Source organism: Rhinolophus ferrumequinum, chromosome 24 (genome assembly GCF_004115265.2).
Source record: "Rhinolophus ferrumequinum isolate MPI-CBG mRhiFer1 chromosome 24, mRhiFer1_v1.p, whole genome shotgun sequence".
Taxonomy (NCBI): Eukaryota; Metazoa; Chordata; class Mammalia; order Chiroptera; family Rhinolophidae; genus Rhinolophus; species Rhinolophus ferrumequinum.
The window spans coordinates 32,803,777-32,875,865 of NC_046307.1; the positions used below are offsets into that span (position 1 = coordinate 32,803,777).

General features: G+C 34.6%; 1 non-coding gene across 1 annotated transcript; it reads right to left on the reverse strand.

Annotated features, from left to right (window-relative positions):
* Window positions 1–47,725: 47,725 nt before the first annotated feature.
* On the reverse strand, window positions 47,726–47,831 carry LOC117017140 (U6 spliceosomal RNA). The gene has a single exon (XR_004422017.1). It is a non-coding gene; the product is annotated as a U6 spliceosomal RNA (small nuclear RNA).
* Window positions 47,832–72,089: the final 24,258 nt, after the last annotated feature.

Genomic DNA, 72,089 nt, shown 5'->3' on the forward strand with positions numbered 1-72,089 from the left:
TGTAGTAATTATAATAAGAAATTACTTTCAATACTAAGAACTCAATAACTTCCAAGTCACGTCTTTAATAACACTTCAGGGTAAAAGTTTATCACAAACAGAAGTAGATTCCATAGTGGCAGAAAGCTTTCCTATAAATCTAATCCAATAATCAAATCACTGAAATTATAAGCAATAGAAGCACACTTCTATGAGGGAGTTATACATAGTCTTATATAATTTTAAACCTAATATGACATGCTATATACAAAATATGTTAATTCTTAGCCCCAAATTTATCAAACCTGTCTGTCTCTCAGCGTTTTCATCTTACACAATGGTATCACCATTTGCCCATTTGCTTAGGGCACAAATCCAGATTATCCTTGATTTCTCTCACCCTTATACTATTAGTATGCTCTATAGAGTCTATTTTCAAAATATAAGCTAGATCTTACTACTTCTCACTGTATCCACAGCTCAATCCATCATCATCTCTTGCAGGCAATATTGCAATAACAGCCAAACTCATTTTCCCACTTGCAATCTTAATTCTTAACATCCGTTTTCCGTAGTGCAGCTAGAATGATGCTTAAAATAATTAAAATAAGTCATGGTTCTTTCCTACTCAAAACCTACATTGTAGCTCTCTATTATAATTAAAATAAAATTTAGATTGCTTATCATGGCCCACAGGGCCTATATTATATAACCTCTCCTATGTCTTTGGATCCGTCTTCTCTTACCCTTCATACTACATCTATCTTTTAAGTTCATTTCTATCTCAGGGCCTCTGCACTCACAGTTCCACCCTGCTAGGAATGTCCTTCCCCATCCTCTTTGCATAGCTTACTTCTTCCATAAATTCATGTGTCTGTTCAAATCATGTCTGCAGAGCAACTTTTCCTGCCATTGTTTCTGAAAGTATGCTAGTAAATTGGTCCTCAGAAAAGGGGCAGGGGTTCTGATGTGTAGCTTTGGCCAATTTCCATGGTACACATATCCCACATTCCCATCCTCATGGCTAATTTCAACTTACTGATGGTTTAAAAACCTGTTTATAAAATTTCTGTATATTTCACGACAAACTACTCAATGCAGCACAAGCTGGCTCCCGCATAACACTGAATTTCAAAGAGCCACCTCCCCTACCATCCTCATCAATTCTCTGTCCTCTGCCTTACTTTGTTTTCTCTTATATGTATTGTCTGGAGTTATGAGTTTGACGATTTTCTGTTTATCCTCAATAACATAAATGACATTAGAGCAGGGAACTTGTCGGTCTTATTCACTACTGTATCTTTAACATCCAGAACAATCCCTGGATCACAGTAGACAGTCTTTAATCATTTGATGAATGGATGAATGAATAAATGATCAAATATGTGTACATTTTCAGCACCCTTTAAGACAGCTGGAGTCTGGAGCTCATGCCTTTACATTCTTCATGGCAATGTCTGTTTGCCCTTGCAAGTGAGAAAAAATCTGGGGAAAAAATTATCCCATGTTTTAAGCGGTCAGAAGAGGAAAGGAAGTTCTAATCCTTGACCTACATGTGAAATAAGTGCATGTGAAAACTTTGTTATACAGATAAATGTATCCTAACTTTTATTTTTGTATATGGTTGAAACTCCATTAAGATGTCTTGCTCTTTAGATGTGAATGATCCAATCCGGGTTTCTTTACTCAAGGTCTACCAGTAGTTCACACTTGCTCACTTAAATCTGATGACAATTATTAACTTATTACATCCATAACTATCTTTTCTGCAATAGTTACAGAGAAAGAGAATCTCCTTAAGAAAGTAAAAGACATTTTGAAATCATTTTCTGCAAAGCCAACTGCAGTTTGACAATAAGTTTTATTGCCTTTGAATACCTTCTCCCGTGATAAAGCCAGATGGATTTTCCATTATTGCAAACTACTCACATAATACCAGCAGGGTAAAGTGGTGATTCTAAAGAGAGAGTAAATAATCGGTGACTCAGTGTCCCTATTGAAGATATGAAGTAAAACAATTATGTTTCCCTTCCTCCCTCCTGAGGCCAGGGAATGATCTATTTGATATATTTGGAATTACTTATAGATAACAACAATGACAACAAAAATCCTCTGCGTATCTGAGATATCCAACCTTATTTCATTAGGCACCTCCTGTTTAAAAGAGTGGTTTTGGCAATTTACTCTACCTTCATGAATTGCCAACTTTGAAACCTGGAGGATTCTGTTCTGAAATGTGCTCTGTAGTGACATAAAAACATCCAGCTGCATGATATGTGTTCATCTTGCCTCAAAACAATGACCTTTCCAAGGGTATTTGAAACTTGGCTAGTTCTTTGCTATGCTGGACAATTCAAAATTGGCAAGGACGTTAAACCGTTACCCAGATTTCCCCCCGTCACTGCCCATCAACAATAAAGTTGGCACTGAATTTTTATTCTCAAGAAAACGATCCAACAGTGTTACTTTAGTCCCAATTTTGCTGTAGCTTTAATAACATTATCACTAAAATGATTTCCTACTTGTTCTATAAATACAGAAGTGCAAATTCTCTTTTCAACCACTGAAATTTTGGATTGTTTAGAAACACTGTTACTGAGTGCTTTTTTATTTTTTTCCATGAGAAGTAACTGATTTTAGTCTCAATTTGTACATTTTAGAAATGAGCACATACACCCTCTACCCCAAATCTGTTTTGACGTGTTAATAGTGACCTTTTGGAGGCTATAATGATTCACAGAGAAGATCACGAGATAAATCTCTCCATATTTATATCTGCCAAGAAGAGAATTGTTTATAAGATCTCATCATGGAAACTCAGGGTAAATCCAGCTTCAAACAGAGGATCAGGTTTGCTTCACTACAGGGATTCAAAAGCTACTACTTCCACATTTACACAAAATAAACTACAGGCAAGTCAGAATTGCAATCCAAGCAGTGACCTCTATCTGAGCCTCCGTAAACCACATAATTCACCTCTGCCCCAAACCAGCTATAGACTTTGGAGCTATGTGATGCTGGCTGCATGCAGATCTTCTCAGCAAATCTGCTAGTAGCTATGACTTTTGTCTCTGGAAAGAGAATTGCTCAGTGGAATTATAAACAGACCCATCTTGGATTTCCTGAAAGATTAGTTTGCTTTGTAGAATTATCTGCTCACGTGACAGCTTTTAAATTTTGGTGCTCAGATTAAGGATTCCTGGTTGAAAGCAGATATTCATATCTAGTCTGAAGCTATTATGGTAGTTTTTTTTTTCTTTGATGAGTTGAAAATATATTTACTGTGTCAAAATATTTCTAATCAATAGATACTATTTTAATTGTATTATGTACTAGCATAATGCATCATTTAGTTAGGTCAGTGGTGGAATTATGAACAGGACAGTGGTTTTTGAATCTGTGCACAAAGTATGCATACTCCTTCTTGAGCATATGCATACTCTAGTCACAGAAATAGTGGTATTTTAGTATCATAACAGTACTTCAAAAAAAGAATGTTTTCTTATTTACTGAACCATCTACCATACCGTTTTGGCTTTTTTTTTTTTAATTTATAAATTTAGAGATTGTTGGCATTTTTTTATAGGAACATTATAAAGTCATTTTGATTTATAATCTATAGGCAGAAGTGATGTCACCCAAGTTGCATATAAACAGGAAGATTCACTAGACTGTAATTCCTTTGAGGGGAGTAATCATGTCTTCTTCATAACACATACAAAACGTTTCCCCTTTCTTCTTCTACCTACTGGGCACAGTCTGTAAGCAAAGGATTGTATACTTAATGAATTTTTGAGAGATAAAGAAAAGGTTATGGTTTATTATGAATGACATCTGAGATTTGATCAGCCTTATATGATGGTTTTAGCACTAGCCTGCCAATTTGGAAGTCAAATAAAATAAATAAATGTCAGTTGATAAAATGGACGCATCCTTCAGAAATTAAGGTGAGGCTGTTATGAAAGCCAGATGAGTAAACAATGGGTATACAAGTGTATAGCAACAGCCAACTGGAACTTGAAGTTGAGTGTCTTACAACTATCTTGGCCAGTGTGGTTAAAACAGACCATCAATTCAAAATGACCAGTGCCAGATCCAGTTAGCTTTAAATAGATCATGCCTCCCTATAATGTGAAAAAAAAAAAGAAAGAAAGAAAGAAAAGAAATCTGTGTTTTATTTAACTCTACCTGAATTTTATCTACTGCTTTCTCAGATCTGAATATTATAATTGTGTAAATATAATAATTTTTGACATTTTTTTCAATGACAGCAGTCACATGGTACTTGTTAAACTCTAACGCTGAGATGATGCCACAGGTCTGAATATTTTTTAAATCACTATACAAAAATTTGCAGCACAGTCTATAGGCCCAAATGTAGATACATTTTGAGGGAAAAGCCTGCCCAGATGTGAAATATTTGCTGCACTCCCTTCATGGGGCTTTTGTGGTTTATGGGAAATGAATGATTTTATTTGTAAAACAAAAAAATATATTTTCAATACATGTTTGAGGTTCAAGTAACATTGAGAATTCTTGAAAATAAGTGCACCAATATTTCTGTAGTCTTAGATAACTATTTATATAAAATATAGAGTTATATTTATATATAACTATGCCGTTATACATAAATATAATAACGGATCTAAAATCTAATTGTTTAGGTAACTATCCAAAATTAGAAACAAGAACAAGTCTTACTTTGGACAGCACAAGCTAATGGATAATTGCAAAGTTTGGGATTATACATGTTCACATTTGGTCTTGAGAGATTAATATGCTCTTTTACAAAACACAGTGAAATATTGGAGTAATTATATAGATGAGTAGTTGGGGGGAAAAGACAAATCTGGAGGAAGGAGTGATCTATCAGTGTTAGAATCACCCTTGAAGCTGTTCCAAAGGATTTATCTCCCTGGGCTTTTATCCTTTAGATTTGACTCAAATTTTTTTTGATGGGCCTAAAGGGAGACATTTTGAAAAAGTGATTTTGATATTTCCCTTCCTCCTTCAACTTAAGTAACAATCTCTGATCTAGAGGATGATAATTATGATGATAATAGTAATAATTGTAGCAATAAGATAAGATGCCTGATTGATGTATAAACAGTGCTTCTGATTTTATTCAGGTATTTTTTCTATAACAACATTTTGTAAATTAGCATATCACAAAATAATGTCCCAAGGCATACAAATAGAACTATCTCAAAAATAAAGTGATACAGAGATAAAACACTATATATACTCAAATAAGCTTTGGTAATATATATTAAACAAAATTAACCAGTTTTTGTTTTACTACTTCTCAGAGTCTTTAATATTCAAAAGTGTATTGTAATTGTCTGAAGCAGAGAAGTAGTGAACAACATATACCAAAATTACTTGACAGAACATACTGTTTATCGGCCGTCACCGCGACTTTATTATCTTTCAGAATAATGCAAATTGGGATAGTTTGGACATATGTTCAGAACATTTGTTTAACTTACCTTGTTTCCAAATGTACGTTTTTATGTCCAGGCAGTATAGTCTCTTGCTATCCAGAGTGAGAAAATAAAGTCAAGGTTTTATACCTTTGCATTGAGTACTGTTTTGTAAACCTTCAAAGACCTGTGTTTAAGGAACAGGGTACAGTGTTTGAATGTAAAAAGCAAGGGTACTTTTATAAATCCTTTCTTGAAATAGTCTGGAAAAAAAGAAGAAAATGAGCAGCAAGATGTAAAGTGTTTGATAATTGGAGCAGAAACAAACAATTAGTAAGAAATTGTGAACTATTGGTCATTCTTTGAGTTGACTTCTCTGAAGCTTGTAGCCAAATTATGTGACCAATCTCTGGCCACAGATAAAACTTTGTTAAACATCTGGTTTACTAATTTACCTCAGCTTTATCGGAATAAGTCTTTTTTTATCTTTATCTGAAAAATTTCACGTTTATAACTTAGAGGTGCAAAATCAGAAAAAAACTGAGAAGGGAGTGTTTGTGAACTAGGTGGAAAACTAGCATGGGGGTATCTGAGAAAGCGAGAGAGGAGAAATAGAAAAAGTGACCATTTCTAATGAGAACAAGGAAATAGAGGTTACAAGTGACCTTGACTGGAGCATCTCAATGCATAGGGAGGGACAGAAACCAAATTGGAGCAAGTGGAGGGCTGAAACAACAATGGGGCAACGTTTTTGTTTGTTTGTTTGGTGGTTGTTGTTTTTTTAGAATTCTCTTTAAATACCTCTGTGCATAAATGCAGTTCAGTAAAAATAATTATATGGAGATTTTAGAGGCAGATAGGAAGGAGCTACCAAAATATTGAGGACAAGGCATTCAGTGTTCTGATTTATTCCAAGCAATATTTTAAAAGTACAAAATGGACTATATCTTTCGGCAACACTCCATAACTATCATTTTATTTATTAGAAATGTATGTAAGGAAGGGTGTGTGTGTGCGTGTGTGTGTGTGTGTGTGTGTGTGTGTGAAAATACTATGTTCCCAAAATGTATTTTTTAACACCTTTGTTGAAACCCTAATTTCATTTTTATGAGGGTGGTGGTTCTTGTAGAATTTAGCATTGAAACATGGTTAAAGCAGAAAACAGTAAGATGAAAGAGAAAGAATATTCAAGAGGCATCTTTGGAGAGCACATGGGACAGTTGGTGGGCCAGGGAAACTTCTTGTCACTCAATTTCTTCATCTCACAAATGGGAATAATTGTAGTACCAAGTTCATAAGGTAGTTATGAAGATTGAATGTGTTGACGCCAGTAAAGATTTTGGAATACTTTCTGGCTTATCATAACTGTCCAATGAATGTCAGTTAGTATTAAATGCTCTTAAATGGTGGTGTTCTTGGTTCTATTATAAATATCCTGATATGGGCATCAGATAAACTCAGAATATATAAATAATATAATTTCATAAAGTGGTAAGACACACACACACACACACACACACACACACACACACACACAGAGTGTAATAATGGGATAGTAAAATAGAAGACTGGAAGGATATTTTAGTGAATGTGATGTGGTCGGGGAGTGACCTCAAATAATTTGAAGCAGAATTATTTTAACACCCATGACATCAAGATTTGCCTAATGTTACATCACAATTCTCAATTTAGATTTATGGATCAATCTGGAATAATAAACAGAGTAAAAAAGATAGTTGTTACTCTCAATGTGTTTACTTTTTATATATTTAAATGTTATTTTAATGGTGCATATAGTCGATACAGATATTTAAGAGTAATCCCAGCAGAAATTAAAATCTTGAAGAGTTTAAAGTAAATATGTTAATTATCCATTAAAGTATAGAAAATGATTGTCTTAATTTTATTATAATACTAATAAAAAGGGAACACTTAAATTAGCCAAACTATATGGGATTAAAGCCTTTAGTGTACTAGCGATAACCCCATGAAGCGAGTTCACCATTTTATCCATATTGTTAGGTATAGGTGAACAAGATATTCACCATATCATAGTCTGGAATGTTCCAGAAAGATTCAGCCTATATTTGTGTTTATGCAGTTCAATGTTCAATTGAATTTCTCACATTCAGATACTTTGGGGAGAAATAAACAGTAAAAAAAAATACTTTTGCTTTCCAAAAGTTTTGAGGTTTGAATCCACAGGTTTTATTTTCTATGTTCATCCTTTTAATTATTTAAAAAAATGGATATAGTTAACTTAGATTCATTCTGAGTAGCCAATAAATAACATATAAACTACATTACTTTTTTAATATTTGGGAAATGTGTGCGTGATGATAATGTATATACTCATCTGTAGGAAAGTCTAAGAAATCTACCCTATAATAGGCAGACTCGGAATTACTTAGAAATACAAATGCTATGTTTGAATAATAATTTCTCAGCAGTTTAATTTGGTAATGTGTATATGTAGGTTTTTTATGTTGTTTTTATAAATAACTGATTATTTTGATAATATTAAGATAGTTGTATGATAATTGCATGTCTATGATGATGGAAAACATGAGTAAAATGAAATTTAAGCAAGCAGGGGAGCCCTTCCCATAATAATTGCACATTCAGTCATGTCTGATTGCTTAAGTAGTAAAAATGGCAAGTGCAAAAATAGAATGCACAAATCATTCACACTCAGAAAAATATGAAATTATTTAATACTAAATTAATACTACTAGAATTCTCTCATATTTTTCATAAATTAGGAGAAATAAACAAGTCATTTAAGCTTGTTTTATTAGCTAGTATTATGATTGACACCTTACCAAAATCTGAAAAAAAAATCAATCAATAAAACTTAACACTGCAATTTTGGTTAGTGCTACAAAGAATTTTAAGAAATAATCTCTGGCTTCAATGAGTCTATAATAAATTTAAAATACATTATTCTCTTTGGCATTACATGAAGGCTTTTTAAATGAACAGTATAGTATTAAGCTAATTAAAAATATATGATTGAATATTTAGAAATTATGATAACTATTTTAGAACTGAAAGGGAGAATATCCATACACACACACACACACACACAGAGAGAGAGAGAGAGAGAGAGAGAGAGAGAGAGAGAGAGAGAGAGAGAGAGAGAGAGAGAGAGAGAGGGGGCCAAAAAAATTTATACACATTAAGAAAAGGAAAACAAACTGTATTAAAATTGTAATACTCAATATATACCGATAACAAAAGTTGAGTACAACTTATGTGTATACCTTTTTTTGGCACCCCTGGTGTGTGTGTGTGTGTGTGTGTGTGTGTGTGTGTGTGTGTATATATATATATATATATATATGTAACATATGTTATCAGAACATTACTGATATTTAGAGTTCAAGTCCAAAGACATAAAATATGGTATTTGAACTCTGTTAAAAGCATCTCCCTTTTATTTTGATGATTATTAAAGAAACACAGACATAAAGTATAATCTCATTTTGTTTTTACTAAAGGAAGAGAATAAACACCTTTAACGATGTCACCCAAATATGATCAATTTTATGAAATACCGTTTAAGAAAAATGCCACTGGTGTTTTCAGAAGCAGAAAAATAAAATGTTTCGTGGAGTTTCTTTTCTTATATAAAATTGCCATATGTGAACATATTCTAACATTATAGCCCAGCAGTAGACTCTGCATGACAGCATATGACAAAAAGAGATGTGCAATATTAGTGAACGGGAACAAAATGAAAAATCTCTGTCTGCACTTTACTTGATCCTTTGCTAAAATGAGGTCCACCATCTATCAGTGGATTCCTCCTGTCACTTTTACATTTGTATGGAGCCAATTGTTAGTGTATACCTTGACAAGTTAGAGTAATGGGTCTAAAACCTAATAGAAGATCATGATCTATAAGAATCTATAAAGTATAACTTAGGAAGAAAGAGAGCATTCAGTTAAAACTGAAAAACCTAAATAGAGATTCAGGAAGAAGAAATGTACCCTAAATACACTTGGGACAAGGAAGAGCAGGAAGTACAAGAATGGAGCTGAGTAGAACTTCACAAAAGAGCTTCCGGAAATGGCTGCATTGTAGCTGCCTTTTAAAATAGGAAGTCACCTGAATTCACATGGGATGGAGGTTCTCTAGATTTCAGGCCAAGAAAAACTAGTATGGGTGTAGCAGTGAGGCAACTAGTTTGCATAAAGTATAGCAAACTGATTAGAGTTCTTGCCACGGGGCATTGTAGAGTAAAGCAATGAATCTAGAGAAGCAAAATATAAATCAATTTGAAGAACTCTAAGAATGTAAATAATAGTAACAACAGCAAACGTTTAATTCTTTGACATGTTAGTCATGCTCACGTGCATTGTCTGATTTTATACACACAAAACCTTCCTGATAAAAATATGACTGCCATTTCATCTTATCGATGAAAGCACTAATGTTCTTTCTTCTTCTGTAAAATGGAAATAGCACAGCCCTTATCTCCCTGGATTGCTGTAAAAATTAAATGAGATTATGCATGTAAACAGTTTGTCAGTGTGCTTGGCATATTTCAGCTGTTCAATAAATAATTCTGATACTCAAAAGAAGGGAATAGAGGAAGTCTAAAATGTTGTCCCATGGGTGTATAGCTAAAAAGTAACCAGACTGAGACTATATTAAAGCCTTCTGATTACACTTTTTCCCCCTTGTATTCTGTACTGCTACTTTTATATGAAAGATACCAGGCTTACCAAATGAGTTTTAATTATAACTAATATAAATTTCTCAAGTTTTAAATTTTATTATAAGAGAACTCCCTTACTTTTGTTATATCAAGTTAATCTCTATCACAAGATCCAAGAAAATATCATCATCTTTGTGAACTCAGGACATATTCAGTCAATTTAGTGTCTTCTCAGTCATTTGAATGTAGTCCATCTTTCTCTCTCTCTCTCTCTGTCTCTCTCTCTCTCTGTCTCTCACTCTCTCTCTCTCTCTCTCTCATAATGATCTGATAACTGAGATGGCTATTAAGTAACTAACGGATAGATAGTGTGTACAGCATGAATATGCTGAACATAGATATGATTCAAGTCCCCAGAGAGACAGAAAATGATGGTGAGAGATTTCACCACACTATTTAGAATGACATGCAATTTAAAACTTATGAATTTCTTATTTCTGGAATTTTCCATGTAATATTTTTGGGCCATAGCCGACCACAGGTACCTGAAACCATAGATAGCAAAACCATGGATAAGGGAGGATGACTGTACACCAGATGGATAAAATTTAAAAAACTGATAATGCCAAACATTTCTGTGGATGTGGAGCAACTGCAATTCTCATCAGTATCAGTGTATGTGTAACAGAGGGAAAACTCCTTTGGGAAACCTTTTACAGTTTTCTATTATAGTTAAATTTGTATAATATCTCTCCTATGACCCAGAAAATTTTATTCCTAGAAATTTACCCAAGGTAAATGAAAATAAATATTCACAAAAACTCTCATATGAGAATGTTCAGGGCAGGTTTATTCCTAATAGTGAAAACTGTAGTATTGCATATGTCCACACACGGGAGAATGGATCAGAAAAATGTGATATATTCATACAATGGAATAATGTTCAGATACATATAACAACATGAATGGACCTCAAAAATTTTATGCTGCATGGAAGAAGTCAGATTCTGAATAGTATGATTACATTATATGATATTCAAAAACAGGAAAGCTAATCTCTATATTGATGGTAATTAGAGTAACACTTTTTCTGTGTTGATTATAAAAGGCAGCAAGTAGCGGGCGTAATGGGAGTGTTCTGTCTTTATTAGTTGTAGGAGGAGGATGTATATTTTTGTCAAAACTATTCAAACTCTACACTTAATATCTGTCCATTTCATTATATATTAATTATATCTCAATAAAATGATGTATAGTTTACTTTTTTAGAATTAAAAATGGTTTGGAAAGAAAAGTTTGTGAATCTGAGTAGCCATGAAGTAGGTGACATTTTAGTAAACTTTCGTTATATGCAGTGACTTATTTAACAATTAAGTTTTTAGTTGAAAAACTATTATGATATTTTCTTGGCATTTGCTCTAAAATCAATCTATGATTTTTGAACGATAGTCCACGTAAAAGAAGAATTAGACTTTTTCTATATAGCTCAAAAGGTGGAAATAGAGTCAATGTTTGAAAATGGTAATGTGGTTGGAGGAAAGCAACTACATTAATTCATACATATGTGTGTGCGTGCGTGTGTGTGTGTGTGTGTGAATTATACATATATATATATATATATATATATATATATATATATATATATATATAAATAATACAAAGATAGACCGTGATGACTTATTTGGTCTCTAGAATTCCCTTTTTCTAGAAAGGTTCTAGCAGGAACTGGATACCTATTTTCCAGAGATGCTCTCCAGAATGTTCTCATATTGCACAATGCGTGTAAATCAAATCGAAAGAGCACCCAGAAATATATAATACTTGGTTATGAAAAGACCTAAGAAGAAGGTATGAAACCTGAGATTCTTTTTTTTTTTTCAGTACCATTGGGTAATTGGCCATCGGTATGGGTTCAAGAATACTGAAATCACCCTGATACTGAGATAGAATATGATTTCAGTTCCTTAGATAACAATGGAATTGGCTCAGACTTGTTTCGTTAAAACAAGTCAAATAGCATACAAAATAAAATACAATAAAAAGTTGGTTCATGCAACTGTCAGTTTCAAGGTCAGAGCGGATTGAGGAAGTTCAGGAACTTAAATGAAACCAATGGCTTTGAGCTAGTCTCTCTTCCTCTTCTCCTTTTCCCTCTCCACCATTGTCACCATCCATCTTGCTTGTTTTCTTCTTGGTTTTCTCTGTTTTAGTTTATTTTACTCCCAGAGAGGTGAGAGGAAAGAGTTTCACATCATTATATTTGATAATCCAGGAGGAAAGAGAAAACTGCTCGCTCCCTTTATGCAAATATAATACCCTAAAGGAGGACGATAAGTGCTCTGGATTATGTCACAGCTCTGGAGACTGGAAGTCCAGGATTAAAGTGCTAGCTGGTTTGGTTTCTCCAGAAGCCTCTCTCCTTGGCTGGCATATGTCCACAGTCTCGCCATGCCCTCACATGCCCTTTTCATTCTGCACATGTGTCCCTGATGTTTCTTCCTCTCCTTTTAAGGACACCAGTCATATTGAATTAGTGCCCTACCCTTACAACCTCATGTAATAAGTACCATCTCTAGAAGTCCTATCTCCAAACGCCAAATACAGTCATATTGTGACTTAAGGCTTCAACATACGATTTCGGAGAAATATAATTCAGTCCATAGCACACACTTGAGACTATATTTCTGTTTTGTTATGTTTATATAAAATGAACCATGTAAATTATATAGGTTCTATATTCTGAGTATGCATGCCAAAGTCTGAATGTATATTGATTAGCAGACTTGGATCCATTTGATCATAGTTTACTGGGAAAATAATTCAGGTGTTTATCCTGGTGTATGTGTGTTTGTGTATGTTTTCATTAGTTCAGTTATTTCTGGTTTTGATGATTCGATACAGTGATCCCCTTTACACTGTAACTATCATCCCATCACAAAGAATGAGCACAGAAAAATATGTGGATCTGTCTTTACATCTGAAAATACACTGTTTTATTTTTTTTTAGATTAGTGTTATTAAAATGACACTACTCTGAAGGATGATAGCATATTTTGAGACACTTGCCTCCATGTATAAAATTTAAATCCTTTCCTTAGTTCATGTGTGATGAATTAGGAAAAGCGATTGGTAATTCTAGAAGTTCCTTGAGATTCAATAAATGGTGAGGCTCAGATGTAAGCAAGAAATTAAATCATAGAGAGAAAGAGATTGGTAATAACAGAAATAAAATAGGACAGTGACTTGCATATAAAAGTCTGAATGAAAAATGAGTAAATTGATGATTGAATTTTACCAAAATTATGTTCATTCTGTATGGAAGTGATGGTCTTAATTGAAACAGTGAGCTAGACTCTCAAAATAATAGGGGAATTTTTTTTTTTTATGTTATAACGCAGGCTACGTATAACATGCATTTTGCATTATTAGTTGTAAAAATAACTATGTTGTTTGAGATCAAAATCGTGCTGTTTTTTTAAATGTTTTTATTTATACAAAAGACTATTGCTAAAAAAAGCTCACATTCATAAATTCTGGTGTTTTGTTTTAATTTAGTAATTTAGGACAAGCTAAATCCTAAACTGTCTCCTGTCTACTATTGGTTAAGACAATTAGCAATAAATTAGAGTAATGAAATTAGACACTACTCAGGATAAATGGATGTCTTTGGTTTGCATGATAAGCTGTGACTCTCTGATGAGTGTGAAAATTATATGCCAAACAGAGGGGATTGTCACCTTGATTTTTTTTTTTTTTTTTAAGTCTGTCCCAGACCAGTTCAGCTGTTAAATTTCAATTAAACTCAATTTGGTCAGAAATACAGAAAAAAATAAATAAATAAAATAAAGTTGGAAATGTAAGTATATTTCTTTTATCTAGCCTGAGCTGTTGGCAATGCAAACTGGCTTTTCCATACTTGGCATTTATTAATAATATTTTGAATACCATTGCACTTTTTAAGCTGAGTGTGTTGGAATTCTCTTGTGGGATTATTAAATGAGTCGATTTGCATTCTAATGAGAACAAATGTTTGGGATTGCATTGTTAAAATGCTAAAACGATGTGTGTATAATTATTTTGCAGCTTAGATTCACAGAACTCATTTCCCCAAACTCCTTTTTTTAAATAACTAAAGAGTTGGAGCCTACTGACGGCTGGAGGGGAGGTGATTAGGGTAATTTAAACTGTTCACAAATGGCTTTGCCATGGAATGAAAGCATTTCTTTGGCTTTGCCCAGCTCCTGTCATTATCTTTAAGCGGCCGCAGTGTTGAGTCCCATAAGAAGTCTCACCAAGCTCCCTTTCCTTGTACGGTTTCTCATTTGTATTGATTAATCATTTTGTAATTCCATTCTAGGTTGACTTGCTCATCTTTAAGGCATTTGCTGCCTTTTCTTTGCTTGTCTATCCTGTAACGGTTATGTTGTCTGTCTAATACCTTAGCTTTATCACTGCAAGTCAAGCTTTAAAACATTAATCCCTTCATGCTTTAATTTCATATTCTATTACCAGAATGAATGCAAATACTGTTTCCTTTTTCTCCTTTTTAATCATCTTTACTACGGCTTTTGCATATGGGCTGATAGTAAAGTAAGCATTTATTATTTAGTGTATAACTCCTTCTTTTAGTAATTTTTAAGTCCCTTCTTTATTAGTTTTAAATTCTCTTGACAAAATACAAATGTTTACTGAAAATATCTGTAGCCTTAAAACTTGATTTGTCATTGCCAGTATTTAATAAAATGTACGTATTGTAAGTTAATGGCCTTAAGGTACTAATGGTAACAGTAGAAATGTTTTATTATTACATTTTCAAGTATTTTGATGGTTAGCCTTAATCTGAAGAGCTCATTCTAATGACAGAGTTTTGGGAAAATGATGATTTTAAATTATATCAAAGAGCTTGAAGTTGGGAGAGAAACTAGAATGGATGTAGGCCACACCAGTCTTTTTCTGGATAATGATTGTGCATCCAGAAAAAATTAAATGATTTTCCTACAGGCAACAATAATTGTTTCATGCATGTTTGTTTCCAAAAAACAAATAAAGCAGTGTCCTGTTTGTAAGTTTATATTGCGATGACCAGTGCTTCTTTATTAGGCTAAATGATACTTTATGTGTATTGCAGGAAGTACATATTTACATGTGAATATATCTAAATACATAATGCAAGTATACTTGTGTTGCAATATTGACAAAGGTATTGAAAAATACTAAAGTATGAACATAATTCACTAAACATTATTTTATGGCACTTACAAATTAATAGAGTGGAAACAGGTGGCTCCAGTTAAAATAAATATTAAAATTTGATAATATTCAAATATAAAGAAATGCCAGTAAGCTAATGTGCTGATGATTATTTCCTGCGTGAGACATTAGTTAAAGGCTTGCGCTAATTGATGCCAAGACTTTTATACTCTAAACGTACTTTTCTCAAAGTCAATTTTTGATCATTCTAAGAACTTAAAAAATTTCAGAATATGGAATTTTTTTTTAAAGTACAGTTATAAAAGTGGGGACATTTAAATTTTTATGTAGCCTTAATTTAACTATTGCTAGAGGTTTATACTTCAAGATAAGGTAAGATTCTATTGTTTGCAGCACTTAACCAGAAACATTCCAATTTAAACAAAGTAGTGGGATTTTTAAAATTAATTAATTTACGTTTTTAGTGCAAATGAAAGGAAACACCAGAAGTGGGATTGATTTCAACTTTGCTTCTTGATTTGATCTATATTCGTGATTTCATCCCAAGACAACTTCCTTGGATTGCATGATTTTTCTAAAGAAAATCAGGAGCAATTGAGGAGGATGGATTCTACTAGCAAAGAAGCCTGTAGATATCCACAATATGGAATTATCAGCAGAAGTGTCTAGATTATAAATACTATCCAAATTAGCATACTGATCCAATCTCTCTCTCTCTTCTCTACCCACCCCCCGTGTGCATTCATCTTGGACTCATAGGATGTGTGGAAGCAAGGGTCCCTGGTAAAAGGAATTCAAGAGAATGTAGTTATTCCATCTTCACCTTATTTTATTTCCATATTTAAGATACCTAGCAGATATAGGCAGCACAAACAACATCTCTTGTATACAGAAAATTACAAACTTTGTTCTCTACAACTTTGAATCCTTTAATCTTCCCGTGAATGAATAGCTCCCTCCTCCTGGCCCCCAAAGCCATCAGCAGTCTTGACCTTTCATACCTGTTTTGTCTTCAGAAACAGCTTTGTAAATGTCATAAGCTTAGGATTCTTTTTAGAGGCTTTGGATTTCAGCTCTATAACTACTGAGTAATCCAATTCAGGTTGCTTGTGGTTCATGATATTTATTGACTGCTAGTTTGGCTTTAGAACCCTAATGCCATAGGTTGAAGTGCCATATCGTCCTATTATCAAAGAAAAGTCAAAGGCCGTGGGTCGTGTTAGTTTCTCTTTTTTTCTTTTTTCTTTTTTCCCCATGAATTACCTACAACCTTAATAGTTTTAACTTTATGATTTGTCTTCTGTTGATATGCAGGAAAGCCAATCAAAAGAAACACAGCCTTTGATCAATGGACCAGGATAATATAATCAAAAAAATCGAACTAAGGTATGATGACCCAAACTAGGTCTTCAAAAATGAAATTGGCAGGAGGGAAAAAAATAAAAATAAAAAGCTAGGCATTTATGCAGGCATGAGAAAAGCTTTCAAATTACAGGGATCATGAGCAAAGACAAAACTGAAAATTGAAACACTATCAATTGCAAAAAATGTGGTATTATAGATGATGTTGATATTTCAGAATGGCTTAGAAAAAATATTCTTGAGAGAATTAACCTAATTTTTAAAATATAATAAATTAAGATCAAATCTTTAATAGTATTTATAATCCAGGTAATTGCATCAATTGTACAAAAAGCCTCATGGTGAGAAATTGTACTCAAGAACTAGAGCCTGTTCAGAGTTGGCAAAAACCACAATTAGACCAGAGCAAACACTGTTGGAGTTGATTAAGCAGCTCACCCATTGTATGAATGCAGCAAAATAGATTGCCCTAACCTGTTTTGCTGGTGCTTTCTAATTGAACAAGTGTGCTGTTAAAGGGAGCTCATTTAGTGGATTTCAGTGTGTGTGTGTGTATGTTTGAATCCATATATCAGGTTTGGAAATTGGCTCTCAATATTTTCACCTTTAAAAATATACATATATCGCATGTAAAACACGTAAATCCTATAGTATTTAGATGAAAATATATGTTGTTTCTGTTACTTTTACACCTGAAAAAGTAGAGGGTCTTCTTTTTCTTAAAAAAAAAAAATCAGTACATGTATATATATATGTATATTTAATTTTTCCACGGCTTTGGGGACTTTAACGATTGTAATTTTGTCAAAGAAGTGCTAACCAATTCACTAAAATATGACAGTGAATTCAGAACGCTGACAATATTGATTTGCAATGGGTGTTAATCTTGGCAAAGCTTATTCCTCTAGTTGAAATAAATCCAATTACTCAAAAATATGTTTATTGTGCTTTTCTCTTTTTAAAAATTTCTCTTTGCTTTTTCTACCCAGGATTTAAATGCTTAGTAACACTATAAAGGTATTTAGCGAGCTTCAGGAATCTCCTACCAGTCTGTGAGACATGGAAAAATAAAGCTACAGTCCAGACAAGTAAATTAATATACTTAGGAAAAATTAATCCCAAGTGGTTTTATAAGTTACTGGAGTCAAACATATAAATTATGATCTATGAGAGGATTTTAAAAGCTATGTGAACCACTGGCACAGTGTTCCACTTTAGTCAAAGGCCAAAAAAAATCAGGCAGTTTATTGAAAGCAAAACATAAATATCATATCCATATATTTTTTGCATTTTTTTTTGCTTCATAATTTAGAAAATGCTTTTATGTACATTTTTGCAGCATTGTTTTATTAGTTTTAGGTGTACAAAGCAACGTAATAGTTAGACATTTATACCTCTGACAAAGTTATAACACCCCCCAGCCCCTAGTCTGCTTTCCCTCTGACATGTATATATAGCTGGTACAATACCATTCGCTATATTCCCTATGCTGTACTTTACATCCTGTGTACATGTGTGTGTGTGTGTGATAGATACATATATCTATCTATCACACACACACACACACACACACACACACACAGTGCCAAAAAAAATTTACACACATTTTAAGAAAGGAAAAAACTGTATTAAAATTGCAATACTCAATATACGTATATACTGATAACAAAAGATGAATACAAGTCATGTTTGACTGCTGCAATTACAAGAGGTGCTCAAAGTGGTTACCATCAGCATATTTTAATACAGCTTTTTCCTTTCTTAAAACATGTATATATATATATATTTTTTTGGCACCCTTTATTTATATATATATATATAGAGAGAGAGAGAGAGACTGTGTAAATATATATATATATATATATATATATATATATATATATATATACACACACATATATATTTAATTATAGTTGGTATTTTATATGCTACTTCAGCTTCAGGTGTACAGTGCAGTGGTCAGGCATCTACACAGTCTATGAAGTGATCCCCCTGATAAATCCAGAATGCATCTGGCACCCTACATAATCTTTACAACATCATTGATTGTATTCCCCATACTGTATTTCATATCCTCCTGACTGTATTGTCACTCCTAACTTTTACTTTCCCTTCTCCCCCATCCCGCTATCTCCCTACCTACTAGCAACCATGTTTTGTTTTTTTTTTTGCCCCTCTATTTCTCTGGGTCTATTTCTTTTCTGTTTGCTCTTTTATTCTGTTCTTTAGATTCCACATATAGGTGAGATCACATGGTATTTGTCTTTCTCAGTCTGACTTATTTCACTTAGCATAATATTCTCTAGGTCCATCTATGTTGTTGCAAATGGTAACATTTCATTCTTTTTTATGGCCGAGTTATATTCCATTGTATAAATGCACCACAGTTTCTTTTTCCAATCATCTATTGATGGGCATTTCGGTTGTTTCCATATCTTGGCTATTGTGAAGTGCACTGTAGTAAACATAGGGGTGCATATATTTTTTGGAATTAGTGTTTTGAATTTCTTTGGATAGATACCCAGCAGTGGAATTGCTGGGTAATAAGGTAGTTCCATTTTAATTTTTTTGAGGAAACTCCGTACAGTTTTTCCATAGTAGCTGCACCAATCTGCAATCCCACCAACAGTGCACAAGGGTTTTCTTTTCTCCACATCTTCACCATACTTGTTGTTTGTTTATTTATTGATGATGGCCATTCTGACAGGAGTGAGATGGTATCTCATTGTGGTTTTTATTTGCATTTCTGTGATGATTAATGACATTGAACATCTTTCCATATGACTGTTGTCATGATGCATGATACACAAAATTAAAAATAAAAATCATATGGTCATAGCAATAAATGCAGAAAAAACATTCGACAAAATCCAACATCCACTTATGGTAAAAACTCTTAGAATAGAGGGATCATATCTTAACATAATAAAGGTTATATATGAGAAACCCACAGCTAACATCATACTCAATGGGGAAATGCTAAAATCATTCCCTGTAAGATCAGGAAAAAGACAAGGATGCCCACCTTCTCCACTTTTATTCAACATAGTACTGGATTTCTAGCCACAGCAATCAGAAAAGAAAAAGAAATAAAAGGCATCCAAATTGGAAGGGAGAAAGTAAAATTGTCATTATTTGCAGATGACATTATGTTATACATAGAGAACCCCAAAGATTCCACCAAAAAACTATTAGAACTGATAAATAAATTTAGTAAAGTAGCAGGATACAAAATTAATATGCATACATTTTTATAATGTGCTCACAAATATTTACTTGTCTTCATTTTATAGATTAAGAAACACAGGTATAATAAGATTAACTTATTACTTGCAACCACATAGGTAACCATGGGTGGATACAAGACTTACACACATGTATATCTATGCTATTTTTATTGTACTAAACTGTTTCCCAGATCATTACAATCATGACATATAAGATAAAAGTTAGATTATATCTAAAGACAATTTTGAGACTGTGATGGAAAAATCAGGAAATTAACAAGGCATATGGTAAAAGCCTAGCTTCATGTTATTAATCAAGTAAGAAACGTGCAGTAAACACTGACTTAGGAACATGGTGCAAAGAAAGAGAGAGAAGAGGGAGAGGGAGGGACGGAAAAGGGGGAGGGAGAGAGGGAGAAAGGCAGGAAGGGGGAGAAAGAGAGGGAGAAAAGGAAGAAAGAGAGGGAGAAAAGGAAAGAAGGAAGGAAGGAAGGGAGACAGGGAGGCAGGGAGGCAGGGAGAGACGAAGGAAGATGAACATAGACTTGCCTTTAGATAATTTATATATGATTTGGAAGAAAATGCATGTACAAGAGAAAAAAACATTTAATTTGAGGGATTTGGGGATAAAATTTTGGGAGTAGGGCCTTGGGGAAGGTAAATAAATTTACATAACAAAGTCAGGCTATTCAGTGCAGTGGTGACTAGTCACTACTATTCACTTAGTTACTTGGTTATCAAACACTTGGAATTTTGGATATATGGGGTTAAATAAAAGACATTTATTTAATAAATGAAATTTAATAAACGAAATTTATTAAATAAATGAAAATGAGGTGAAATTAATAAATTTCATTTATCAAATGAAATTTATTAATTTCATCCCTCTTCAAATGTTTTTGAACATAGCTACCAAAAAATTAAAAATTGCCTATATGGCTCATAATATTGCATATTATGACTTGATTGGACAGGGGCTGACATAGAGATAATATAGAGCTCCCAGAGTTGGTTGGTGGGAAGAGATGAAGAGCAGATATGGGAAGAGGAGAAAGTCATGTAGTCAACAAATAGAAAACTTTTTGGTCATGCCTTCCAAAGCTCTAAATCTTCAATCTATGTTATTTACCACAAAATCTTTCTTGTGAAAAGGCCCAGTTTTGCATACAGGAATCACAAGGGGATAACTATTCAGTGTCACATAAAGAAATAGGGACCTATAGTTGAGGAGGCTAGGAGAGTGTAACCTCTTCCCTATTCATATCTTGAATTAACTGAACTAATAGGAAGAGCTTATCACAGTGTAAAAGCAAAGTTTAGTTAGCTTTCACAAAGGTGCTGGCACCACTCACTAACCTCTGGGTTAAAAAACACCATCTAAAGAAATACAAATAGCACTCTAAATACCAGGTTAATCAATCCATTCAATAATACATACTATATATTTACCACATGTTTTGTGCAAATATGCAATGTACACAGAAATGAACCCTGCATCAATGATAGAGCGACAGCTAACTCAATGTCTATATTCCCCATAAATGAGCGTGGAATGAATGCAACTCTTAAGGACTTGATGGTGAAATGGAAGAAATCAGGCCTATACCTCTATTACTATAACTTAAGGAGAAAGCGGCCAGTTAAGAAGCCTTAATGGAGAAAGAATTTGCATCAGGGGATATGATACAGTTTCATAGAGAAGATGATATGAAAACCAGTTCTTCAGGAAGGGCTTGGGTATAGTTATGTATATATTTTTGAAGAGTATATTCTGCACATAACTAATAAAGTTATCAGAGAAGAGAAAGCTGAATAGGAATGAATAGTTCACATTATTAGAGTAAAAAGATTTTAAATTTGTGTTCAATATGGAAAAATTAATTTGGGACATACTTTGGAAGTCCTACAACAGTAAGGCAATGGGTTTCAAGGAAGGATATAGAATCTTATAAGCAGTGATTTTAAAATTAATAATAATAGTAATAGTGGTCTATGTATGTGTATGTAAAAATATAAGTCAACAGTGTGAATGAATCTGTTCTGTAATTGTTAGACTAATTTAATAGATGTAACAATAATAACAAAGCAATGACATACAAATACAGCTTAATCAGCTATTGCCTCGTCTTAACAATTACATTTAGAATGCGGCATTCACTAGTAGTTTCTCAGATTCCCTTGATCTTAGTTGGTCTAACCTACTCAGAATCATTCCTTTGCTCCTGTACTCAGCTTAGATATTGTATCACAAGGCCTGACATGTGGCTTCTTACGCCCTGTCTGAGGAGCTAGATGAAATAACCTGGAAGTGGAAAGGCCAATGAGAAACAGGAGATTGAAGGTATGTAGGTCGATATCTTTTCTTTCCTTTCTTCCCTCTGTATACAGTTTCCAGATATGGTTCTCCCCCGTGAACCTTCCATGGAATTCCCAAATGATCAGCAAAAACATTTGCTGTGTGACCTGTTGTATCTTTGCAGCTCATTGGGAAACAGTAGACGTCACAATGATATAATCCTTGCTTTTCCTCATCTCACTCTCACCGTTCAGGGTTTACATCTTTCAAATAAATTATCAATGCTTTAACTTTTGCTTGCGCATGTTAATTTTTAGTGTTTTTCGTTTGTTTGGTTGGGTTTTTTTTAGAAAACTTGGGTTAAGAAAGAAACAGATAATGACAAATGTAATTAAGTCAAAAGGAAGGCAGAAACTAATATTTTTTTAAGTGCTATGTTCCAGAAATTCTTTTTTAGTACTTTTTGCAAATTATCTTCCATAATCCTTTACAGAAACTCCACTGTTTCCATATACAGATGAAGAAATAGGGGTTCAGATATGGTAAATATGTTACTCCAGGTGAAACAGATTGTAGGAGGAGAACAAAAGCTCTGAAAGTTGGTTATGCTGCTTAATGTCATAGAAGTGAAAGAAGAAATAAAAGCTCAGGAAGATGAAATAACCAGTTTGATCCAAACGCAAGTTAACAGCGTCAGTAAAGAGTTCACAGTCTGAAATGCCTAACTCCATAGATTGAGATCTCAACTGCTTTGTCTCGCTCCTCCTGCCAGAGCAAAGGAGGAAGATAAGGAAATCTTTAAAAATAATTAAAATGACTAATATGCATAATAGAAAGAAAACTTCAAGGGCCAAGGGAGCCAAAAAATAGCTGAAGTGTTTTCTAATGAAAGAGACATTTTAGATTTGGTCTATATAACTCCAATATTAAAAGTGAGAAATAGTAAAATAAGCCATTTGGGCTCATTTAAGGGGGAAAAAAAGCTTTCTGAAAATAGGAATTACTTAAAAATGACAAAAATGTGATTTTTTCCCCCATCATTGATAAAGAGTGAGAGGGATCAAATTGGGTCTGAAAATTTTTAGAAAGACCATGATATAGAGCAAGTGTCAGTCAGACTAAATTATCTCTGTAGTATTCTTTTCTAATGCAGAAATTACATGATTTTGCGATCTTTTGTTTCACTAATGTTCAAATGCACTAAAATTTTAAAAGCAAGGCGTTATAAATAGTTACTATGAATAGATACTATGACTGTTTGCCCCCAGTATAGGCCAGGCAAAGAATTTTTAATCATGCAAATGAATACTGGAACATAGGCATCTCATTCACAGTGTCATGAGTTTTTAACCTTAAACTAATACAGTGCTCGCATCATTTTATGACTATTTCAGAAAGCATTAATTCTTCATTTTATAAGAAAAGTTATGTAAAAGTCAAGTGAAGGCTTTCATGCATGTTAAAGAATGTGTTGGCATCAACTGTAACCCAATAATTACTCTCTGTTACAGAGTATTATACATAAAATTTTAGTGACAAAATGGAGTATCTATAAGCTTTGAGTAGGTGGTAAAAATGGCCAGGGAGCAAACGTAGCTTTTGAGATCTAGGTTGCATTAAAATATCTCATTATTTCAAATATGATCTTCAAAGCTAGATCCTCAATCTATTTTTAGTATGAAACTTATCTCATGATTAAGAAAATAAATAATTGTCATTAGTATAAAAATATTTTGTATATCCCTCAAATAAATTAAGGTCTGTTCAATGATTATTTCACATGTCACGTAAAAACATGACTTTTGTAAAGTTGTCTTTTCTCAGGGAAACAATCCTTACAAAGAGACGTCTAATGGTTATCCAGTAGGAGAAAAGGGGTCGAAATTAAAAATAGCCTCTCACTACCAAAAGGAAATTGATTTGGTTGAACATTTTTCTTAAGCTTTTATATAAATTGTGGACTTTCCTAGGTATATTAGGGTATTTTAGGAAATGTAGCCCTCTAAACTTACAAATGTCTTACAGATTGTCTTACAGATTGTCTGCTGCGTATATTATAAACTTTTAATTTAAGCATTTTCCTTTGATATCCACAGAGGAGCAATAAAAACAACTATAGCTTCATATAAAAGTTGCAGACATTTCCTCTGTTTTTTAATCCAAATGCTTCAAATACATAATAGAAGGATTCTACTTTCATGCCCCTTCCTCCACCCCCAAATGGATTCCTTGTTTTTACTAAATGAATCTTTTAATGTTTCTTACCAGCCTCTCCTCTTCAAACAGTTATTTTTATCACTCGCTTCAACTGAGATGACTTTCCTCTAATCTTCACTTTCTGTTGGTAGTACGTCCTAGTCGGCCATCTTCACTTCCTTTCTCATGGGTATGATAACCAGAATGAAATGAACAAGAAATCCTGTCTCAGGGCTTTCCCACTGAGTTTCTTAACGTATGCTGTTGCAGTAGCTCTTTTATTATCTACCTGTCATATCACCGTAACTCTAATTGGTGCTTTGTTTTGGAATGTGACAGACTTGCAGTGCTGGCCAGGTTACTGTTGTGAGTTACTGTAGGAAGTTTCTGAGGAGGTTGTACTCTCTCTAGGAGATCTCTCTGTTCAGAGATCGTGTCCCCATGAAATATAATAGAGACAGCCGTAGGCTGATGAAATAGACCTTCACAGTGAGTTATCTTGTTTTATAGTTAAAGATTATAAAATTTATAGACCTTCAAGTAACAAATATTTCTATAGTGTAAGGCTCTGTATTCAGCAGGATGCACGTCCCAGAGAAATCCTTTCATCCTGATTTTGTCTCTAGAAATTAAAAAGTGAGACATGGCCTTTCACACAATGGCACCACTGTCTATTTGAAATAGATTTAAGATTTTATTCTTCTACAACTATGAGAATGGATGTTCAGATTTGGTTCCAGACCACGTTTGATATTGTAGGGGAGAATAGAAGGGTTGAGCAGAAATGGGTTTGTTAAACTAGGTGACCTGAGGATAGAATAACCCTGATCAAACTAAAACGTTGGAAACCCACTTGGAAAATAAAATTTAATTTTCTTAGCTTATAAAAATTAGAACTTTTACTTTTGAGTGATTGACAGTATTATGAAAAAAAGTTGTAATAACTCAAAGGTAAGAACAGAATATTCCCTATAGTAGATAAGATTTTGGTTTCTATGGTCTTTCCCCTTGCCCCCAACCCCACCGTTCATATTACTGCTGTGTATATGACTCTCCACGGCAGAGGGACTTCGCAGATAGAATAACTGTTATGCACCTTAACATAAGGAAACTATTTTGTATTATCCAGGCTGGCCAGTGTAATAACATGAGCCTGGAAAAGCATTAAGAGGGAGGCAGACACATCAGAAAGAGAAATGAGTGTGTTAGAGAAATGTGGCATGAGTAGGATTCATCCTGCTGTTGTTGGCTTTGGAAATGGAGAAAGGAGGCCATGAGCCAAGAAATGTGGGAGGCGTTGAAAGCTGGGAAAGGCCCTCAGTTGACAGCCAGCCAAGAACCTGGACCTCAGTGATACAACTGCCTGGAACTGAATTCTTCCAACAGTGTGAATGAACAAGGAAATAGATTCTCTCTTAGAGTTTCCAGGAAGGACCACAGCTCTGCAGACACCTTGGTTTCTGCTTGTGAGACTCTCAACAGAGCTTGCTGGACTTCTGACCTTCAGCAAATAAGCGATAATGAATGGGTGTTGTTTTAAGCTGCTAAATTTGTGGTAAGGCAGCAGTAAATAATGAATACACTCCCCTACAGGTTTAGGCAGTGACATCACTTACTACTATACTATACTATTCTATACTATGCTACTCTATGCCATGCTATACTGTACTATACTGTGTGTGTGTGTGTGTGTGTGTGTGTGTGTGTGTGTGTGTATTCAACTTCAGTGCCCTCAGGTGTTGCAATCCCAAGAGCGTATCCTTGGGATTAGAAGAACAATTTCTCTGACTTCTTATACAGTTTCGATTACACTTGGCAACTTCCTCTTCTACTTAAAAAAAATTGTCATGCTATTTTCCAACTGGAGAACAATAATATTACCTACTTCCTTGTAGCCTGATCTCACAGTTCATAGTCCTTTAAAAATTAAGCTGATGCATCTTAATTGCCAATATTCTGTTTCATATCTACAGGAAAATAGCAAGGTAAATTCACCAAGATAATGTCCTTATTTCCTTTTATTTAGATGTATCGTTCACATATTTACTGAGGCATTATTTTAGAGGGTTGAATGGGCTGTCGTGAGATTTTTAGCCCCACATAAACACCTACAAATCTTGTTAGTGTTCATTAATATTCTCAGTATTAGCCAAACACTCCAGGAGAAAATTACCATAAAGTATTAGTATTGTTAATGCAAAGTGCTGTGCCTATCTTTGACAAAATAATCATCTGCGTGTCTTTTATATAAATTACCCACCAGAGGTCTGTGGATTTAAAAAGAAATAAGGAAAAGCATGTATATTATTAAGCTGCATTTGTCTTTGTTTGGCTCCAATGCTATGAGCAAAGAATCTTGGGGTAGCCTTTCCTGCATATCCTCAGCATGTTTTCTGAGTTTCTCACTATCTTTAAGAGAGCAATGCATTTCTTCCTCATCTGTTGGGAAATGCTGAGAGTCAGTTGTAAAAAGGTCTGATTTTGCATGTTTGGATGCCCCTGTCCATACTGATAACTTACCAAAGGCTCAAGATTTCATATACAGTCCAGTCTGAAAAGGCTGTAATCTACCACATCGTTACATAAAACAGTGTTATAATGGTCCAAATTCGAGTAAAGCACCAACACAATTAAGATTAAAGAATGGGTTAAGTAACAAATTGTGGGAAGAAAAACGATTTTTTCATCTCCTGCTTTGTAAACAGCTGGTTGACTCAGACATCTTCCTCATTAGTAAACTACCTAAAAGCAACAGGCTGTAATGAGGTAAGTTGGCAGCTTCACATTACAACATAGCTTGGGGGTGCATGTTCTTTTGGTAAAGGAGTGTATTTTTGTAGGAAAAAAATTAAGTGTATCAAGTTAAAATCTGTGTGACAAACCAGTGCTAACTAGCACATGTCTGCATGTCACCAGAGGTGGCTGTGCATGACATTTCCTGGAGGACAGCCTATAGTTAAGCAGTATTGAAAGGAACCACAGGCATGACAGCGAATGTGTAGGGGACAATGAACAACAATGGGACAAAATCAAGCTCTTTGAGCTAATGGGTGATGCTGTGTTCAGTGTATTATACTTGTGCCATTCACATCACTATGGCTAAGGTTGTGTTGTGTCAGTGTTTTCATAATAGAACTACTCTTATAATGGTTTCTAAACTGGCAATAAAAATTGGTTCCAGCAAACACTTGACACAGAAGACAGGACCTCAGCAAGAAAGTGATTTTTGCGAAATCGTATTTTGTTTGGAGGAGAAGACATGGAATATGTTTTGTTGTTTCAGATGTCCATTTGAGTTTCTGATACTCAAAATACAGCTCAGATTTGGAAAATGGCATTCTGTAATTTTTTAGACTACAAGGAGGAATCAAATTTTGTGAAACGTTGGTTAAACAATACTTATGGTTACAGGCTTAGCTCAAACCATTTTTTTTTTTATCTTTCAAAGTGTTCTTTCTGGACTTGATTTTATAGTGGGAGCATGTGCAAAAACTCACAGTCTTTTATTTTGATATATAGAAAGGTTTGGCTGTGTGAAGATCAAGGAATTAAAGGAAGTTTAATGATATATTATGGTAGTTTTTTTTTGAAGTTAAACTCCTTAATAAGACTTATTTCATTAATCCTATTATTAAATGTTATTGATCCATTGCGTGTAAACATTGCAATGGATCCACCTTCCAGGAAGAGCTGGGAAATATGTCACTCTTATCTTCACCATCATCATCTCCTGTTCATTGTCTCTTTAGTCTGTGTCCAGAAGTATAGTATACTAGAGGCGTGAATATACTGACCTAACATTCAGTAGTCGACCCCATGGATCTTTGATTCATATGTTGTCGTGGAGAGATTTACACAAAGAAGAAATAAGATAAAAAGGAACAAAATTTACCAATATATATGCTGCTGCACACTAAAACTTAATGATAGTTTTCAGAGTAGAAACTTTAAAACTTATATTTTAAACATTTACATGGGGGTAAATCAGGTTCTATGAATTGAATTGCAGCATAAAAGAGAAGAGAAGATGTCGAGAGATTTGGAAAAAGGATTGAGGGGAAGACAATACTAGAGTTGCAATCTGACTACAGAAGATGTAAATGATGATTTTGATGTTGGTATTATTAATAACTATCATTAATTGATTATTAATAATGAATGTATTAATATTCTTAGAAGTATTTTTACTGATGACTGGTTTGTGTTAGGCTCTGAGCTGCTTCACAAGCATGCTAGGATAGCTATTGATAAACAATTGCAGTTTTCTTACAAACAATGTCATTGCATATTTCTCCTTAGAAAATGTCATGTGTCAAAGTATAGAATAGTAGAATAGCAACAGATATATCAGCTGAAAGCTGGATACTTATGCTATTGAAATTCTCTATGCATTTTCCAGAGAGAATGAAAGTACTGGAATGGCATTCAGAAAGTCAGACCTCCTGACTTTTTAGTCAGACTAATGGAAGTTGCATTATAGGCTTCATAAAGCATATGTTCTCTGTTATATGATATGGTGTCATTGTTGACACTTTGGCTCAATTGGTTTAAATAATGGACATTTACTGTTCCAGCTTTTGTTAATATGAAATGGAAAAATAAAATAAAATGTTTCAAAAGCAGGTTTGAAGAATTGAGATAGAACTGAAAAAAAATTAATTTGACCCCCTTTCATATTTATCCAAAGTTTTAACAAAGACTTGACTAAATTAGAGAAAACCCATTTGTAAATTATTTTCATGAAAGAGACAGAATTATCTCTGAGGTTATAGAATTTTTTTTCTCCTCATTAATGAGAACCATATCTTACCTGACTTTAAACTTTTCCACGGTTAAGTGTTTCAATGTGACTCTTTGTTTAACACTGAATCTCACATCAGACATTTGACAAGTTGAGAGGTGAGTTATCTGGAGCAAAAATATTAAGCTTGTCAGAAGCAGTCCTCCCACACAGAATTAACATAAGATCTCAAATCCTTAAGTTCTCAAGATAATTGTTCTAAGGAGATATTTTTATCCATACCACCAATACTGAGTAAATTGTAGAAAAAAAGTAGTTTTTCTCTCTCATATTTGAGAGTCACTGTTTTTATAGAGATTCTGACATTTTTGTTGACTTTGTCCTAAAGAGAGATATAGACTACTGGGAGTCATGGTTATTAGAAAGTAGGAGGCCACGGGGAATGGAATATAAATATATATATATATATATATATATATATATATATATACACACACACACACATATATGTATATATATGTATATATATATGTTTATCTTCCTTCCTTCCTTCCTTCCTTCCTTCCTTCCTTCCTTCCTTCCTTCCTTCCTTTCTTTCCTAACCATCTCTTAGTAGTCCCAAAAAAGTGGATGTTTATGTTAAAAACAGGGATTATGAGAAGAATGAGAGATTTATTTAAAATGTATTGAGTTGCATGTGGAAATGTGTAGTTCAAAACGTAAAAAGGGAATAAAAGGTAATCTCCAGGTTCCAGAAATGAGAAGGCAACTCAAACCCATAGTAGGAAATTAGAGTTGAAGCTGAAGGACCCACAGTCAGTCTCTGACTTCAAAGCTGGTTTCTCAGTGCCCACACAGAAACCTGAGTGGAGAAAACAGGTGATGTGCATAGCAGAAACCTGGAATTAGGTTCCCTGCATGAAGGCTGATGCCATATAGGAGTTGTCCTTTCTGTGAAACAAGAATTAAAAAAAAAAAAAAGAAAAAAAAAGTCAATTACTAGCTGTGAGCCTGGGCACAAAAGCAAGTCATCTATTCTGTGTCTTGAGGAATGCTGAGGTCCTAAAACCTCAAGGCTGCCAATATGAACATTACAAATAAAAACTGGCCATATACTTGTGAAACCCTTGGTGTCCCAGCAGTGGGAAATACGAAACCACTCCAGTAAAGAAGCTCTAAAATCCACAGCAAGTAAGGGAAAATGGTAGACAGAGTATACAGAAACCAGTAGCCAGCCATACTGTAGATTGGATGCATGTTTGGAGGGCTTCCAAGTGAGCAGTTAGTCTATATCATGTCTTTCCTTTACCATCCCATAATCCATTTACAAAGACCAAGTGTATAAATAGGAAAATGACCAGCATCAATTCTACAAATGAAGAAAAGCTTCATCGCATATGGTAGAGATTTTGATGAATAAACGCTATATGTAGTAAAGACAGTATAAAATCTAAACTAATTTCTTTGAAAGTCAAAAACTACCATATCTCACTCAAGAAAAAGTAGGTAACCTGAATAGTTCTGTAACCATAAATATAAATTTTTTTTTTAGTTAAAAGCCTTAAGCCTATATAGACACAATCAAACATGTTAAAAAAAAAATAAAAATACAGGCCTAGGGGGATTCACAAGTGAATTCTACCAAGTATTTAATGAAGGAATAATGGCACCTTATCCAAACTCTTCCAATGGATGGATAGATAGATAGATAGATAGATAGATAGATAGATAAAATAAGGAATAGGACATGTTCCCCAAATCATTCCGTAAGGCCTCAATTACCCTAACAACAAAATCAGACAAGAATATCACAGGAAAACTACAGAGAAGTATTGCTATGAGTATAGATGTAAAAATCTAAACAAACTTATACAAAATAAATTCTAAAAAAAACGCAAAGGAGTATATATCGAGACCAAGTCAAACATAGTTGAAGAATACGAGGTTGGTTTAACTTTGGAAAAATCAGTCGATGCACTCTGACTAAAATTGAAAACAAACAAACAAACAAACAAACAAGACAGATATGTTATCACCTGAACAGATGTCGAATAAGCATTTAAAAAAAAAATCCAACATTTATCCTTGATTTAAAAAAAAGTAATAAAAATTCTCACCAGACAAGAAGACAGATAGAAATTGTTCAACCTAAAAAAGGGAATCTATGAAAAACCTAACGTTAAAAATTGTAGGTAATAGTGGAAAACTGAATGTTTTTTTCTCTAAAATTCGTATCAAGACAAAGATGTCTCTTCTTATCACTTCTGTTCAGATTTGCTCTAAACATTCCATCCAGTGAAATATGGAAGTGAAGACACACTGACTACAAAATAATAAACTTTTATTGATGATGACTTAATTGTCTATGCAAGTAAAGCCAGCAGAATGTTAGCAAGAAAACTACTGTCACTGTTGAGTGAGATTATTAGAGTTGTAGAATACAGGATCAATATGGAAAAACAAACAAACAAAAAAAACTGGAATTTCTATATACTAGACACAAAAAAGTTGAAATTAAAATGTAAAACAAAACAAAACAAACAAACAAACAAAATAAATAAATAAAATGTAAAACAGTATTTGAAATGGAATTAGATATATGAAATACAAACAATACTTTTTTTAAATGTAGAAAACCAGTACTTTGAAAACTACAAAACCAATGAAGAAATTAAAGAAAAAGTAAACAAGAAGGAAACATGCATTATCATGATGGAATGGACAACTCAATATTAAAATGTCAATTCTTTCTTAATTCATCTATAGATTTACTCTCAATAAAAATTCCAAAAGGGTTTTTGTGGGGGTTTTTTTGGCAAAAATTGGTAAGCTGATTCTAAAATGATTATAGAAACACAAAAAAATGTTTTCAGAACTTTGAAAAAAATAGTGGAGAATTTAACCTCATGTCAAGTCTTATTATAGACCTACAGTAATCAAGATAGTGTGCTATTGACTTAAAGGTAAATAAATGGATGTTTAGAACAAAATAGATCCACATGAATACGGTCAATTAAATTTCAACAGAAATGTCAAAGTAATTAAAGGGAAAAATTTTTTTTTCCAACAAATGATGCTGCAATTTAATATCTGTATCTAAAACCAAAAAAGAACAGAAAGAAACAAAAACCTCAGCCTTTATCTCATCCATATGCAAATTTAACTTTTAATGAATCATAGAACTAAGTGTAAAACCCCAAACTATAACGGTATAGACCTAAATGTAGCACACACACACCAATATATATATAAACTATCTAGCAAGTTTATATATATTGAAGTAATCAAGAAAATGATGAACTCTAAGATGTTAATTTTACATTTACAAACAAATGTTTGATAACATAAAATGTTTATTTTTAAAGATAAAACAATATAGTGTCAATAGACTAATGGACAAAATAAATTACAAATGGCTAATAAGCTAATAAAAACAAGTTCAATCTCTTTTGCCAATAGTTCACTTCTAGGTATTTATTGTTTAAGGATAGTCAGACATGTGCATAAAGATTCATGTGGATGGAAGTTATCACACCATAATAACAAAAAGTTAAATACAAATAAAATATCATATCTTATGAGATTGGTAAAACAAATTGTGGAGCATTCATACAATGGGAAAGAATAAAGCCACTGGCAAACATAAGTAAAGAGATAGGGAAGCAAGGGTAACATTAATTTTGGTATGGTTACCAAATATAACTGAATACACATAGAAATAAGCAAGATGCTTGTAAAACAAAAAGTTAATTAATAATTTTCCTTCCTGGAATTGTAATTAAGGAGATTTTCCACTTTCTTTTACTTCTCTGTATCTTCCACATATTTTTATAGTGGCTTTGGGTTACTTTTTAAATAACAGGTAAAATAAAATTAAATCTGAGCAATAAAAGCAAAAAAAGGATTTAGAGGTTAGCAAGTGTCGGGTTATGAGATTTTATTGACTATATAAGCAGTGGTGAACAATTGAAAGGATCAAAGAAGAAAAGTTCTTTTTTCCCATAACTTCTTGTCTGTTTCTACATGTGACTTTATATACTGCATGTGTGTGACTCTCTTCAGGATGACAACAAGGTATTTAAAGATTGGGGATTTGTCACACATCTTTCTACCCAAAGAAACTTACACATAGTCAGTGGCCAATATGTACAGCAATTTTCATATAAAAATACTAAAACTCTGAGGAAAATGATCATTTATCTTCATTTTGCAAGTACTGCCCAGCCTAATACCTTAAACAATGACTTACCAATAGGGTAAACTTGAAAGACTATTATTATTATTATTATTATTATTTATTTTTTAGCAGTGTTTCTTTTTTGTTGTTTTGTTTTGTTTTTAATTTTTTAAAAAATTTTATTGGGGAATATTGGAGGACAGTGTGTTCTCCAGGGTCCATCAGCTCCACGTCATTGTCCTTCAATCTAGTTGTGGAGGGCGCAGCTCGGCTCCAACTCCAGTCGCCGTTTTCAATCTTTAGTTGCAGGGGGCGCAGCCCACCATCCCATGCGGGAATTGAACCGGCAACCTTGTTGTTGAGAGCTCGCGCTCTAACCAACTGAGCCATCCTGTCGCTCCTTGAAAGACTATTATGAAACTAATGAGGCCAATAATTTCTGGTTATATTACTTTGGAATGGTTTTAATAAACTTACTAATTAGTAAGGACTTTCTACTTATATTGGCATTTCAAAATGGATATATGATCATAAAGCATGTGGCAAAATACATGTGTAGTAGTGGGGTTAATAGCGTGGAAACTTCCATGACAAAACAAAATGAAATAAAATCTAAATGGGCATGAGACCAAACTAAAAAACGGTATACTAGATGATACCTAAGAAAAACTAAGAACATTTTCATGAAAAGCATTGTGGTGAATGTAGAGGACAGAAGGAGAAGGAGAAGGATATACAATATACTGGAAAAGAATCAGGCTCCCTGAATTGGGTAGAGAATGGAACTTCCTGTTTAGTATTTTTCCCAGCTAAGTCAAATATTATAATTATGGACTTCCAGATAAGCATAGAATATTCTGGTGACTTATCTCACCACATCATGTGCATTAGGTTTAAAATGCACAGTCTCAGCAAATAATCAAAGTCGTTTTCAGCATTTCTGAGTAGTCAGGTGACTGAAGTTAAATGCCATGGGAGATAGCAAGATGATACAGTTTAGCATATTCATCAGTATCTAATAAGGATCTTAAGGGGAGGCAGAAAGTGCTCAAGTTAATTTGCAAAGTTTCTTATTTGTGTTATAGACCTAAAAGTGACAAATATGTGGAGTTGTCTTAAACACAGGAAGGGTGACTCATTATAAAGGAAATTGAATTATTTACCCATAAAGTGCAAATGAAATAATGATGTATGCATATATAATCTTATTCTATCACTGTTACGTAAATTATTTAATGAGAAGTGAGTACCCAGATGCTAAGACATCACATGGTATTTCTCAATGTTAATAGCATTCCCTACCCTTTTAATCCTTCAAAAAGTGTCTGTTTTTAATTCGGCAAGCATTTATTATGCACTGATGGCACACTCAGCATTTTATTGGGTGCTATGGAAAATGAAAATGGCAGAAAATACAAGACTTGCCTTCAGTTGGGTTTTGGAGAAGCAAAACCTGAAAGGGATTGACTGAGGAAGTGCTCCTTAGGGAAATTCTCCACAGGCAGAGTAGTGAAAACAGATGTGGGGCAAAGTAGAAGTGACAAGGCTGTGGTCTCAGGTAAAGTATAGCCTTGGTCTCATCCACAGATGAGAGCCCTAGAATATGAACTGCACTGCAGAGTTGTTCCCTCACTAAGGCCAAAGGCCTGGCTCTTTGTTCCTCGTATCAGTGGATCATTGACTATAAAGAAATTTTGGGAGGGCTTAACTTCCTGGGTGAGGAGATGCCATCTTGTCTAGAGATATTCTCCAGAGAAGGGGGCAGCTCTGAGCTGTGAGCAATGTACTAGGAGGCTTTTTATTTTCTTTCTCCTCCCTGCCACCACCTTGCCCCACTGGCTATTTACTTCTAGTCTCTTATCTCCCTAACAACCCCAGCACACACTTTTTAAAAACCGTGTCATCGCCTCCATGTGTATCACACACACTTGAGTATTGCTCAGTGAGAAGCCCTCAGACTAGCTGACTTCTGTAAACAAAACCCTCCATTGACTTCCCAAATCCTAGAGAATGGCCTATATGATTCTATTCTAAAGGTGTGGAGGTCCAAAACTTTTATGATAGTCTTTCTTGTCACTCACCCCTGCCTCCAACACTCCCATGAAACTCCAGTCCCATTAGCACCTTTGTTGATTCTCAAACATGCTAAGCACACTCCCGCTCAAGTTCATTGCAATTGCCGGTCATTACCTAGAACATTCTCCCTGTTCAGTAAATTTACTCACTCCCTTTAGGTCGCTGGTCAAAAGTCATTTTGTTAGTTGGGCTTTACTGATGGCACAATGCAAAATCGTCCTCCACTTACACACGTTCATTACTACCTGAAATATATATTTTTGGATTGATTGATTGATCGGTTGGCTGTCTAACAAACTGAAATTTAAGCACACCATGAGAGCAAGGGCACTGCTTAGTCTGTTTACCACTGCTTCCTTTACACCTAGAACAATGTCAAGACTATAGTAGGTACTTAGTGATTATTTGGTTAATGAATAAATTGGTGCCAAAGGAGCAAAAAAGAGAAAATACTCTTTAATTGTCTGAGAAATCCATGCTGGAATGACTTTTGTACTGAAACGTTATGGTAAGTAAAAGATTTACAGTTAAGAAAGACAGGAACTTTCCAGGCAAAGAAATGAATCAAAGAAGACAATCAATTGATTGTCTCTGAATCAAGGAAGCACAGATATCTCTGCAGTTCTTTGCCCATGCTCTCTACTTTGGAGGCTCCTATAATAATCAAGCGCTTTCCTCCATGAGGACACCTCTCAGATCTATATTCTACTTTTCATGACAGGGCAGCTTGCTGGATATTTCCACTTGCTTGGTCTGCTGTCACCTTCAAACAACACTTTCTGGATTTATTCAGTCTCTGTGGCTAAGGTATTGGAATTATCAGAGGAACTACATTATCCCTCACTCTCTTATCCCATCAGTTAATAACTTTTATTGATTCTTTCCTTATAATATCCTTTGTTCTCCCCATACCCACTGCCACATTCATATCTTAATGTGTCATGCTGTATTTGCCTATTGACTAGTTTCACTGACTCTAAATTCTCCCTACATAATTTATCCAATCCCATAGTGCCACACTAACAATTCTAAATTATACTTTCATGTTGTCGTTCAATAAACTCCTGGGGCTATCGGCGATGTTTACTTCCAACATTGGTCTAGTACTCAGTCTAATAGTCAAGACCATCTAAGATTTGGCTTCAATCAACTTTTCACTTTGTTCTCTTTCTTCTTCTTTCTATGAGGTCTCATTTTTTCTCACATTTGTGTTCACTTACATTGGTCTAGTGTTGTGTTTTTACCCACAGTTTCCCACTATCCTGAAAGGTCGTCCCATTGCTATACTATAAGTTCAAATTATCTTTGAAAACCTGGCTCAGATCTTCCCTCTGAAGGCCAGTCCATTGGAAAAGGGTCTTGTAAATACTTTGAATATCTAAAAATTCCATTCTCTCTTTTTCACTTGGAAAGGAATCATTTATTACTATGGAAAGTAATAATTTCCAATAATTTGGAAAGTAATAATTTATTTATTACTATGTAACATATCCCCCTTCTTTCATATTGAATCATTAGTTGAATTTATTATTTTCATTCACCATTTTCCCTTACAATGTCCTGTTTGTCCAAGAGGATTTTAAGTTGTCTTTGGGCAGGGATAAAAATCGTGGTGTAGAAACCTGCCTGCTTTCCCCTGCCCCAAGTCATCTTAGGAAGGTAAAATGAACCTTCCTAAATAGTCCCTACCACCTACACAATCCCAGGACCACTTACAAGATCAAGCTGCAGTAAATATTTATTCACATTACCCTCGCTGACTAAAGTTTATTTACTACGTTTTTACACGTAAAATAGCCACTTAACCTTTAAGATTCACACAGGAACAAAATCATTTCAATTTAGGCTTAGCTAACCTTTCTAGGTAGCTTTTGTTTCTACTTTTTTTGTTGGCTCAGAAAATCGTGTTATGTCTATGATTTTATAATATATGAGTGAAGGTTTTCATTTTCAGAAATTAAGAATGTAGGCTTCAGAGTCAGATTTGGAGTCAAACTTGACTTTGTTCCTTTATTGCCTCTGTGACCCAGTACAACTATAATAGATGTGATCATATGTTGTACTCACTTCAGTTCCTAAAAATAACTTTGTTTGGTAAATGAAACAAAAATGTCTTGTTCCTGTCACTCTATAAAGTTACTACAGTAAAGCAGATAATCGTGTGGTATTTTCTTTTTCTCATTTAAGTTTAAACAGTGTATGTAACCATACAGAAACTGAGAAGGAAATGGATGGAGAAGGTGTTGCAAATTGAGATAGGTGCTCTAATTAATTCTTCAGGGAAAACACGCTCACTTTTGTTTTACATAATTTTATTCTGATTAATTTTCATAGCTGTTTTCATGTCTGATGCTTATCTGATAGCAACGTGTGGTCATTTTCTTTTGCGTTTTGTGATCTCCAGCTGGTACCTTGTTTCATTTCAAAACTTTCTTACAAGAAATGTATCAAAATATATATTCATATTTAATGTTAGAAGAAGCAAACTTGGGATATTGTTACTCACATGGCAGTTACTTTGCTATTAAACATTAATTCTCCTAGAATATTCCAACCTACGTAATTTTATTGTTCTTTCTTTTATGTCATATAGTCTCTTTATCTTTTGAGAAATAAACTGCCAGCTTCTGTTATCCTAGGTAAAACCCATTTCTTCCAAACATGCACAGCTTGGAAATATTTAACAATGCAACAAATATTAACTGAAAAAGGAATACTCCTTTCAGCAAATTTAGTTTGAGAGGCTTTATTATTTTTGTCAGTTGGAATGCTTCTGCCTTCTAATAACAAAAAACCCTGACTCAAAATGACAAACAATAAGGAAAATGTATTATCGGTGTGATAGGGAGTGTTGATTCATGATGGATGTCTGGGTTGGTTGATTTACTGGCATAATGATGTGATCAGTTACACCAGTTCTTTTTATTTCTGGTTTCTGCCATCATAAACATTTGTTTTATTCAAGATGAATGCAACATTTCTTGCCATCAAATCCAGAAAGAATAATAAGAGGAAGCAAAGAAATCATCTATTCCTTCATCTTCTCCTAAGAAATAGGAAAATTTCCAGAAGTCACTGAACACATTTCCCTGCACCCTGTTGCCTCATTGATGAGACTTTTGCCCCATAATCTTCTCTTGGCCAATCAGGCTCACTCTTTGGGCTGTGACAGACCAAATCCTAGGGCTGAGTTCATGGTCATGTGGTCTTTGCCCAGGACCTTTGGCTTAGAAGCATACCATTCTTAGTTTCATACATTGCTAGTACCATCTTGAAATTCTTAATTTTTTTTAACAAGGGATTTACATTTTCATTTTGCACTAGACCTCACAATATTATGTAGCTGATCCCACATATTCCCCCGAGGGAAGTGGCTGAATGAGGCAAGGGTGGAAACAGTTAATGAAATGGTTAGTATGTACATACTAGGAAATTAGCTCCTCAGGTTAGAGAAGCCACTGAATACACACTGGAAATGGGTGGTGTAGTGGGGGATTTCAAGGAAAGCAGGAGGTAAGGCATTCCTTTTTACATTATTTCTCTTGATGACTTCTAAAAGTCATATGTTTAATGTACCAAACTGATTCTCTTTCACTAGTATGTCTTCCCCAAACTTACCGTGTTACCCTCTTTCTCCTCATGCACACACACACACACACACACACACACAAAGTTTGCAGTGCTTCTCATTATTATAAAAAAAAGTAGAAAACCCTTAACCCATTTTACAAGGTCCAGCATGCTGTTACGCTCTACCTCTCCTACATGATATAGCACTTCTTGCTACCGCAGTCTCTTAGCTCTGGCCACGTAAGTCTTTCAACTTCCTTAGAGCACCACGTTGAGAACATTTGTCATGCTATTCTGTCCACTTCTTTTTTTTTCGTCTCTCTTTATCGTGAACTTTTACTCATACTTAAGATGAAATTTGGAATTATTTCCTCAGAAAACCTTCCCTGCACCCAATTCTAGTCCCAGCTGTTTTATTACTGGAGCCTATAGAATTATATGGTTTTCTTTTATAACTGGTATCTCAGTTTATATGGACACTTTTATCAGTGTTTGCAATTTGTATATTACAATCTAAGACCTTGTGCCTAGGAGATCAAAGATGGCAATCAAAAATCAGCTTCATCATGCTTTTGCAAAATTTTACTTCAATCCATTAGCACCACTAATGAGTATTATGCAAAGATACAATTAGAGTCACATCTGTAACTAGAGATTGTATTGTGTAAAAGATGTGAGTTAGATTAACTAAGCTTCAGAATTACATTTAATTGGTGTATCTGTTATTTCACTCAGACATATCACTTTTGAGTCACTTATTTGTGGTTTGGACCTTTATAATTGCCTGTTTTAAGCAGGGATGCAACAAAAGTATTAGAACACCCTAATGTAGTGACAGATCTATCTGTGTTCTTTTGGTTAAATGATTTCTAAGGTATCTTTAGGATTCTTTAAACTCTACACTTTAACCCGACTACTTCACTGAGTGCTTCCAGTTATTTCATTGTTTTCGAAGCTTCTTACATTTCTCCCCAAACTCAAACATTGAAGTGCTTACATAGGAGTCTGATGGCGTTCGGATGCTTTCTAATCAAACCTGGGGGCAGATTTTTATTTCTCTCTTGGCTTGTTGTCCTTCCTTAAGGACATTAGAAACAACTTTGAATTTATATTTTCATTGGGTCTCTTTGCAAGTGTTAACAATATGGTCAGTGATCTCAGTGCTAATTAAAGATCTAGAGTTAATATAGAGCTGCAGATTTAAACACGCAATGTGTGTGTAAGTGTGGGTGTGTATGTCCCGTGTGTGTGCACATTTGTGTCTATCCATTTACATATTTATACATACATAAACACACACATTGGTGACTACCTTGATTTTTAGAACTCAGTGATTATACTGAATCTATTCATTTATTCAATAGGTATTTACTGAGCATTGACTATGAGTACAGGTACTCATCTAAATATCAGAGATATAGGAGCAAACCGAACAGATAAGAGGACACTGTCATGCATTTTATATTCTAGTAATAGAGAAAGATAATGGCAAGAAATAAATATGCTCACATAATAGTAAGCACTATGAAGAGAATATAGTGAGTTAGTCTGAAAGTTACAAGAGAGAGAGTGATTGAGACAGAAAAGAGAGTTGCTATTTTCTATGGGGAGTCAGGGAAGATCTGTCAGAAAATGCGGTATTTGAGCTGTGACCAAAACGATTAGAAAGAAGAAATAATTTGAAGATTTCAGAAAGGAGAATAAGTAAACCTAATTTAGCCGTGAGGTAGGAATTGGGTCCACCTTTATAAAGCTAGACATTTTAATTGTTTGGAACATATTTTCTAAGTATAAATAAATAAATAAATAAATAAATAACAATAATAACAACAAGGACAACAACAAAACTTTAGTACTGCACAGTATTTTTAATTTTTGCTTTATGATTACATGAAAGGACAATACCTGGCTATTGCAAAGTCAGGGATGCCATTCTTCCCACCTGAAAACCCTATCATTGTTGCCTCTGATGGACTATACCATGTTATTCAAATTACTTAAGTTCTTGGATGCTATTATTTTTTAAATTACTTAAAAGTTAAATCAAACCAAACACTAATGCTTGTGTTGTTATCTTGCCAGAGGGTAAGTTTGAAAGAGAAACTCTTTAGGATACTTAAGAAAAAGATTCTGGAATTGGATCTATAACTCATTATCTGTGAAAGCTCGGGCACATTAGCATTTCTGAATCTCAGTTTCTGACCTGTAAATTATGGAATAATAGAACCCACGTCAGAGCTATTGTGAGAGTTAAAGGAGATGATTTATGGAACGCACCTGACACATAGTAAGTACTCTCAATAAATCTTAGGTATTATTATGATTATTTTAATCAGAAAAGGTAGTGGCCATGAAAGTTTTTTTTAACTGAAAAACAAATCTATGTAAACAGAGGATGCAATTATGCAGGTAGTCACACAGTAATTATTAAGTAGTGGCTTTAAGCAGTTTGCTAAGGAACTGTTTTATTTCTTAATTTGTGACATATTTTGAGTAAAGAATTGGGCTGTTTTAGAACCATTATATTCCACCATAATTCATCGCTATTTTTCAGAATTTTCTGTCTACAAATATTCTTTTCACTTGGAATAGTAGACATGTAATAGGTCAGCATATTTATTATCTCCAAGGAGATAAGTATTTCTTGTCTTCTTATGGAGGAAAAGATGTTTTCATCTGATACTCTAGTCTTAAAGAGACAAAGAACTATCCCCTTACTTATGCACTAGGTACAAGGTGAATGAAGATAAATTGAGACAGTTTTAAATACTCAAAGGAATAAGTACAGTTAGAATAAAAGGGTCACTTCCACTTCGAAGCTTAAGAAAGCTAGTGAGACCACAATGAATAATTATATCCTAAACGAAATGTGCAATTATTAATGGTACTATCTCATTTTTAGCAATTTAATTGTCTACTGGAAGAGTATCCAAAGATACTACATTATATTCTCCAGTTTTTTTTTCTTTCACTTCTTTGCCTACTGAAGCTTTTATAATGATTTACATTAGTAATAGGCTTTCTCCAGTTCACTTAATTTAATCATTCTCAATTTATTCTTCCTTTGATGGAAAGCAATTAAAGAGAGTGTAGAGCTTCCCCAAATCAGAATGCTTACCTCTATAGACACAGGTGTATGGTACTGTATGCTTTTTTTCTGTGCATTTTCTCCAGAAGTTCTGTCTATAAGGTAGGAACCGAGATTATTGCCCTACGTTAAAGGCAGGCAAATGATCTTGTTTTGCGACCTTAAAAAAATAATAATGATAATAATAATAGGTAACACTTCTCAGACACTATTATATGCCACACACTGTGCTAATGTCCCTGTGTGGATTTCCTGATGTTATCCTCATTTCCAAACTCTGAAGAAGGAATGTGTATGTTCCTTGCATTATAGCTGGGCACAATGAGGCCCAGAGAGGATGTGTCATGCAAACTCAGGCACCGAGTCTGACCTCAGAATCCGTACCCCTAACCACTATTGATCAGTGCCAGTCAAATTAAGTTACTCTCCCATGCACCGCTTTCCGAAAGTTTCCCTTTAGACTTTGTACTTACTGGACTTACTGGCCTCAATACCGAAACCCTCTTTTTCTAGGTATTCATATACTTCACCCCCTCATTTTATTCAGGTCTCTGCTCACATGATTCCTCCTTAGCCAAGTCTTCCCTTGCCATGCCATCCAAAAGGAGCAGCCCCTGCCACTCTATCTGTTGGCTTGCTTTCTTTGATTTGATAAGTCTTATCATTACTTGACACTGTATATTATCTATTTGTTTGGTTAATAGTTCCTCTTCTGTACCATGAGGATCTTAAAAAGCTGTGTGTGCCTTGAACACTGTAAGAGCTCCATAAATATTTGTTGAATGGAGAAATGTATGAATGAGTAGGAAATAATAAACAAATGTGTGACGGTATTATGCACAATACCTGGCACAAATAAAGTATTTAATAAAGGCTGGTTCGTTCATTTATTTTGTTTTATAATAAAATAACAGTAGCTATCATTATTAAAAGTGATGAGACAAAACATATTTTGTCATGCGGTTGTATGAGATAAAATTATATAAATTATATGATTTATTTTGAGGCATGGATATATATTCAAGCCACATGGTTAGATAAGATAAAATAATATAAACTGGGAGATAGAATGGTTTCTGTACACTCGTGATATATTTTCAACAGAGAATAGAATTATTCTTAACATTCCTATATTCTTGAAGAATTGGATTAGTTAATAAATTTATTTATAATAAATTTAGAGAAAGGCAACTCACTTACTAAATTACTAAAACTGATGTCCACGTGCTTCCGACCACCATGCTGATTTTTACTTCATGCACAACTTCTTATAGATCTCCTGCTAACCACAATGCCAACTTGTTGCCTAACATTATTTTCCATAGCGATCCTAAAGTGAATCATACGTATTAAGTTATCACAGTTCTCAGAAGAGTTGATATAAAGCTAGTAAATTTCCTGAATCACAGAAATGTCACTTTCTGTTTCCTCAATTCAGAAACACAGATACATTATGTAGAGAAAGATGACTAGACTGTCTCTTCCAACCCTGTGCATTTTGAGACACAATCACATAATTAATTTCTAGGCCCTGGAGATGCAGTGGAAGCAGTGCCAACAAAGTCCTTCCCAGCAGGTGGTACATATTGTATGCAGTAGATGTGAGTGATGTGGCTGCCTGAGTTACCGACCTATGTCTTCTCTGGGAACGGAGGACGTTCTCCAGTTGTCAGGTTTCTGCTGTATTATCCTCAGTTCTTTTGTAACTGATGCTTCTGGAGATAGATGCTGAGAGTCAGTCCCTGCTATTTTTTAATATATATTTTGAAATCTGAAACCAAGTTTTAGTTCTCCCTCTTGTCCTCTTTGACGGTAATGGCTAAAGGATGTGAAGCTTGTTAGCTGTTGGCAGCTACATTTTCCTCTATATGGATAAAGCAAATCCACAGTGAGAAAATGAAGCCAAGGTACATAAAATAAGCAAACAAACAACAACAACAACAAAAATGAGCAACTGAAACAACCCAAAAGCATGGAGGCCCTGTGTTCAGTTAAACTTGAAACCCAGAGTCACCTCAGTCCTTCTGATAGTTTAATCATAGGAGATATTCTTGTACATTTTAAATGAATACCCCTCCTCTTGCCCAAACTAGAGTTGTGTTTCTATCACTTACAGCTAAATAAGTTGTAACTGATATCATTAGACCTACTGTGTACTGGCTCATATCCAAACGTGTAATTGGCAATTGGGACTATCATCAAGAAAATCATTTGAAGTGAACAAAAAGCCATTTTTTTTCCAAACACAGGAATCTACGGGTAGTCTTGGGCAATAGTCGTAACAGAAGTTGAAACTATCAACTACGACAGTAAATGGTAAAAATAGTGAAGACACTGGTATATGAAAACTAAAGGAAAAATATAAGACCCTTCAAGTGAAAAAATGATAAAGATTGAGATGGGGGATAATTAACATTTTCAAAATTTTAAAGGGCAGCACACTTAATACATGAAGGCAAAAACTTAAGCACGAAGAAATATAATTAAAGTGGGACTCATGATGTGTTGTGACAAGGTGAGTATAGTGAATAAGGTATGTTATCAGGAAGATACAGATATAGATATAGATATTCACACACACACACATTAGAGATCTGGTGACACAGGTTAGTATAGGTATGGTGGGGTACAATTGAAGTAATGAGAGGATGCTCAAGACAAATTAGAATTTAAGTGTCAGAGTAACACTGAATTAGGTCAAAGAATGAAACTTGTAGACACTAAAATAATTGGGTGGGATTTAAATAGAGAAAGATGGACTTGAATACTACATACCATTTGAAGAGGTGGAGGGAAAAAGGCAGGAGGTAGGTCATTTAGGATGAACGAAAGAGCCCTCAGTGTTCCTAGCCCATAGAGCCAACATGGTATGCTTGGAGAACAATAACATCCTCACTAGTCAGGTGATTCCATGATCTGTGCATCACCTGACTAGTGAAGACGTTCTTGGTAACAAGTAGTAAGAAAATGTTTCTCTTCTTATAGTGAAGTCATTTCTTTCTTTTTTCTTCTCTGGACAAGGTAATTACTATTCACTATCCACACTTCCTTCCTTATGACATTGCTTTCACCCTCCCCCACCTGAAGCCAAACCACTAATGCTCTTATTCAGACATCACTCATGGCTTTCTAACTGCCAAACCCAACGACTTTTCATATATCATCCTCCTTAACTCCTCTGTTGGCCTGTGGAAATGGTCAAAAGCACACCCATCAAGGTGGGCATCTGGGCTTTGGAAAATGCAAAGAAACCTCCTCCGAGGAAATGATTAAGATTCTCAATGTCTGAAGTCCAGCTTTCATGCCTTGTATCTCTTTTGATTCTTCCAAGTATGAATCTAAACTGGCCCACAGTTTGCCTGCTGTGTTACACCTTTTCAACAACTGATTCTATGTGAAGGGAAAGGTGGATCCTTTCCTGGCCTTTTGGCTAAGATCAAGTTGAAGAGATAGGTGGGTTAAGGAAAGCTTATCTGTTCTCCATATTCTTCATCATACTGTGAGCATATGGAGGGCCGTGACTAAGTTGCATTCATCTTTAAATCCTCCGTGATTGGAAGGCTATTTGCCACATCACTCCACTGTGTCTAAACTGAGAAGAATTGTTCCATTACTCTGATAGCATTCGCCGCAACTCTCTTTCATGATATCTAATATACTATATTATAATTTATTTTATGTGAATTTATCAAGTGAAAGCTTCCCGTTTTATTTATGTCTTGTTCTTTATTGTCTAGTACATTGTAGGTATTTGCATAGTGGTTGCCTGTGTGAATTAAACAAATGCATGGGTATACAAATTAGTGAATGTTAAATATGATGAAATTAAATTAAAATGTTTATTAAGGTTTTGGGCATGAGAACTGGGAGAATGGCTGGGGGTTGGCAGATAATATATATATATATATATATATATATATATATATATATATATATATAGTTGGAAAATATTCAGTTTGAGAAAATCCAAATAGACAGAAATTCTATCTTAGAATCATTTGTACACTAGCACTTGTGGTTCAGTTGGATCATAAAATACTTTGTCCCTGCATCTTTACATAAGCAATGCATCCACCTGGAATAGCCCTACTTTTTCTCTTATTTATATTTATTTTCCTTAAAGTTCTATTGTCCTTTAAGATCCTATTCAAATCCCACATCCTTCCAAATCCATTGCCAGTTCTGCCCAATGGCATGCATTTTCCCCTCATCTGGACTATTTTATATTTCAGATAGGTCTTTTTAAAAAAAAAAAAAAATTGTTAGTTTCCGTTGTACAAAACAATGTAATAGTTAGACATTTACACTCCTCACAAAGTGATAACCCCCCGCCCCCAATCTACTACCCCTCTGACATCATTTATAGCTGTTACAATTCTATTCCCTACGCTGTACTCCACATCATGTGACCATATATATATATTATAGTTGACATTCATTTTTATTCAGCTTCAGCTTCAGGTGTATGGTGCAATGGTTAGGCATCTACACTATCCATGAAGTGAACCCCTAATAAGACAAGTTTCCATCGGATACCGTACAAAACCTTTACAGCATTATAGGTTATATTCCCCAAACTGTTACTCATATCCCATGGCCATCTTGTGGTTACCAATTTGTGCTTTCTAATCCCCTTAACTTCTGCCTCATCCCCACCCCCTTCCCATCTAGCAAACTTCAGTTTTTCCTCTGTATCTCTGAGACTGTTCCTGATTAGTTTGCTCATTTATTCTATTCTTTAGATTCCGCATATAAGTGGTATCATGTGGTATTTGTCTTTCTCCGTCTGACTTATTTCACTTAGCATAATGTTCTCTAGGTCCATCCATATCGTCGCAAATGATAAGATTTCATTCTTCTTTATGGCTAGGTAATACTCCATTGTATAAATGTACCACCGTTTCTTAATCCAGTCGTCTACCCATGGGCATTTCAGTTGTTTCCATGTCTTGGCTGTCATGAATAGCACTGCAATAAACATAGGGGTGCATATATTTTTTTGAATTAGCATTTTGGATTGCTCTGGATAGATAACCTAACAGTGTAATTTCTGGCTCATGAGGTAGTTCCATTTCCAGTTTTTGAGATATCTCCCTACTGATTTCCAGAGTGGTTGCACCAATCTGCAATCCCATCAACAGTGCATGAGGGTTCCCTGTTGTCTGAATCCTTGCCAGCACTTGTTGTTTGTTGATTTATTGATGATAGCCATTCTGACTGGAGTGAGGTGGTATCTCATTGTGGTTTTTATTTGCATTTCTCTAATAATTAGTGAGGCTGAGCATTTTTCATATGTCTGTTTGCCATCTGTATGTCCTCTTTAGAAAAATGTCTCTGCCCATTTTTTGATTGGGTTGTTTGTTTTTTTTTGGTATTGAGTTGAATGAGTTTTTTTATAAATTTTGGATATTAACCTCTTATCAGATGTATCATTGACAATTACCTTCTCCCATTCAGTAGGATAGCTTTTTGTTTTTGATGATTTCCTTTGCTGTGACTAAACTGTTTAGTTTTATGTCATCCCAAATATTTGTTTTTCCTTTTGCTTCCCTTGCCCAAGGGGATCTATCAGTAAAAATATCGCTAAGGGTAACGTCTGCAAATTTGTTTACCGTATTTTCTTCTAGGGGTTTTATGGTTTCAGGTTTCACATTTACATCTTTAATCCATTTTGAATTTATTCTTGTATATGGCATAAGGAAGTGGTCCAACTTAAAAAATATGGAACGCTTCACAAGTTTGCATGTCATCCTTGCGCAGGGGCCATGCTAATCTTCTCTCTATCGGTCCAATTTTAATGTATGTGCTGCAAAGTGAGCACTCAGATAGATCTTTATAGAAGTACTTAATACAGTCTATTCTGTACTATATTTTTACATGTGCTTCATTTGCATTAATTTTGAGGCCTTGAAAAGCAGGGATACATTTTTATTTGTTTTATTTTTTTAAGTATTTTTAAAGAATATTCAATTACAGTTGAGGTACAATATTGTATTAGTTTCAGGTGTACAACATAGTGATTAGACGTTGATATAACTTACAAAGTGATCACCCTGATAAATTTAGTGCCCATCTAGTACCCAATCTAGTAACCATACATAGTTATTACACTATTATTGGCCATATTCTTTATGCTGTACTTTACATCCCCATAGCTATTTTGTAACTTTATTTATAATTTCTAGACTGTTTTATACAAAGGTACATCTCATATATATGTGTACATATGTATATATATATATATGTGTATAGTATATCACACAGCATGTTATCTTAATGGTGGTTAGAAATATAAGACAAGAGATTATTTAAAAGCTCAGCAATGGAGACACATTAAGTGCAACATATGTATATTAGATATATTGGAATAATAGATGTAGCAGATAGATATGTGTGGGAACATTCAGTTTTGGGAAGTGGCCTTTGTATCACACCAAAATTAGTAAGTATGTTGGAGGGATCAAAACTGTTATCATAGGTAATATAACTTTTAGATTATACCCATTTTTAAGGCATGTAGAGTCAAACTTATTTTCTTCTCTTTAGCTCAGGAGTTAAATCACACACACACACACACACACACACACACACACACACATACACGCCAGGTTCTCAGAGAAATATCAGGTTTGAAATTGAAAATGTCATACATTCATGAGGTTTGCATGAATTATTTTCTAGGTTTTTTTGTTTTTGTTTTTTTTCTTTTTTGTCCCCAAATGGTTTATCAAGCTTTGGATAAAATATTATGCATAATTGCTACACCTTAGACTGCAATATACTTTACCAAACTAATCATAGATATTTATAGCCTCCATAAACTCTGTTTGCCCATCCATGGCAAGCATTTAATAAAGCTAGTTCATCTGGAAAGGAAGTTAAATTAAATAATTCAAACTGAATATGATGCATATTCACAAAAATGTGGTGTTTAGATTGAGCTAACAAAAAAGGAAGCCGGCCCCAGCAAAGACAGACAAGCTAAGATTCAGATGTCCTCACTCTGTGATACATTACACCTTCATCCTGTGTTTTGTGTTCATTCTTTAGACATTGTGTCTTGGCCTATTTTTATTTATCCCTCTAAAATCCAATACATTTCTATTGTATACCACATAGATAGAATAAAAAAAAATCCTCCAGTTGCTGTATGCAAGTATAAAAACTATAAAAGAATATTAAAATGGAATTTTCAAGGTGGATTTTACTTTCTTAATATGAAAGCAAAATTAATTTAAATGAAATGCACAGTAAAGCTAAGGGAAACATGACGAAGTGAGTTCTGGTATTTTTATTCTTAAGGAATACTCAGTTTGTTGTAATAGTCTATGAAAACAGAAAAGATCCATGGCATTTAATTAAAGATCATTTTCCACCACCATGAAAACTAAAGAAAAACTTAGCAGCAAATTGCAATGATAAAGCTATTTTGGCGCACGGGCAGGCTATGAGTTCGTGATACAGGTCTGCAATCTCTTATCTACGATTTTATTCTAAAATCCAAATAACCCCAAAGTATCAAAAACATTTTTGTGAATCATTTGGTGTCAAAATCTCCCTTTACCTGACCTGATAGGAAATGATACATAGTCCCTTCTTTTTCTTTTTATGTGAATAGTTGTATATTTTGCTAAAGACATAGTGATGTGTGTCTTAGATTGTATATGGTGCTTTCTTTCTAAAATCAAAAACAGTTTGAATTCTGAAACTCTTCTGGCCCCAAGGATTCCAGATAAGGGATTTGAATGTGAAGAAATTGTTTTCCCAATCAAACTTGCAACAACATCTGCCTCCTTATTCCTAACCACACACACAGACTCAAGTTTCTATTTGTATTTAATAACTGAAGAAGAGTTGTTTGTTTAGGGGCAGGGTTTTTGAGAAGGGAAGGGAAGCAGAGACATTGGAAAACATATGTTTTGCCTCTTTTCCTACTCTACTTGAATGAGATTTAAACTTGTATGTTCATAAGGGTATAAACCAGAAGTTGAAAAGTCTTTTTTTTTTTCTCCCCTGACTTGTTGAGAATTTGAGCCAAAGCAGATCTCTTTCATGATCCCTGAGGTAAAGTGTTATATACACGTGAGAAGAAGGCACATAGTCTCATCACTTCCCCTTTCTGGTGGGCACTGGAGAAGCTGCAATTTCAGAAGCATAAAGAAACAATACTCCAAACTTGATCTTTGATGTTTACTTCATAAAACCCATGAACAGCGGCAACAGTTAATTTGGAAGTGATTTGCCTTCAAAAGATTTGGAATACATTAGTTTCATAATTGAGTTTTAGATCAGGCAAAGAATATCCTAGATACAACTTGGTGACTCTGTGACACTGTATTACAAGTCACATGGAGGCATGTCATTGGGAAGCCAAGAAATAAATGGTGAACATTTTTAGGGAGATAAATTCTTGAAAATGTATGGAACTCAGAGCCATTCTAATAGAGGCATAAATGGAAAAGTGACACTGATAGGAGCAGATCACAATTGGATTGTGTAGGGTGAGATTTTGTTTGTTTGTTTTCACCATCAATAAGCAGCTTCTAAGACTATTGTGGGAAACATGCTAAGGCCACCAGTGCTCCTAATACCACACAACTCTTATCTTTCTATCATTATTCTTTCTATTCATCAATTAAAATTTCCAAAGCTCAAAATTATTTATTTAATTGTGAAAGTCATCACCTTGGCCTCTAAAGCACTCACTTCCAAATCCATTGGCTGTGCCTCAGAAATGTCTTCTTCATTTGCCTCTCATGTCTACATTTATTTCCATTGCCTTATCTCCGTCATTTATTAGCTCACACCTAATCTGTGGTGATAACCTCCTAACTACTGTCCATGCTTCCACTCTCATTCCTCCAGTTCCTTTCTTTGTTGTTAACGTTTTGTCATTAAAGCCAAATTTAATTAGTGAATTTATTTTTCAAACTCTCTCAGTGTGTCTCCTTGTGAGAAGTACCCCAGATTTTCATCGTAGAAACTATAGTTCTTCATAATCTGAAGCAAATACATATTCCCAACCTTATTCTTTTTAATCTTACCTTTCATCCTGTGACTCCAAATCCCATCACTCACCCGCTCACCCTTACTTGGACTTTCTATTTATTCATCAGTAACCATTGTTGTTCCCCTCAGATTGCGTGTCTCAGTTTCTAGTCTCCTAGCGAAACATATCCAAACTTTGTATGAGCTCAGCCAGTTCATCTAGTTTGTGAATTTATTTTCCCTTTTAAGAATTTGCCAAAATCAAAAGAAATCCTCCCAATAGAGACTCCCTCAAACAAGAGGGTCTTTTGTACTCCTAAGCAAAAGTGGAATCATTTTGTAGGTATGCAGTAGACATCAGCAGAGAGATTAGTTTCAGTTTGACTGTTAGTCACAATTTGTTCTGCCAGTTTTCTTGCCAGTTGCTGAATAAGCTTTGATGGGTTTAGCATCTGACTATTGGAGGTCAATCAAGAATGGGCGTTAAGAGACAGGGGCTCTGATGGTGAGATGATGTATGGATGGGACTCTGGTGACTCCATTTTCTTTTTGGTCAAAGTTATAATTTCTGCAAAACTGGAAGAATGTCACTCATGATGGCCACATACAAATTATGCCGTTTGAACAAGTTAATCAATTCTGTCTTTAATTGCTAACAAGCAAGTAGCGGGTGAAGAAGTCAGTTATTAAATGTACTTCACTTAACAGTGGAAGTCTGGAATTGAATGTGTCTTAAGAACATTGCCTGTTGACAGATGAGGGCAAGAGAAGCATGGGGGTAAGGGTATCGGATATCAAAAAAGTTGTTTGTGTTTAACAAAGGGAGAAATATATCCCAGATATTTAGCTGCTGGAAGATACCAGGTCTGACAATTAAGCTCACAAACTCACCCTAGAAAAAGTGCTACATACCTCATTGCTGAATATCACTATGGTCACCTTCAAAGTACTCCCCTTGAGAAGCTATGAACCGACACCAGTGCCTAGTCCACCCTTCAAAGCAATTTTGGAACTCTTTTTCTGGAATGGCCATCAGAGCTGTCATCATATTACCCTTGATGACTTGAATGTCATCAAAATATCTTCCTTTCAATATTTCCTTTATCTTCAGGTCAAGAAAGAAGTCATTGGGGGCCAGATCAGGTGAGTAGGGAGGGTGTTCCAATACAGTTATTTGTTTCCTGGCTAAAATCTTCCTCACAGACAGTGCCCTGTGAGCTGGTGCATTGTCCTGATGCAAGAGCCATGAATTGTTGGCGAAAATCAGGTCCTCTAACTTTTTCACACAGCCTTTTCAGCACTTCCAAATAATAAACTTGGTTAACTGTCCGGCTGGTACAAATTCATAATGAATAATCCCTCTGATATCAGAAAATGTTAGCAATATGGTTGCAACAAGTTTATGAACTTAATTGTCAGACCTTGTATTTCCACCACTATATTTTTGATGTAACGTAAGAATTCTTTCCCAGATTACAAGGACAGTGTGTTCATGCTACTGTAAGCAGTGAGAGGCATTTAGAATGCAGTTGCCAACCTCTTCTGTTTGTGGGGTGTGTGTGTGTGTGTGTGTGTGTGTGTGTGTGTATTTGTAGCATTTCTGTGTAAATATTAAGTGTTTGAAATAGATTTTATGAATATTTTTAACCCCCCCATTTATGTAATTCCTATTAATTCTGCAAATCCCACCGTGTTCTATGACCTCGCTCCACCATCACATGACCCCTTGCCTGTTTCATTGGCATCTATACACAGCTGGTTGGTATATGTGTGGTGAGTAGAATAATTGTATTCCTCTCCCAGTTTTATTTTCTTTTTCCATAAAGTAAAATATGCTTTTTGAAGTATTGGGAAATTAGTTCTTTCTTGTTTTCACCCTCCTTTACTAGCTTCTCCCCACCCCACCCCACCCCCAGAGAAAGTCAGTTAAATATTAACTGGTGATGGTGACTTTGATAAAGGGACCCATACACATTACTTATTTATTTCCGACTTCTTACTTAACAGTTTCCGTCTTCTGTTCTCTGTGTGATAAGGAAATGTTCATTACAGCTAAAGGCCTGCCGTCTAGCTTGAAATGTAGGGGATCATGTCTCTGTCGCTGACCTTGAGACTCCATGCAGGTGGTAACAATTCCTCCTGTAACTGCTTAACTACCTATAATACTTCGAAGACTCTATCCAGCAAATGTGGGTCAGAAGATGGAGAGGTACAGGAAGGATTGGAAGCCACCTGCCCTTGCAGTTCCACACTGTGCTCTCCAATCTGGCGGTGCCAACAATGAGGTTAATTTTTATACTTAGATCTGTTGTGTTATCACAGAGATCTGAAAAAGAGTGAACATCACACTTATTTTCTGAGTTCCTTCATTTAGTTTCTAACTCCATTCTTTTTTTTTTTTTTCTTTACGGCTGTGAATTTCAAATATGGGAAGAGTGAATTTTTAAAAATACTCTTCACCTACGTTTGTTGGTCGAGTACCTCAATCTTTGCCAGAATGTTTGCTTTATTGATAGAAAATATTAAAGTTGTATAGTTTTGAGTGCTTTTCATTATATCCTTAACCTTCCCCTTTTAAAATAACTTGTGAAGCCATATTAATCAATACATTTGTAAATGTTGAATTATAATATATTCTTCGAATTTATTAACTTCTATGGACATTGATTTTAAATCCAGACATACCTCTTTTAACTTAATAATTATTGACACAAGGACAATTATTTTTCATCTACATCTACTTCCTTCTCCTATTATTTTTAAGTACATCCCCAGAAATCACATTTTTTAATCCATAAATTAGTGAGTGTGCATCTTTAAAGCATAAGTATTCTTAAAAACTAGCTATAATAACATTCTTGTACTTTAAAGGAATATTTTTTTTTTAGTATTGTGAAATAGTGCAGTGTTAAAACTTCCAATTCATTCATAAATGTTATTATTACTATTATTATTCATTATTATTAGTAGTATTATTTTGCATTTTACTTACTTGATCAGTATCCCAATAAGTTCACAAAACATGCTTCATTGATATGTCTCTCATGTTCCATTAGTTTGTAGGAATCTTTCCTGCCCAACTCCCACGCTCACCCTGGGCCTTTTTATACCAGGAAATTCCTTCAGTTTATATTTGGCTGATTATATCTCCATGGTAACTTTTTATATCCTCTTTTTGTCCTGTTTTCGTATAAATCAGTTAAATGTAATGCATTCTCCATTATGGTAACCTATAGATAAATATGGCTATTTAAAATAAAATTAAAACATCATCCCAATGGTAAAAGTTCTGTTGGCTAATCCTGACTTACAGGATATATCAGATTTAGGTTCAATTTTTTGAATAATAATTCTTCACAGATGGTGCTGTGTTATTTAACCAGGAGCCATACAATATCTCATATAATATCTCATCTCTTATGATGTTAGCAGCCATCAATGATCAATGTTTAGTTCTGTCATTCTTTAGGGTTTGCAAAATGATTGCATTTTAATTCTATCATCCCTCCATTGATAAGCTGAAATTCTTACACAAAAAAGAAACTTTCTCATGTCCACATTCCTACATGTGATAACAATTCAATAGAAAAAAAAATTTTTTGATATTTTTCCCTTCATTGGCTAGTTTTCAAAACAATGGATTGTTAAACAGCATACTCCAACTACAGATTTTGTGGAGGGAAGGGAAGAGGGGAATATTGATATCAATTTGTTAGTTTTAAAATGTTTGATGTGATTTAATCCGTTGAGGTTTTTTTTAATCTGTATTAATGTTCCAAATGTCCACTTTGGCAAGTGAAAGGCTCTTCAGGTTGACTTCTGAGTTTTTCATTTTTGTTTTGTTTTGTTTTTGGTGAGGGTATGGTCTTAGAGTTCTTCATAGCTTCTTATTTTCTGGTGTGAAAAAATGTGGTAGTTTATCAAGTACATTTCTAGATCTAGAGATGCAACCAGCTATTTCTCCCAGGAGCTGGGAAATAGTTTTTTTAAGACTACAATCTCAGTATGAGGTGCTTATTGCTACTGGTTTTGAAATCATTTCTAAGACTTTTCAGTGGACACACTGGATTTTTTTTTTTTAAGGGAAAGTACATCATGTACTCTTTAAAAACAAAATTCTTAAGCCCCTCCTTCCATTTCCAATTCAGTTCATGTGTCCAAGGATTTTATTTAAACTCTGCTGCCTTATATCTACAGTTCCTTTTTTCCAGGCTGAGAAACCTGATTGTCAATAACAACAGAAATGATAGAATGTAGTTACTCATTTGTTCTGTCCTACAAGGCAACAAAACAGCTTTGAAAATCCATCTTCAAAATTATAGTCAACAATATTATTACAGAAAACATTTTACATCTTTTTTTGTTTTTGTTTTTGTCATTAGAATATATATGTTAAAGGTTCTACAGGCAAATCAATGTGTTCTTTTAAAGTCATTGAAATAGAATGCCAAAGAAAAGTAGAGGATAGCGGCCATTGTTCATTGAATACTTACTACTAACCAGGCACTTCTCTGAGTACTTCATAAGGAATAACTCAAAATTTGGAAAACGAACTGTGAGGTCAGTGCTGTTTTCAAGATGATGGATCTGAGGTTAAATTGGTTCATAACAATTTTTTAAGATTATGTGGGTAGAAAGTCGCTGAACAGGAGTTTGAATCCCAGCAGTCTGTCTCGGAAGCCTGTTCTTTTAACCACATGATACCATCTTGGATTTATTAGAAGAGAGAGAACATGTAACCCTTTAGAGAAGGAGAGACTGCTACTGCTGCTTTAGAGCCCATAAGATCTACCTAAAATTTGGTTTCTGGGACTACAACAATTTTTTATGTAAGCTAACTACTTCCTCTCAGATCTTAGACTGAGAGGACTTAATGGGATAATTTATATGGTAACAGAGAGATGTCTGGGATCGTATCTCATCTTGACATAGCAAAGGTACAATTAAGTACATTTTTCCTGCAAAAGAACGACTGTTTAGAAATGACTGAGACCCATCCAGCCTGAAGTAATAAATGTCATATCTGTATCAGTTATTGATTCAAAACATCATTACAAAGTTTGTAAGTATGATCCTGTCCATATTTATAGAGAGAGTAAATTGCACTCACTGTGTAGTGGTGGATATACATTTTGGGGCTACATGAAAACTCAAGTCTCTCCTCTTTTCGAAAGTCAAGAAAAGTTGTGTCTTTAATTCTTTGGGGTAAACGTCTAGAATGGGATGACTTTGCCTAAAATAATATAGTGTAGTATATGTTTACTTCCAAAATGTGTAAAAGCATCTCTACCACTGATCAAGATAAATTTATTGAACTGTAGGCTGTGCTTTGGTAGTTTCAAAGCTAGGTATTTTGTGTGTTTCGTTTTATTTTTATTTCGTAGACTATACCCTCATAGTAATTGAAGGCAACGAGTAAAGAACTAAGAGATAAAAAAGAAATGTATACTTCATTCTTGAGAAAGGAACTTTCTTTAAAAAAATATCAAATACTGCATGCTTATAATACAACAGCTATGTTCACTTGTTTTATAGGTTTCTTTATATGAAGGTAGAGGCAAGAGAAACTCTGAAGAACTCAAAGATCAAACTAAACATAGCAGAGTGGTCTAACTGGAAAGACTGGGCAATCCTTTTTCTGGCTTGGGAAGGAGCTAATGCTGTGTTGTCTCCTTCCAGGCCCAAGACGCCTCTGAGAGTTTGGTTTTTACGTGGTGTGACTTCTCAGGGACTGATGGCTCCCTGTGAGCAGTGAGTTCTCCAAGGGAACTGACTGATACTCACTGCAGTGTATTCATCAGAGCAGGGGCTCTCTTGGTTAAAGAAAACTGGGAGGGGGGAATCTAAAGTCAGAATTCGGAAATCAAAGTCTTAAAAACAAACAAACAAACAAACAAACAAACAAACAAACAAACAAAATTGTTTTTAATCGACATGTCTCCCTCAGGAAGCTGTGCAAAGCAGATTCACTGGGTATTACGATCACCAAGGCCAAAGGAAGAGTTTACTCATTGAAAACCCCAACAAAGCATATTTACTTCATGGGAGAGTTATGAAGAACAGCTGTAATGCTGCATGACCCCACGCGGGGATATGTCTTTTGTGAAAAGGGCAAATATTCCTTTAACAAATACTTCCATTGGCAAGTTGTTAATGGGGCGATCAGGAAGGGCTTATGTGATGATCCCGGAGATAATTGAGAAATTTGGGATGCTTGTTGTTCTCTACCAAATCTGGCTTATGTTATTTCTGAGCCAAGCTGTTGACCTTTTCTTACTTCTCTTGTTAAGCTGTGGCACCAAAAGGATTATGTATCCAAACAATTTTAGAGAACGTTTTCACCATGAGAAAAGTAGAGGCTTAAAATTATTGAATACTGCCGCATTTACCCTATTTAATTGGAACACGTTAATTAGATCTAATTGCAAAGTTGTTTTAATTGGAAAATCAAGCATTGCACTGATATTGGTGTGCATGATTAAACAAAGTAACTGAGGTCACCAGTAGATTTTGTAAGATTCATGTCTGTGATTGATTAAATATGAAAGTTAATCAATTTAATTTATGTGATTGATGTTGATTCTTTCCTTTTGAAAATTGCCTGTTCTTATCCTATTTTATCAAGATACTGTGTGTGGAATGTCAACTAAACTACAGTAGCTCTTCAATTTGTTTATTTTGGCATAATGATGTGTTTATTTCTGATCTAAGTAATGTTAACATGGCTTTTGTGTCACTAATTAAGATTTTCAAGTTACTTGAGATAAAATTAGATTTTCTATTAAGAAAATTTAATTTTCTTGGGGAAACGATTGAAGCATTATGGGAAACTTAACCTATTAGTTCCATTAGTGGAGTTGATGGTTTACTGTCTTCAAACATATGCCTCACAGCTCAGGAACCAAGGTGTCTCTTTTTAAATCATCTCAGTGCCAATCCACTTTATGCTTCCCAATGAGTATGATAGCAACTGTAAAAATAATTAGAAGATGAAGAACATTTATATAGTTATATTTGTCTTGTGTCAGGCATTGTTTTAGTTCCATTAAATATCATAACCCATGTAATAATGTATACTATATAAATAGCATTTGTACATGTTTCTGTGAATTTTCTTTTATCCAAGTCACAGTGGTAATATCTTCTTATATATTAGATGCCATCTGCACAGTGGTTAAGTCATAAAAAGGAAAACTTATTTGCCTAGGTCACCTAGTCAGTTAGTAGGAACTTGATAAATTTTCATATTTAACATTGTAAAAATTGAGCCTATTTATATGGCTGAATCTATATCTTGTTTTAGAGTTATCTAGAGAAGCAGAACAATAGGAGACCTATCTATCTATCTATCCATCTATCCATCCATCCATCCATCCATCCATCCATCCATCCATCCATCCATCCATCCATCCATCAGGAGTTATTTTAAGCATTTTCTTTAAACAATTGGCTCCTGTGATCGGGGGCTGATAAGACTGGAATTTGTAGGATAGTCTGGCAGGCTGGAAAGTCAGGCAGAAGATGCTGCTGCAGCTTTAAGTCTAAAATCTGTGGGGAAAGCCATCAGTCTGGACATTCAAAAAGGAGAGGATGCTGCAGTCTTGGAGAATTTCTTCTTCTCTAGGAAACCTCAAGTTTTGTTCTTAAGGCCTTCATCTGATTGGATGAGGGTTATCCACAATGTTGAGGGCAATCTCCTCCATTTAAAGACAACTGATTTTAAATGTGACCACATCTACACATTGCCTTTATAGAAACACCTAGGTAAGTGATTAAATAACTGTGTACTATGGCCTAGCTGAGTTGATACATAAGATTAATTATCACATACCTTGAATTTATATGAATGGCATATAAAGATGAGCAGGAATTATGGGAATAAATATATAACTAAACATAGTGTAACATCAATATAGTTGTGTTTCCCTGATAGTAAGACCTAACTGAAAAATAAACCCTAGCATGATTTTTCAGGATGACATCCCCTGAACGTAAGCCCTAATACATCTTTTGCAGCAAACCTTAATATAAGACCTGGTCTTATCTTTGGGAAAACATGGTATTGTTCTGCAGCCAGATAAGTGTTAATAATTTGGTAATAAGTTTGCAATGTTAAAGTTGTGACAGACATTAAAGTTTGGTTTACTGAACAATTTTTCTGAACTGTTTCCTTCCTTTCCTTTTAATTTTCCAAACTTTTTGGCAGCCTGGGTGCCAGAGAACTCAGTTTTTGATACAAAATACAAAATAGAGATCTGCTGACGAAAGGATGTTGTGATGGGGGAAATTTATATTTTTTTCTAAATAAATACTGCTGCACAGATTTTCCCCTTCTCTTTCTTCTTGCCTGAGCTACAGAAATAAAGCATACAAGCAGCAATCCCTGGCAACCATGAGGACAAAAGCCAATGCACTAAAGATGGCAGAGCTGCAAGATATGAAGTGCTAGGTTTCTGGAGGATAGTTCTCTGTTGTTGCTCTAGGTTAATACTGCCTGTCCCTGGACTTCTTGTTATATAGGGGGGAAAATAAAAGACTTGTTTTATTCTTACAGAGTAAAGATGTATTTGAAATAATATTAAACTGTTATACAATATAAAATAAACCAGGATATCAATTCCTGTCCAAATATTTTAAACTGTGTGGGCACAGCTTTAAGATAATGCACTACAGATCCACAAACCTTTCTGTGTATTGGATTTGCAGATATTACGGATTTTTAGAAAAGTTATTGCATTTCTGTAATTACTGTATGTAACCTTGCATCAATAGCAAAATCTGGAGGGTGCTCTATATTAAACATTACTCTTTCTCCAGTGAAATATATGATCATTCACAATGAATGGGGTTAATGAAATTAACACATTGTGTCACATCAGTTCAAGTTTACAATTTGAGCAAAATAAGCGTATGTCAGGACAGGTCTCACCACCAAATGAGTTCTAAAAACAAAATTTTTGGTGATCAGAGATATTTGGAGCTTGGGATTGTGGGTAAGGAATGTGAAATTATATTGTGCTAATGCTAAGTTGTCCAACTAGATTTATCATCCTTCAGTCATTTCTTTAGCTCAAAAAATGAACTATTAACAGTGCCTTTTTGGCTTCCTATCACTTGTTATTTTGTGAGCACCACAAAAGTGCCCACTGGGATTATTTGGCTTTATGATACTATAAGAATCAAAGAATTTTTACCAAAGTACCAGAAGAGAATTGATGCTATTAAAATACGTAGGTATTTGAAGACTGACTTGTTTATTTTATAAGTCCATCTTTTCTATGACTTCAATAGACCTAGTTCTTCCTGGTCTTTAATTACAATTCTTTCTGGAACTAAGAAAAGATGGACAGAAAAGAAGGATAGAAGTCTGCAACCTAAATTAAGCACAAAAAAAGTTTTTTTTTAGTAGGAATTACCCTTTTCATATTACTGTTTTTAAAATGTCAGCAATTGTGTCTTTTATTTCCTAAATCTGAGAGTCAAACTCTTAAAAATTTCCTGAAAACCATTACCACTTCTTTTATTATTTAAAGAAAGTGATGCTGAAAATAATGTTGAATTGTCCTGTATCTCTTCTTTGGCACACAGAAGAGAAATGTGTGTTTGGTTCACATTTCCATTCTCCCTTCCATGGTCTTAATTTAAACCCTGTTCAATCTTTTGGCAAAACTGTTGCTCTCGCCTCTTTCCAACTACCAAGCCTCTGTATTTCCCCCACATGAGTCCTACTGGAGGCCAAATCTCTACTGTCTTTAGGCTTGTGGTTTTCACTTATTGTGTACTTATGCTATGCTGGACCCTTGGTTAGACACTTCAGGTCTATTTTCTAATTGAATTCTTAAAAAATAATAATACTCATAAAATGATTATTAGCTCAGTATCTCAGATGTTAAGAAGTCATTGGATTAAATATATAACTAAATATAGTGAACCATCAATATAGTATTGTTGTCAGGAATCTGGTGAGAGTTGTAGTTACAATTATAACGACAGTTTGAAAAAAAATATTCTCTATTTGTTTCTCAATGGCATTCTCTTTCAGGGAATGCATCACGGATTAATTAAATCATTTTCTGTATATTCTAAGAATGCTCTAGAGATTCACCATAACTGCAAGCATAGTTCAGTATGAAGTAATTTATATAACTGTGCTGCGGATTTTAAAGCGGCAGAATCTATACAGGTATTTCTTTTTGTTTTTAATTATTTACACTAATAAATTAGCATCCGATTTACATGTGTTTTATTTATGTTTCTTGCATAATTTATCCAGCTAAAATCTCCAATATAGGTTGAATGTCAAATAAAATCAGTGAAGCAGATATCCTTACTTTATTCCTGAACTAACAGAAAAAACATTCAGCCTTTCAGCACTAAGTATGATGTTAGCTATAGGTTTTCTGTAGGTGACCTTTATCAGATTGAGAAAGTTCCTTTCTATTCTTGGTTTGCTGAGAATTTTTATCAGGAATTGATAATGGATTTCTTCAAAAGCTGTTTTCTGTATTTATTGAAATAATCGTTTTTTCCCCCAGATTGTTAATATGATTAATTGCATTACTTTTTGAATGTTAAACCAGCCTTGCATTCCTGGGATAAATCTCATTTAGTCATGATGTATATTTCTGTTTATATATTGCTAGATTTGCTTGAACTTATGTTTAAAATATTTGCATTTATGTTTACGAGGGATACTTATCTGTAGTTTACCTTCCTAGAATAGTGTTTATTGGATTTTGTGTTAATGTAATGCTAGCCTTAAAATATGAGTTGGAAAGTACTCCCTTTCCTATAACATTTTAGAAGAGTTTGTATTATTTTTTCTTAAAAAGTCAATGGCAGTCACCCAAAAAACATTGAGACTCAGTGTAGTCTTTGTGGAAAGGTTATTAACTACAACTAACTTATTAACTGCATCTATTTCTTTAATAGATGTAGGGCTATTCAGATTATGTATTTCTTTTTGAGTGGACTTTGGTAGTTTGTGACTTTTAAGGACTTTTTTCTTTTTCATCTAATCATGGACTTTATTGGCATAAAGTTCAGAATACACCTTGTTATGTATTTGATTTCTTATAAAATCTGTAGTAATGCCATTTCTCTCATTCCTGATATTGATAATTTGAGCCATCTCACCATTTTTTCCTGATTGATCTGGGGGAAAAGTGGCCAAGTTTGTTAATCTTACCAAAAAACCAGTTTTGGACTCTGATAGTATAGATTTTGAGTTCTAATTCTGCCATTTCATGTTTTATATGACTTTTATTAGCCCTGCCTTTTCTCATTTCTGCATGTTTAATTTGTCATTATGCTATATGATAAAATGTGGTGGAACATGCTGTGTGAATCATGTAATTTATGTATTGATGATGCATATTTTCAGATAAGAGAAATCTACCAAATCAGGAAAAATGCACTTTGAAGAACTGGGACAGGATTCCTTATTAGTAAAGGCTTAATATAGATTTCTAAGGGAAATCCTTTTTTATTCCACCAAAAACCAAGATCAAGACAGGCAAATTCCTTTATTGCCTCCCTTGGCTAGCACTGGTTTTATTGTTTTTGCTGTTATTTTTTCATTTTGTTTTATTTTTGTGGAAGACCACACCACATTCCCACCTATACCAAAGTCCTTGCCTCTTGTCCTTGAATGGAGATTAAAACTGAAGGCTCTAAATCAGATATTGACAAATACTTCAGGAGTATGTTTCAGGTAACTTTCTTCATTTTGAACTCTTTCACTGAAATACCCCAAGTTCCTTTCGTCATTCTTTGTTTTCTTCACTATCTTTATCATCACTGAGAATCTTCTCAAATTAAAGTAAGAAACTGGGACCTAATTAACTCCTCCAAGTTTACCGTAAGATATATATCATTCTGAATTACTATTATTATTTTAGCATTATTACTATGTACTTTTAGAAGTGTTAATAAGTATTATCTCAATTTTAATATTCTGTTTAACTAAACATAAGATGGTCTCCTTTTTTAAAAGTCACTTAAAATTTATATTTATAGTTTTAATTTTGGATAATACAACCACAGTTAATTTCTTAAGGAGAAAATAATCTGCCTTTGTCCATTCTGAGTTCTATCTTTAGATGATATCATCATACACTATCAATATATTTTGTTTAAAAGAATACACTTACTTGTTCGGACATTTTAGGGTACAATTCATTATGCTTAGTGTCCCTTGCTTAGATATGTGAATCTCTAATACAGTATTATTAAGTTTGTTTATAACATGTACTACTAAGATTAGTAATTTCAATACATTTGTTGTCACACTTGTTTCCACATTGTATGATGCATATACAATATTCACAGCCATATTCTTTTACAAATATGTTTATATACTTTTATCACTGACATCAGAGATTCAGAGATAAAAGATAGAGTAAAGGAAATCAAGTTTATAATTCCCATTTTAAAAAAAAAATGCTTCTTACTCCATGAATTTCTGTCCTTTCTTGTTTGGGCTATTACTATTATATGTATATCACGTTTCCCTGAAAATAAGACCTAGACCTATCCAGACCATCAGTTCTAATGTGTCTTTTGGAGCAAAAATTAATATAAGACCTGGTTTTATTTTAATATAAAGCCATGTATAATATAGTATAATATAATGTAAGACCAAGTTTTATATATTATAAGACTGGACCTTACATTATTTTTTTCTCCAAAAGACTCATTAGAGCTGATGGCCTGGCTAGGTATTATTTTCAGGGAAACACAGTGTGTATATATATATATATATATATATATATATATATATATATATATATATGAGAGGTGTGAGCACTCATCAAAATGGAAGTCTCATCAAAAGTATATTTTTGATGATTTGCATGTCTTTTTTTCTTTTTGAAAATTTGATAAAAGATTTAGAGCTTAACAAAAGAGTGAACCAAATAATTTTCTTTTCACAATAGGAACACTTTTGGCAGGCATCGGGACAATATCAACTTAACTTCACATAATACTCTTTTCACAATTCAACTTGACCTTGAATGTGATTGCTTTTCTAGCCGCAAGTGCTGTTCTTAAATATATGATGCCTACCGTGTTGTCAGATGGGTAGCAGATCTGAAATGTGCAAAATTAGAATAAGATGTACAGCCGGGTGCATAGAGTTTGTGAAGGCCAGATCCAATCCTGTTGCGATGAAGTATTAACTTGAAAGGATTGTTAGTCATAAAAAAGTCCCCCACCACGTACTCAGCTCCACCTAAATTCAGCTGGTTAATGCAGACTCCACTTCTTTGCTTGAGGTGAAATTCACATGAACTATAAATGCTTGATCAGGAATATTTCCCTGGCTTTGCTTGGCCAGAGAGACCCAGGGAGAGAAAAGCTCTAGGCCAGAAGCATCCTGCTGGCCAATTGTTGACAGTCTGCAGCTTAAAAACGAGGGTTAAAAACAGGGCATCATTAGGCTGCAAGGAAAGTTTAGGCTTTTGGACATGTTTCCTGACCTCTCAGTAATGTTGGTTATTGTCCATTCATTTCCTACCCTCAAAAAACCAAACCAAAACAATAACAACAATAAAAAATACATAAAAACTTCCAACCTGGAGACAGAGATCTCCTTTCTCTGCATTCCATTTAGATAACATTGATGTTAAGTCCCAGGAGATGCTGAAATTGGTCTGACTATTTGTAGTGCTTGCACCATTGGTGTCAGCAGATTCTTTTAAGTAGGCTCGCGACCTTGATGGAACTGGGAGTACAGGAGAATAATTAGAGATAGACTTGGGAGAGCACAAGAGACCTGGATATGGGTAAGTGGGAATAGGAAAGGGTGGTATAGTTGCCCAAAGACAGAACCAGCAGTGACACGGTACTGGCATTTGGGAAGTACTTGAACGTTACAGAAGTGGAGGATTTTCCTCCAGATCGTATATTGAGATTTCTCTACATACCAAGGCTGATGCTCTTTTATGACTTTCTTCCCAAAATAGGAGCCAAAGCATAAAGGAGTACAGGTCAAACAAAAGAGAAGGATTAGCCAGAACACAGCAAATGTGGTGACAGTGGCACATTAGGATGGATAGCTTAGAATGGTCTTTTCTTCAACAAGTACCTCTTGAGCCACTATTTTTTTTTTTTTTTGAATCTGGCACTGTTGCCATACTAAGAGCTGGGATTACTATAGTGTATAAAACCAGACACAATCTCTGAAATCTTCAGTTTAGTTAAAAAAAACAAAAAAACAAAAAATGGCAGAAATTTTAAATTATAGCTATATTATTGCTGTAAAGGGGAGTTGAGAAATATACAGTGATATACACTGAGATACAGTGAAGACATCTTGAGAGAGTGCATTTTGAAACAAGATAGGAAGAAAACATAGGTGTTTGTGAAGAAGGGGTTGGGGGAGAAAGGTCTGGGCCGAAAAAACTGTATGCCAAAGAATATGGCTGGCGGGAGTATATTAATTGTGAAGGATTAAACGTATGGAGCTAAAGAATGAAACTGAGCATTGGAAGAGACGGGGGGTGGGGGCGAGCACTGTGCTACTAAACAATATTTGGCCAGTTGCAGTTCTTTTGCTACTCAGCCTCCTTCAACATACTTATCCCCACAACATGACTTGAAGTTTATTTTCAGTGTATGCCTGAACGCCTCATTACTCATAGGTCTGTTTAATGCTGTTCAGAAATGAAATTAAAGCACAACAACTTTTGAAAGTGACAATGGACAAAAGTAAAAATCGATAGCAATGACAAATGAAGAAGAAAAAATAAATCAGAGTTCACATTTAATAAAACATAAATAAATAAAACTCCTGGAAATTTGAGAAAGAATGTGCTGCTAACCACAGTGCTGCTAAACTTAAATTGGAAGGTCAAAGGCCTTCTTTCTGGTTGTCTCTTCATGAAGACTCTTAAAATGTCTCCATTTTCTTTCAAAAACAAATTGCCTACCATTCTATTTACCTACTGCAGCATAACAAACCACCCCCCAATTTAGTGGCTTAAAACAACTAATTAGTGTCGTGTTTCATGAGTCTGTAAATTGACTGGGTTCATCTGAGCTGTTCTAGCTCTTTTTGGTCAAATGGAGTGTGAGGTGGGGATGTTTGAAGGCTTGACTGAGCCTTATGTCTAATGTTGTTCACCAAATGATTGGCAGCTCGTGCTGACTGCCCACTGCTAGCTAAGCTGGTGTATGGATTTAAATGGCCACATATGGTTTCACCATGTCCTTGCCTTGTCATTCCAGAGAAGGGAGGGGAGGGAAGGGAATAGGAGGTGACAAGAGAAGGGAGAAGAAGGGAGGGAGAGAGGGAGGTGGGAGACCGGGTAGGGGGAGAGAGAGAGAGATATTTTTAAAGAGCATCAGACAAACTTAAGCAGAATTTCCACAGGTAAAACAGAATGTATAATCACTACAAATTAGATGCTGTTTTCACCCCTCCCTAAATATAGATTTCATTTGCATCATCATCTCGTCTGCTAAATGTCATTTTTAAAATGTGAATTTTTAAATGTCAGCTAACAAGGAAGTTTGACTTCTCAATCTCTCCTGTTATTCAGACTACACTAGTCTATTATTAAGGACATTTCAGCAGTTGATTGCTAATATTCCTAATTAAGCATTGGTTGGCGTAAATTGATTAAAGGTGACATAAGTTGTAAAATCATGTGGCATAGAATCTGCTGGATAATTTCGCTGCTTATCCCTGTCTAGGCCAAAATGCATTAAGCAGATTTGCACAAAGGAATATAATTGTAATATAATTGTTGAAATTCCCACTGAGCCACAAATTACATGCTCTTAAAGACCATGGCTCAGGGGTTTAATAGAAGAAATTTCTGCTTTGGATGGAAAAATGGATGAGAAACCCAGACAAACCAGAAAACCTTTAAAGTCTTTCTAACTTGATGATCTTATAATTCTCATGTCCCTTCTACATTTAACATGATCAGATCATACTGGGCTTTCTGCTCAACTCAAGTCCCTGAGATGCTTTGTAAAAGAAACTCAATTAACTGCTGCTGCTGTAGTCACAATCAAATTATCTATCCTGTGAAAAACCTGACTCTCTAATTAATGTTGTAGCATATGTGCATTAATCTGTTTGCTCCTCCAGTTCTCTAATGAGACACAAACTCACAACAAGATCTTTCTTAAGAAATAATAAACTGACTGAGTCACCTAATTCATAAGATGGTGACAATTTTGAAATCCCTGTGTTGTGATTTTTCTTTCAAGAAAATGGTTTTGCAGATTTGCAAAAGGACACAAGAAAGGATGTAAATTTAACGGTTAGCAACCTTTGAGTAAACAAACGGGGGATTAGATGGAATCAATGCTGCTGGAAAGAATGTCCCCCAAACAGTCCCGCAAATCTAAAAATGCAAGCCAGTTAATCTGCGTCAGAGAAAATGGTCTGTTTATAGTGACATCTAGTGGTGTTCATTTTCATGCTCTCCCATTCCTAACTGTATTCCCAAGGCAGATAACAATTACAGAAAACACATTATTTTTTTTAATCAGTACAAACATGCAATTGATTTAATGTGTAATTGGAGCAGCAGGAATGGGTATTTACAAAACTACCTGAATTGCTATTGTCTGGTAATTTAAGGAACCTATTTTTGAACCGTGGTATGGATGAATGGATCACTACTGGGATGATGACCAAAATAAGCGGAATGATGTCTGCCCTCAGGTATGAATAGGTGTATTTCTTGATGTTGAAACATGCAACCATGGATTTTTTTTCCATATCTTTATTTTAGATGAATGAAACCAACCAATTAGGAGATTCATGGTATAAACAGCAGCGTGAGAAATAAATCACCTTATGGTAGATTTATCTTAAACTAAGATAAGTTGAAGGATTGCATTCTTAAAGGGTTATAACACAGAATACTGACAACCTCTACTTTCTGATAGCTTACACTGAATTTGACTCACTCTGCTAAAAATGTGTGTGTACAGGGTTGGAGAGGGCGGTGGGGAATTGTGTGCTTGCCCTGACTCTGAGGGTAGATCTTTTGTTTAGAACACTTTTTTTTTTTAATAGTTGAGTAAACAAATAGTACATTTTTGAAACAAAATATAGTATATAATACTTTGAAATAATAAGCAACAATTTATGAAAGTTACAGGCGTGTTACAATGTAGGGGGTTATGAAATTGCTTAATAATATTCCCTTGAGTTGCTTCAGAAAATGAGTACTTTAGACAAGCAATGCTTTTTCACGGGAACGTTTTGCTTTGCACCAGTTCTGACATTTATCCTTCTGAGCGAGCCCACAGAGAAATCCATTCTCTGCACGACTCTTATCATATCTTCTGGATCATTTTAAGGCAGACCTCATCCATTATAGACAGATACCTTCACTCAACAATTCATTCAACTAATATACAGGACTACTCACGTGACAAGCACTATGAATGAGTCTGAACCAGTACAAACTCTTATTCCTCAGAAGTCCATGTCTTCACCTCTTTCCCAGAAGAGAAGTCTTACCGGGTGTCACACAATTTCTGTCTCTAGCAGTATCCATGGGCTATCTTTCAGCAGTTGCCATCAGTATTCTATAATGTTAAATATAAAGTTTCATAGTGTCCTTGAAGTTTGTGTCTGTCCAGTTGTACCCCCTATACTTCAAGGCACGTAAAAATGGCTTTGACCTTTGAGACTGTCTTTTCCCTTCACAAGATGAATCCCACACAGCCTGACATAGTAAGCATTACTTCTAAAGCTCACCATTCTACTTTCATTTCCCATGTGATACCCATTCTGCCTGCAAGTGTCATGGGTGAATATTTTGAAACACCAAGTGTGACAGTAGTACCTCCAAGTTCTACTCTGAGTGTAAAAAAAATAAAAAAATAAAATAAAATAAAAGAAGACCTTCTGCTTAGAATATATAATGAAGTTAAATAACTTGACTTTTTCAGACAGTAAAATTTATCATTGAAGCATAAATTAGTTATACAGTGGCATGATTTAAATATCACTTCTTGCCCACAGAAGGGAATTATGGTAAACAGATTCATAGAATTTCTAGCCTAAAAATTTGTCTGGATGTTATAGGGCATAACCACAGGCAGATTTCAGAAGCCTTTTAAATATAGGAATTGAAAATGCTTCATACGTGTACCTTAGGATAAGGAGAAAAAAAATTACTTTTAACATCCATCCACGGGCTTAAATTTGACTGACTTACAAAACCTTCCTAGAGGAACGATGTTAAGATTCAGTTAAAATATTTAGTGATGGAACGTGTCAAACACTTGGTGTACATTTGCAACCTTAAGAATAAGTGCAGTACCCTTCCATCACCTTTGGTTTTACTTTGTGCTGAAAAATGTAGCCACTGCCTGGCAAAGTGTCATTTTTCCCAGTCTAAAACAAAATATCAGTGAGATTTGGTTATTTTTGACAGTGTCAAGAATATCTGCAGTATTTTGCAAAAGGCAGTTTGATGGTAGCCCACAGTCTATAATATTTAGAGGTGTATACATGTACATATTGAAATTTATCAGTGATAGTTTTAGATAAGTAATGGGGTATTTATCTTAACTCTCATGCCACCTGAGACATCCCATGTTTATGTATTAACAACTGTAATAATTATCACTGATATTTTTTGTGTCTTTATTCTGAGGATAATAAGCCATATATTACCTCTCCTATCTCTTTTTTTTTCTGTATTACCCTGCTTTTATTTCATCTAACCGAATACCTCAAGATACAGTGATCCAATGTAAACTTTAGTGAGTTCATATTCATCCATTTAGGGCTGACCCAGCTTTCAATTCCAGAGTGAGTTCAATCTTCTCCATGGATTCTCTGCTTACTCTGGCCCACTGCTTCTCAACTCGGCTTACAAATTGGAATCATCACGGGAGCCATATATATAGTCATATTTTTATTTCAGATAAATGAACTGACCAGTCTGGAGATTTGTGGAGTATGAACACCTGTATGGAAAATGAATCATCTCCTGGAAGATTTATCTTAAACTGAGACAACTAAAAGAACTATATTCCTAATATATACCATATTCCTGATATATATACCGGGGGTGGCAAAAAAAAATGTATACAAGTGGACTCTTTGGTCAACGTTGCTCAAGCAGTAGTTTGCCATAATCAGAAGTGTCTAGACACTGATGGGAAACACTTTGAGCACCTCTTGGAATTGCTGAAGTCAAACGTGACTTCTATTCATCTTTTGTTATCGGTATATATTGAGAATTACAATTTTCATAGTGTTTTCCTTTCTTAAAATACATATACATTTTTTTGCACTCTGTTTTATATATCTATATATCTATACCTATCTATATCTATCTATCTATCCATCCATCCATCCATCCATCCATCCATCCATCCATCCATCCATCCATCTATCTATAGTTCTCAGGGCTACATGCTGGTACCCATGGTCCCTCAGGCCAAATCCAGGCCAGACAGGTTGTTATTCATGTTTTTAATTAATAGACTTTATTTTTTTAGAGCAGTTTCAGGTTCACAGCAAAAAATACAGAGATTTCCCATACATGCCCTCTCCTCACTCGCATAACATGTTTCCCCAAAAATGAGACCTAGCCAGACAATCAGCTCTAATGCATATTTTGGAGCAAAAATTAATATAAGACCTGGTCTTATTTTACTGTAATATAAGACCAGGTCTAATATATGTATATATAGATATAGATACAGATATAGATAATCTATAGATAGATAGATAGATAGGTAGATAGATAGATAGATAGATAGATATAGATATAGATATATAGATATATATTCCCTGATGATTCCAATTTGTAAGCCGAGATGAGAAGCAGTGGGCCAGAGTAAGCAGAGAATCTATGGAGAAAATTGAACTCACTCTGGACTTGAAAGCTGGGTCAGCCCTAAATGGATGAATATGAACTCACTAAAGTTTACATTGGATCATTGTATCTTGAGGTATTCGGTTAGATGAAATAAAAGCACGGTGATACACACACACACACACACACACACACACACACACACACACACATATTTTTATATTATCGGGATCCAACCCAGACATTCTGTACTATGATTTCATGATCTGGGGTGAAAGTTGGGTCAATTTATTTATTTTTCTTTTTTCTTTAAGATCCCTAATTGTATAGCCATGGTTGAAAATTCTGGCATTTTGTTTCTCCTCTACCAGTAATACTCACTTTCTTTTGCTGAGAGAGAGGGAGGCGGGGTAGAGGATATAAGCCAGGATACAAAATCCCAAAGATAGAAAACATATATCATGAAAAACAAACCTCCCTCGTCACCCTCATTCCGAGCCACTCAGCTGTCCTCCCCAGAGGCAACTGCTATTACTAGGATCTTATATTTCCTTTAGAGATAAGGTATTCACAAACAGACCAGATTTTTCTTTTAACAACTCCCCTCCTCTGCTTCCCACTTACCATTCAAATCAGAGATACTGTACAAACTCATATGAATATTGCTTTTAACATTTGATAATACATATTGACACCTCTCTAATATGATACATGCGATCTTGTTTCCTTCTTTTAAACAATGGTTTAATATTCCAGTCTATGAATAGGGCATAGTCCCTGTAACTGGTCCCTGTTGCAACATTTGAATCTATGTTTTTGCCTCTTTGGCACTACGTCACATGTGTGAGAATATATGTGGAATAAGTACTTAAAGTGTATGTGCTAGACCCATGGTACTGTGCATGTCTCATTTCGATAGTTAATACCAGGTCACCCTCCAGAGATATTGGATAACTTGACACTTTCACCAATAGTATGCAAGTGCTTTTTTTCTCTCTTGCCAACACCATGTACTAGCCACATTTTAACAACAATCAGTTTGATAGGTGAAAAACAAATAGTAGTTCATCGTGGTGATAAATATCCATTTTTTCTGAGGGATGAGATTGAACACCTTTTCTTATGCATAAGAACCAGTTTTACGTCATCTTTTGTATACTATTTCTTCATATCCTTCACTCATTTTATTATTGGATTATTAGTTTTTAACCTATTGTCTTCAAGGTTTATTTCATATGTTAACGAAAGCTTGCTTTCATCTTGAGTTGCATAGGGTGTTTTTC